The 72,089-nt window shown below is 41.4% G+C and overlaps 1 protein-coding gene across 2 annotated transcripts; it reads right to left on the bottom strand.

Moving 5' to 3' along the window:
• Positions 1-40,258: 40,258 nt before the first annotated feature.
• NDUFA12 (NADH:ubiquinone oxidoreductase subunit A12) lies at positions 40,259-71,870 on the bottom strand. 2 transcript variants are annotated; one of them, XM_025926743.2, is made up of 4 exons: positions 71,698-71,861; positions 70,719-70,801; positions 66,829-66,916; positions 40,259-40,526 (listed from the first exon to the last, which is right to left on the bottom strand). In XM_025926743.2, exons 1-4 carry the CDS (start codon positions 71,781-71,783, stop codon positions 40,346-40,348), a joined length of 438 nt encoding a protein of 145 aa, XP_025782528.1. In that variant the 5' UTR covers positions 71,784-71,861; the 3' UTR covers positions 40,259-40,345. The 2 variants fall into 2 exon arrangements, with proteins under 2 accessions (XP_025782528.1, XP_086568752.1); XM_086712626.1 differs by lacking the exon at positions 40,259-40,526 and adding an exon at positions 63,667-64,750 and having other exon boundaries at positions 71,698-71,870.
• Positions 71,871-72,089: the final 219 nt, after the last annotated feature.

Here is a 72,089-nt window from a genome sequence, read left to right as displayed (position 1 = left end):
GAAACAATCTAAATCAAAACAGCAAATAAATCAATATCAAACCATCTTCCAGCCGTTCTGTTTGAATAGACAGAGAAACCCAAAACGAGGCCCAGGAGTGTTGGAGTTCATCTTCAAAACACAGTGCACGCAGTGTTCATTCTTACTGAACCAATGGAGGGAGACAGAATCTAAAGGAACTGAGGGGAGGGTCATTGCTTGATGGATCAATGACACAAACATAAGCGGCCGAATCCACAAAACATGCAACATAGGAGACTGAGGTGCTGTTTGGGGCTATGAAGGATCCACAGCACCTTTGGAACTTGGGATTCTGAGCATGAAGATAGGCCTTCCTCTTGGCAAGTTACAGCATCTCTGCTTCTTCAGACGTGAAGTAGAGAATAAACAAAATCCTTGGAGGTCAAGCTTGGAATGGAAAAGGAAATGCAATGCCGGAATCCAAGTGGTATCGCCTTGGAATACAGTCATTCCATGGCTGCTGCAGGTACAATCTGAAGGCTAAAATCAACTCCTGCCGCTGCGGGGATAATCTGATTCAGCTTTGACTGAACCTAAGCGACTATAGGTAACATGCTACATGGTATTTACTTCTGTCTCATTGACAAAAGCACAAGAAGAATTCAAAATCCTGGGCTTATACTACAGTTCTCAATAAAATGATGAAAGGGGATTGGAGAATCTTTACCCCCCAGAAACCTCAGAAAAACAAAGAGCAATGGATAAATGGGTAAATGGGCAAATGGATAGTGGGCAAATATCTTAGGTCAAAAATTCTTAGGTTAAAAAGAATTTCTAACCTAAGATCACCACAGTTTGACTATTTCGAATAACCTGATGACTAGTTTGAATATTTAAGGATAAAAAAACTCTCCAATATAGCTACAATTAATTACACATGTGTTAAAACTTTCAAAACTATACCCTCTAGGGGCTCAGTCAGTAGAACATACAACTCTTGATCTCGGGGTTGTGAGTTTGAACCCCAGTGTTGGATGTAGAGACTACCTTAAAAATAAAAATCTTAAAAAATAAAATATTTAAATGTATATATATAACCTTTAAATATAAATATATATTTATATATATATAACCTTTAACCCTCAATCTATAATGTCTACAAAGTTTGTAAAATATGTTTGTTACATGTATTAAATTATAAACTACATGTATTAGAATATGATAGGAAATTACATTTTCTTACTATCATATCCCCTAGAAGCACGGGATTGGGATGCGCACGGTTTGCTGAAGGAGTACACTCAGGGGAAAGGGAGCGAGGGAGGACAGGGCAGGAGAAAGAGCTAAGCAAAGGCAGGGTCTCAGCTGGAAATGAGCTTCAGAATGATCCCACAGGGAGCTCAGCAGCATAAACGGGTTCTCAGAATTGGTCCCATGTTGCGGTGAGGGAGCCAGTCTTCCATACCTCTATGTCAATCAGTCATTGGATGCTGGTTACCACTAGGGGCGGGTGTAATTTCCTGGGTGGGGTGGTTCCTGTGGGCTGAGGGCCCCTTATTTGGAGAAGGGGGAAGCTGTGAATGTTTAGCAGCTCAAACTCATAGTACCTGGGGGCTAGGGGCACGAGCCAGGAAAAGGCATGTGGCCAGTGCTCCAGCAGCATTAGTATAAACTCGTTATAGCTGCAAAATAAACTCACTTGCCTTGGGATGATTAACCCACTGTCTAGAACCTCATTAGCTTTGTGTTAAGGAATCTTACCTCACTGTCAGTACATTATAGATTTCTTGGTGGTCAGTCACTGGTATTAGCTTCCTCCATTTAAGCCTGTTTGAGAGGTGCCTGGGTGACTCAGCCAGTTAAGCATCTGACTCTTGACTTCAGCTCAGGTCATCATCTCACAGTTTGTGGGTTCAAGTCCCGCATTGGGCTCTGCGCTGACAGTGCTGAGTCTGCTTAGGATTCTCTCTCCTTCTCTCACTCTCTCTCTCTCTCTCTCTCTCTCTCGGCCCTTCCCTTGCTCACATTCTCTCCCAAAATAAATAAATAAACTTAAATATTAAAAAAGCCTGTTAGAGATAAATACTTTGGCAGATTCCAATCCAAATACAATAGGACTCTATTTTTCCACAGCTACAGACAAAAACAATTCAAAAGGGGTAAGAGTAATATTAAAAATCAGTGAAAAAACTGGATGAAAATAAAATTAAGTATTTGCCATCATTCTCAAAGGGGGATGATTTTTTGAGCTTGGAAGTAAGGAGAAAAAAAATCATAAAGGAAAAGATTCAGTAGTTTTTACTGCATAAAAACATAAAACTTCTATCCATCAGGGAAAAAGAAACCACTCTGCATAGACAAAGTCAAATAGTAAACAATAATTAGGAAAGAATGTTTCTGCAAATTTGAAAAAAAAAGAAATCTGACAAATAAAGATTACTAATTTGGCAAGGGGAGAATTTCACAACATGCTCCTTGCCAGATTCTGGAATAAAATCCTCACCCAGCAAAAGGGTTTGAAAAGGGATTAAAATATCCCTTTTCAAGTGCAACCTGGGACTAACCTCGCACGAGTTACTTCATTGTTCTCCACCTCAGTTTTTTTATCTGCAATATGGGGATAATGATAAGATGGGGATAATAACAATACCTACCTCTTTTTTGTTATTGTTCTTGGGGCTGCAAGAACCAGATGGTCTACTAAAAATCAACTGCCCATGCTTATAAAAAGAGGGAGGCAAGAGTTAGAAAGAGAAAAGGGAGCTACTGTGGGCACCAGAGCACAAGTACCAGGGAAAATGATTGGAGGGCCGTGTATCCTGCTAGATTCCACCAGGCCCTGGCGTGAAGCTGTCCTTGGCAGAGCTAAAGCTCTAGAACTTAGGTCAGGAAACTGCCACAGGACCCTTGACACCCAGAGAGAATTCCTCCTTACCTACTATGACACACACAAAATCTGTTTCTTCTCAGGCTCCCTTTTGGTTAGATGCAATCATGAAACCAAATCCCACTCTATAGAGTATGACAGGAAGTGATGTGTACATTTGTGGGCAGGCACACATCATGTTCTTTCACATTCTCCTTTCCTTTTCAACAGCTGGAAACTGGATGTTAGTGACTCAACTTGGGCTGTGCAGCTGAGAACAGGTCCTGTGATAGGGCAGAGCCACGATGTGGAAAGAGTTTAAGTCCCAGATTACTCTGCGGAGCAGAGCTACCTACCGACTGGGAACACACACACCAGTTTCATGAGCAAGAAGCAAACTTCCATATTCATGCCACTGAATTACTGGGAGTTGGGACTGGTTACGATTCGGTCTGCCTTAACACAGCAACGTTGAGCTAAACCTGTTCATAAATGATGCTCAAACCCTTTCCTACAGAGACATCCTGGGCACTGCAGGATAGTGACCCTACCAACAAAAAGTAGGCAACGACACACGCATGTTGAAGGCCAAACATACAATTCGAAGGCTGTTGTCAAAAGAGTTTTGGCCCCAAATATTTCCGCTCTTGGCCTATAAAAAAGATTGACAAACTTTTTCTACAAAAGGACAGAGAGTAGATGTTGTAGGTGGCTTTGTGAACTATACAGTCTCTGTTGAAACTGTTCATCTCTGCCATTTTGTAGCACAAAGATTGTCACAGGCAATGCCTGAAACAATGGCCATGGCTGAGTTTCAGCAAGTCCTTATTTTACAAGAGCGGGATGCAAGGTGTATTCGGCAGCAGGCCACAGCTTGCTGACCTCTAGCCTACAAGGATCCCTAGAATTCCCACTGTTAGAGAATCATTTGTTTGGCTTATACCCAGCAAAGCTATGAAAATATAAATAGGTAGTAAAGCAAATGGTGAACTGTTCCATTCTTGGTGTTTTAATGACCGCCTTATGGTGTACCTCCTTTTCTCGAGGGAGCTACATTATAACAGGTGGACATTCCTGATAAGAGCCTAAAACTAAACTTTTATTAAAATGATGAGCATCAAATTTAATTAGTAACTCTTTAATTGCCTAGCTTAAAGCTTTCTAAGATAGATAAACATCAATTTCACAGGACAACTGTTGGAAACGTACCAGTGTTCTTTAAGATATTTCTGGAGAAAGTCATGATAATGGGTTGGCCACTGCGGTCCAGAGGCTGATCTAGGTACTTTACATGCATTATATCTAGTCATCACATAAACTCCCAAGACACCTTCCAGAGGGGGAAATTGAGACTTAGAGAGGTAAGCAATTTGTCTAAGATAGCATAACTGATAAATTGCAGAGGTAAATGTGTTTAGATTCAAAGCCTCTATGCTCATATCACAGCCTCCTGGCTTGGAAATTGAAGGACATGGGCAAAAATTCTGATGGAAAACTAGTGGCTGGCCAGGAGAGAAGGCCACTTGGTTCTGGACCTTGAAGTATAGGTTTCTGTGGTCAAGAGCATCGGGAAGCAGAAGTGTGGTCACTGTGTGTTGTGAAAAGGTCATACCATGAATAACTAGCTGAATATTCCAAGTGTGGATTGTTTTAAATATAATGGGGGGCCTACAAAGAGCAGATATGAAATTGTTACATTTCCTGAGTACCTACTATGTGTCAGGCATCATTCCAAATACTTTACATGGATTTACACCGATTCTATCGTGCAATCTGCACAAGACCCTTCTGATGTAAGTACTATGATGATCTCCACTGTATAGTTCAGGAATTGAGGCACAGAGAGATAAAGCAATTTATCCAAGGTTTAGAAATAGCAGAGCTAGGGGCACCTGGGTGACTCAACCTGGTTAAGCCTCTGACTTCAGCTCAGGTCATAATCACACGATCTGTGAGTTTGAGCCCCGCATCAGGCTCCATGCTGACAGCTCAGAGCCTAGAGCCTACTTCAGATCTGTGTCTCCCTCTCTCTTTGCCCCTCCGCCGCTCACACCCTCTCTCTCTCTTTCTCTCAAAAATAAGTAAACATTAAAAAAAAAAAAAAAGGAAAGAAATGGCAGAATTAATGTTAACTTCGTCAAGTCTCAAAGCTCACATCTTGGGGTGCCTGGGTGGCTCAGTCGGTTGGGCGTCTGACTTCGGCTCAGGTCATGATCTCACGGTTAGTGGGTTCGAGCCCCGCATCGGGCTTGGTGCTGACAGCTCAGAGCCTGGAGCCTGCTTCGGATTCTGTGTCTCCCTCTCTCTCTGACCCTCCCCCGTTCACGCTCTGTCTCTCTCTGTCTCAAAAATAAATAAACATTTAAAAAAAAAAAAAAAAAAGCTCACATCTTAATTCCTATGCTATATGGCTCCCCAAAACAGCAAATAGCAAACCTCCATGTGGCTGTAATCATTATCACTGTCTTGCACAGCAGGTGCCCATTCCTACATCCAATTGGCCTGGAGTCTTTACTACACTTGGGAAAACCTCTCTCTCATTTTTATGTCTCATAGATGTAAATAGCTAGCATGATGCAATGCTTAGAGGAAGGATAGTGGGACTGTGGAGCCAGCCTTAGAGATGAATTCTGCCTCTTTAAATTACTGGCTTAGGAATTACTTAACTTCCGTGAGAGTCCATTTTCTCAGCTGAAGAATAGGTTCATATCAACTTATTAAGGTAACACTATATGCCATGTAATGCCCATTAGGTCAGCAGGTAACACCTAACAGATAATACCTATTAAGGTGATTATCTAATATCATGCCTAGCACGTAGCTACATGTTCCATACATGTCTGTTTTCTTCCCTCACCCACAATTCTAGTCCTGTACCTCACCTACCCCCAAGAGAGCAGAAATTGCTGAGTTGCATGTATTCTGCTGGCTGGGTTTGAGATGTCAGAGGTCAGCGTCAGCACTCTCCTTTCTTTTGCTAGCACTGTTACAGTTTGCCTCCTTTATGTTTGTATGCCCCTCCGCTGAAAATCTCTAAGGATTCAGAAGACTCCAGAGGGAAACATAAACCATTTTTATTTTACTAAGAGGAAAGCTAGGACACAATGCAAGACCAATGGCTTTTCCAGAAAAATTCGAGAAAAATTCCAAATTTCCTTCCCTTCCCACAGTCCTTCCCACCATTTGAACTGCTCTCCTGGAAGCCAGATGAAAGCAGCTGGCAATCAGGAACCCCCTGCATGGCCCACAATTTTAGCAAGAGCCCGCTGGGCCTGTTTTTTCAGTCATCACGTCTTCTGAAACCCTCTCAAACTGCCTCTCCTGCATGACGGTGGTTTCAACTCAAGGGTCCATTTCATTCTGAAACAATTGCCAAGCACTAGGCGTACCCAGCGTGTGGCGTTGGATAGGAGTGAGCGACGTGCTTCCTCTGATTTATGTCTGTCCAGCCCTTTGAGAAAACGCTTATTGCTAGTGATGCTGACCTCTTGTATCATACTCTATTCTTAGCCTTCAAGTGACTGATGAATCAGGCTATAATCTGACAGTAGGCTTACAGACATATTAGACGCAAATTAAATTATGGTGCCTCAGACATCACATACATTACTAAAGAATAGAGCCAGAAAGCATTATTCCTGCCCAGCTTCAATCTGCACCCATTACATCCTAAATTTTTTTCTAAAGGACTCATTATACATACGGTCAAATACAGCTCTAACATTTCCTCTGATTTTAATCAAACCTCACATGCCCACGTAGCTTATTCCAAAAACTGGAGCTAGAAATGATTTCTCTTGGATATTATTATGCTGTGAGCTCAGATACTGCTGGTAGAAACAATATTTTCAATCATTCAGATACATATGGAGCATCTACTCTGTGACAGGTACTGTCTTGGCACTGGGGAGACAATGGTGAACAAAAACAAGACATAATTCTTACCCTGTGGAGCTAGTTTAGTGAGAGGATAGATGGTAACCAAATAATGCAATAAAGACATGGTAAAGGTTGAGTGTTGAAATTGTTATTAGGTCTCTGATTCTGTCTCTCTCCATCCATCTCTTGACTCTGCTGTCTTCTATTTGGCCTCCTCTTCCAGCATCCTCTCCCTATGTGGCCACTCCCTAAGATGGCCACTTCCAGCTCCTGACTACTCTAGTGCTAATAAATAATGATCCTAGAGGGACGACTGTCCCTAAAGTTCCAGCAAGGTCCCAGGGAAGATGCTGATTGGCTTGGTCGAAATCACATGCTCATTCTTATACTCATACGGAGACCTGGGAAAGGAATAGTCTGATTGGCCAGCCCAGGTCACGTGCCTACTCTCGGGCTGGGGAAGGGAGGGGCAGTATGGCTAAGCAGGATTCCTATGGCATGGGAGAAGGTAGTTTCCCCAATGAAAGGATGATGGGCTAATAAATTGTCCACCAAAATGTCAAAGGGATGATGTTTAAAGTCAGTCAAGTAAAAGAAGAAAAGAAGTAGCATTTTAAGTTATGCTTTCTCTGTGTTCCATCTGGCTCCTCTAAGGGCCAGAGATGGAGGCAAGCAGCATGTTAGAGAAAGGCTTTCAGAACCACACAGACATGCTCTCAAATCCTACCTCCCTGATGTCTTTGTGTCTATGTGGCCTTGGATAAGTCATCTACTGTCTCTAAGACAGTTCCTTCACTGGTAGCATGAGGATAATAACTCCACTGTAAACAAAGAAGTACAGTGCTGGGGGAATTGGAGGTGCTTGGTGGATATGGGTATTTAGGAATCTCCTGGAAGTATCATGTTGTACAACAAACATTACAGACAGGCTCCTAACTCGTGGGGTGGAGGGAGGGAGTGGCACTTGGAGACAAGAGGAAGAAAAAAATATATAGACACATTAACAAGCATATATTCATATTCTGAAAAGTTCTCTGGTAGGAATAAACAAGAAAACCAACAACAAAAAAAATCTGATAAGTGGAAGCCTCCTTTAGGTAGGATAGACAAGGAGGGACAACCTAAGAAGGTGACGTGTGAACTGAGTCCTGACGGATAAGAGAGATTGCCACACAAAGAGTTTGGGGAGGGGGTTCTAGACAGAGAGAACAGTGAGGACAATGGTCCTGTGGCAGGAAAGGGATGAGTGTGTCCAAGGAACAGAAGGAAGATCAGTGGTTGGAATGGTGAGATTAAAGAGGTGGGTAAGCAACAGATCAGAGAGACCTTCCAAGCAATAGTACGAGTTTCAAGCTCCATTCCCAATGACATACCTGGTTAAAAGTCTAGTAGGACAATTAGAATTGTCGAGTGTAGAATAGAATGGATAATGGTATGTGTAGGGAGACCATCTAGAAGACCACTGCAATAGTCTAGATGGTAGACAATGGGCACTGAACCTAAGGCAGTGGTAGTAGAAATGGGGAGAAATGGATGGACTGGAGATATGTTTTGGTTGTAGGACCAGGAAGCCCCTGGGATGAATTTGTATGTGGAAGAAGAGGGAAAGGGAGGAATTAAAGATTGATCTTGACTCAGGTTTGAGCAACTACTTGGGCGAATGTGAGACCATTTACTGAGATGGAGAAACCTTGGGAAGTAACAGGTTTAAGATACTGATTTTGAGGTGCCTATAGGGACCAAGTGGCAGGTGATGAGGCAGTTAGATGAACAAGTCTGGGTCTCAAGTGAGAGGTCAGGGCTGGGGTACAAATTGGAAGTCGTGGGACCAGATGAGATCATCAAGAAAGATGGGAGATAAGAGAAGGGGGAAAGCCCCAGCCTTGAGGCTCTCCTGCACAAGTCTGCAACTCATAGAAGAAGATTCAGCAAGGAAGAGAAGCCATGACCCAGGGGGGAAACGAGAAGAGTTGAGGTGATAGCAAGGGAGAAAAATATTTCAAAAAGAAGGACGTGGTCAGCTCTGCTGAGGGCTGTGATTTGTAAAATGAGGACAAGACATGAACTTTACATTTAGAACAAAAAAAAAATCCACTCTTTACAGCCGTGTTCTCAGACTGATCTCTTTCTAAAACAGATCTGGTCTGCGCCGCCTGGGGGGCTCAGTCGGTTGAGCATCCAACTTCAGCTCAGGTCATGATCTCTCCATTCACGAGTTTCGAGCCCCATGTTGGGCTCTGTGCTGACAGCTCCGAGCCTGGAGCCTGTTTGGGATTCTGTGTCTCCCTCTCTCTCTGCCCCTCCCCCACTCATACTCTGTCTCTTTCTCAAAATTAAATAAACCTTTTTTTAAAAATTAAGGGGCGCCTGGATGGCTCAGTCGGTTGAGCGTCCAACTTTGGCTCAACTCATGATCTCATGGTCTGTGAGTTCAAACCACGCGTCGGGCTCTGTGCTGACAGCTCAGAGCCTGGACCTGCTTCGGATTCTGTGTCTCCCTCTCTCTCTGCCCTCCCCCACTCATGCTCTGTCTCTCTCTCTCTCTCTCTCTCTGTGTCAAAAATAAATGTAAAAAAATTTTTTTAATTAAAAATGAAATAAATTTAAAATACGGCACAAAAACAGACACTCAGATCAATGGAACAGAATAGAGAATCCAGAAATGGACCCACAAACGTATGGCCAACTAATAAGCAGGAAAGAATATCCAATGGAACAAAGTCTGTTCATCAAGTGGTGCTGGGAAAACTGGACAGTGACATGTCCAGTTGAACAAATGAACCTGGACCACTTTCTTACACCATACACAAAAATAAACTCAAAATGGATGAAAGACCTCAATGTAAGACAGGAAGCCATCAAAATCCTTGAGGTGAACGCAGGTAAAAACTTCTCTGACCTCAGCCACAGTAACTTCTTACTCAACATGTCTCCAGAGGCAAGGGAAACAAAAGCAAAAATGACCTACGGGGACCTCATCAAAATAAAAAGCTTCTGCACAGCGAAGGAAACAATCAGCAAAACTAAAAGGCAACTGATGGAATGGGAGAAGATAATTGCAAATGACACATCAAATAAAGGCTTAGTGGGGTGCCTGGGTGGCGCAGTCGGTTAAGCGTCCGACTTCAGCCAGGTCACGATCTCGCGGTCCGTGAGTTCGAGCCCCGCGTCGGGCTCTGGGCTGATGGCTCGGAGCCTGGAGCCTGCTTCCGATTCTGTGTCTCCCTCTCTCTCTGCCCCTCCCCCGTTCATGCTCTGTCTCTCTCTGTCCCAAAAATAAATAAACATTGAAAAAAAATTAAAAAAAAAAAAAACAAATAAAGGCTTAGTATCAAATAAAGGCTTAGTATCCAAAATCTGTAAAGAACTTATCCAACTCAACACCCAAAAAACAAATAATCCAGGGAAGAAATGGGCAAAAGATATGAATAGACACTTCTCCAAAGACATCTAGATGGCCAACCGACACATGAAAAAAATGCTCCACATCACTCATCACCAGGGAAATACAAATCAAAACCACAATGAGATACCACCTCACACCTGTCAGAAGGGCTAACATTGACAACTCAGGCAACGACAGATGTTGGCGAGGATGCAGAGAAAGAAGATCTCTTTTGCATTGTTGGTGGGAATGCAAGCTGGTGCAGCCACTCTGGAAAACTGTATGGAGGTTCCTCAAATAATTAAAAATAGAACTACCCTATGACCCAGCAACTGCACTACTAGGTATTTATCCAAGGGATACAGGTATGCTGTTTTGAAGGGACACATGCACCCCAATGTTTATAGCAGCACTATCAACATAGCCAAAGTATGGGAAGAGCCCAAATGTCCACCGATGGATGAATGGATAAAGAAGATGTGGTATATGTATATACACACACACACACACACACACACACACACACACACAAAGGAGTATTACTCAGCGATCAAAAAGAATGAAATCTTGCCATTTGCAACTACGCAGATGGAACTGGAGGGTATTACGCTAAGTGAAATTAGTCAGAGAAAAACAAAAATCGTATGACTTCACTCATATGAGGACTTTAAGACATAGAACAGATGACCATAAGAGAAGGGAAACAAAAATAATATAAAAACAGGGAGGGGGACAAAACATAAGAGACTCTTAAATATGGAGAACAGAGGGTTACTGGAGGGGTTGTGGGAAGGGGGATGGGCTAAATGGGTAAGGGGCATTAAGGAATCTACCCCTGAAATCATTGTTGCACTATATGCTAACTAATTTGGACGTAAATTTTAAAAAAATAATAAATAAATAAAATAAAAATTTAAAAAATTTAAAAAATTAAAAAGAAAAGAGACCTGGTAATGTTGCTCCCTTGACTACAAGATTCAGTGGCTCACCACCAACTCCCTAGCAGGGCATATTGGTCTGCTTCTTCGCAGCTTGGCCTCCGTCTGCTCTCCCCACTCCTTTGCCCGCGCTTCACAGATGGGTCCTGCCTCTCTTAGCAACACCGCTCTCTGGGTCTGTGCAGTTTCTCAGACCTGTGCTGCCCTGCCTTCCCCCCAGTGGATGCCGCACCCCTGACCCAGCCCTGATTCCACTTCCAGACTGTGTTGTTTGAGCCATTCTCTAGGATCTCACAAATCCCCTGCTGGGATCTCTAATACAACACACTCCAGATTGCATTAGAATGATTCCTGCTTGGTTTCCCCCATTAGACTATGAATTCCGTTACAGGTAGGACCTGTGGTTTGTGTATCCGTAGTGCCCAGAATAATACCTAATCTATAGTAGATGCCTACTAGGCATTTGTGGAATAAATTTCTTAAAGGCTATTATTCCAAACAGAAGTTCTAACAATTATTGACAGAAAAGCAAAGTAAAGGTATGTTTTGTACCTGCATACACATACAAGTTCCCTTGCTCAAAAAATCATCTTAGGGGTGCCTGAGCGGCTCAGTCGATTAAGCATCTGACTTTGGCTCAGGTCATGATCTCTTGGTTCATGAGTTTGAGCCCTGCGTTAGGCTCTATGCAGACAGCTCAGGGCCTGGAGCCTACTTCAGATTCTGTGTCTCTCTCTCTCTCTCTGCCCTCCCCCACTCATGCTCTGTCCCCCCCTCTCTCTCTTCTCTCTCTCTCTCTCTCAAAAATAAACATTAAGATTTTTTAAAAAATACATCATCTTAAAATGTACAAACACTCCCAGTTAAGGGCTGAATTGTGTCCTTAACCCCCAACCACCCCCATATATGTTGAAGCCCTAACTCCAATACCTCAGAACAGACCTTATTTGGATATAGGGTCTTTACAGAGGTAATCAAGTTAAAATGAGGCCAGTAGGGTAGGCCCTAATCCAATATAACTGGTGTCCTTAGATAAAGGAAAACTTTGGACACAGAGGCAGACACACACAGAGGGAAGCCATGTGAAGACACAGGGAGAGTGCCTTGTGAGGATGGAATATTGACACAATGCGTCTATAAGCCATGGAGTGTCAGAGGCTGCCAGAAGCTAGAAGAGGCCTGGAATGGTTCTTTCCTAACACCTTCAGAGGGAGCGTGGTCTTGCTGACACCTTGATTTAGGACTTCTGGCCTCCAGAACTGTGAGGCAATATGTTTCTGTTGTTTTAAGCCACCCAGTTTTGGATACTTTATTATGGCACCCTGGGAAATTGAATGCATCCCCCAACATGGAGACAGCCCCAAATGTATTCTCTCTGCTTTGTCACTCTGGCACTCCATGAACTTAACTCATTCTTTACGCTGAAGAGTGAAAAAATACAGGGAAAAAATTTTGCCTAACAGGGAATTGAGGAGAATCTCCAAAGACTTCCTTTAATCAGGTTTAAATTAATCTACATTTTGTATTCATAGTGATATTAAATTAACAGAATTTGTTTTGATAATAATGTATTCTGAAGGGTGGAATTGATTATATTAATTTGAATGCTATATTTTTATTCAGTAAAGGAAAGTTAAGCATTTCTTCTGCTCATTTTATAAACTTGGGTGAGTCTCGTTATAAAATAAAATAGTTTATTAATTAAAAAGTTATTTATGGGGGCTCCTGGCTGGTTCAGTCAATAGAGCACGCAACCCTTGATCTTGGGGTTGTGACTTAGAGTCCCATGTTGGGTGTAGCGATTACTTAAAAATAAAATCTTGGGTCCCCATTGGTCAAGTGTGACTGTTGATTTAGGCTCAAGGCATGATCTCACAGTTCGTGAGTTTGAACCCCATGTTAGGCTCTGCACTGTCGGCACAGACGATGCTCTGTCTCCCTCTCTCTCTGCTTGGGATTCTCTGTCTCCTTCTCTCTCTGTGTCCCTCCCCCACTTGCTCTCTATCACTCTCTCTCAAAAATAAACATTAAAAAATTTTTGTTTTAATCTTTAAAAAATAAAAAAATAAATAAACAGTTATTTATGAAAACTCTAAAGGTCTGGACTGAAACAGTGGGGTGGTGTGATGGTCAAGTTTATGTGTCAAGTGGACTGAGCTAAGAGATGCCCAGGTAGGTGGTAAAACATTATCTCTGGGTATGTCTATGAGGGTGTTTCTGGAAGAGATTAGTACTTGAATCAGTAGACTGAGTAAAGCAGTCACCAGAGCAGGTGGCATCCAATCCATTGAGGGCCCAAGTAAAACAAAAAGGCAGAGGAAGGGCAAATTTGCTCTTTGCTCGAGCTGGGATGTCTATCTTCTCCTGCCCTCGGACACTGAGGATCCTGGTTCTTGGGCCTTTGGACTCTGCCCACTGGCTTTCATGGTTCTGTAGCTTGCAGACAGCAGATTAGGAGATTTCTCAGCCTTCATAACTGCATAAACCAATTCCAACAATAAATCTTCTTTTATATATAGGTATCTTTATACATATCCTATTTTTTTCTGTTTCTCTGGAGAACTCTGACTAATACATATGGGGAGATGAAAATTTCCAGAATCCATGGGAAGGTGGCAGAGAAATTATCACTGACAGATTTGAATAGAAAAGAAAAAGGAAAAGAAGTTCATACTTTGGGGAGGCATTACTCAATCTAACCAAGAAAACAGAAGCCACTTTGAGTGTTTACATAGGGGGGATTTAATACAGGGAATTGATCACACATAAAGGAAGAGCTAAGTACCAAACAGCACCATGAAGCAAACCTGAAATTAACAACCGAAGGAGCCACTACTGCCTTAGGCTGGAGCAGGTTTCTCCATATGGGCTCTATTGACAATTTGGGACAGATAATCCTGTTGTGGAGACCTGTCCTGTGCATCATAGAATGTTTAGCCTTTATCTCTGGCCTTTACCCACAAGATGCTTAGAAGCCTTGCCTACACAAGTTGTAACAACCAAAAAGGTTTCTGGACATTGCTAAAAGTCCCTTGAGTTGGGGGAGGGGGGAGGAGAGAGGAGGGGTAGACAGAAATGTTCCTGGTTGAGAACCACTGAGCTAAAGGGACAAAAGGAGGAGGTGGTGTCACCAGAACCTGGGGTCATCCAGCATCACCCAGGAAAAGCTGGAACCATGAGGCAGAGAGGTGTGTCCAATAAGAGAGGCAGGGAAAAGAGGCCCCAAGCAGGAAGGGAAAGGGACAAATACCTTGGCTTCTCTCTTGCCCCCTCCATCTCCTGCAGGCTGGTGCTGCCTTCCTGACATGGAGAGCAAAGGAGAGGCATGGAATGGTTTTGAGAATGCAGGCCCAGGATCAGCACAGGGACTAACTTTCAAACTGTAGCTCTCAATGAAGACAAGATTTTAAATCTGAGGTCGAACTCTGAGATTAGTGCTCATTCAATGTGCCAGGTCACCAAATGATTGCTGCACACCGTCCAGAGGCAGCTTATTTGTGACACCAAGAAATCCCTCACTTGTGCTGGTAACTTCCAAGGCCTCGGAAGGGCCCTAGGAAAGTGTTCAACATTCTCTCACTTTTTTGTAAAATTTGTATCACGCTTCCCCTCATGTTGGGTGGAACTGGAGTGGGTGTGGATATTTTGAAGAGCTGGTTAAAGAAAAGTTGAGGGGGGGCGCCTGGGTGGCGCAGTCGGTTAAGCGTCCGACTTCAGCCAGGTCACGATCTCGCGGTCCGGGAGTTCGAGCCCCGCGTCGGGCTCTGGGCTGATGGCTCAGAGCCTGGAGCCTGCTTCCGATTCTGTGTCTCCCTCTCTCTCTGCCCCTCCCCCGTTCATGCTCTGTCTCTCTCTGTCCCAAAAATAAATAAACGTTGAAAAAAAAAAAATTTAAAAAAAAAAAAAAAAAGAAAAGTTGAGGTGGGTATCAGCCCTACCCTTGGGCTTGGACAACAGGGGCTCCTATCCTGGGCCCGTACTTCAGAGGGCCTCAATCTGGTTCTTCTGCTGTACCCTTCCCTGGAAATGAGAAGTCTGCAGGGTCAAGGGGATATGTCCACTCAGAATTTATGCCCTCCCATTCTTGCCCATACTTTGAGTACCTAGGACCCTAGAATTTCCTGCCCAAATGGCCATGAGCCTGCTTCTAGAATCTACATGGGCCTCTCTCCTCAGTCCAGCCTTCTGGGAGTGGGCCGTGATGTAGCAATGCACGCCTCTAGGCCCAAGAGGAGGCCAAGACATGGCTGATTGCTGGAGGTTATGGATAAATCTTGGATGTGTGGACAAGAGTGTCCACAGAAGTTTGTGAGAGGTCTCTCATGGTATGGAATAAAGTTAGGAATGGGAACAGAAGGGGGGGGTCATAAATAAACAATGATAACATCAATAGAAGACACTCTGACATTGAGACACACATTGTAAGCCAAAATAATAAATTGTTTCAAATTATATCCAAAGTAGGAATTCAATTAAGAGGAAAAAACACATTTTGAGTAGTAGTAAAAAATGGACGTTTATATTGTTTGATAATCTATTTCTTCTTGATCTAACATGAAATAGTGACATCATAATCCACCATCACAATGGGGTTACATTGACAAACTGGTTAATAAGAGTCATCAGTTCAAAAAGTATCTAAGATTTGTTCTTGTGCAAGAAAACATGAAACGTGCATGAAATCTTAACAGCTCGTATATGAAAGAAACTCAATATAGGGCTTCCCAAATTTGACAATTTAAAAAATTAACAAGACTTACCAATAACCAGTTCTGAAGCTGAAAACCCTTTTCTAATATAACAACAATTTCAAAAAATTAGTCAATCATTCTAAGGGAAAAAAGTGATTTATCTTTCTATAGAAAATGCTATTACAAAATCACTGTCATGTAAAGGAGTGTATGCAGGTATGTCACCAAAAAATATAGAGATAATGATATTCAAGAGATACGTCAGGCTGTCAAATAATAAAAATATTATTTTTCTAGATTTTTGTAGCATTTGTGAGCTTTTCAAATTCTGTAATTTGCTATAATTTCTCTTTCCATTTTAAGTATATATTCAATTTCATACTTAATTTTATATTCACAGTTTTCCATTCTCTTCCCTAAGGAAGGAACCCACCTGTTCCCAAGTTGTATAAGCTTTAGTTTCCACAAAACCCGGATCTTGTCCTGGCGTCTGATTTATCATGTGGTGTTTGGGCGTGGACAGGTAAATCAAGAGTTGTTGAAAAATGACCTCTGTGCTTTTCGGAGCCAAAGACAGTTTGGGATAAAGAGGAACAATAGCTTTATTGCTTTGCCAGGCAAAGGAGGCTGAGCAGGCTAAGGACTTCAAAAACTGCAAGCCAGTGCAGAGGGAGAGGCAGGGGTGGGGTGGGGGTGGCGGGGGTTATAGGGAAATACGTGATCAAGCTTATTTGAACAGGAATTGTGTAAGTGCTGCCAGCCTTGTTAGTCGTTTTCAGGGTGGTCCCGGGTTCCTGAAATAAAAGGTTAAGGGGGCGGGGGGGGGGGACGGGGAGGTTTGTGTTTGTGGAAGAGAGCAAAAAGGTTACTTTAAAATGAAGATTTGGGGCACCTGGATGGTGCAGTTGGCTCAGGGCATGATCTCACAGTTTGTGAGTTCGAGCCCTATATTGGGCTCTGCCCTGGTGGCTTGGAGCCTGCTTGGAATTCTGTTTCTACTACTCTCTTCCCCTCCCCCTTCTTGTTCTCTCTTTCTCTCTCTCTATCTCTCTCTCTCTCTCTTTCTCCCTCCCTCTCTTTCAAAATAAATAATAAAAATAAACTTAAAAAAGTAAAATAAAATGGAGCTTTGCTGAAGCATTAGTGCAGCCTTTTGATTTTTGTTCAACTTTATGCTTGTAAGCATAAAGGTTGTAAGGTTTCCAGAGGGGCTTGGTGGTTACGCCAGGAGAAATGTATAGAAAATTATCCGAGTGGGCAGCTCATCCTAACCCCCAAAATGTCAAGATGTATTATTTTAAGGTAAACGAGTCAGCAACTGACACTTCCTGAATGCCATTTTCAGATGACTGAATTATGTCCTCGTTTCTCCTTGTTTCTGTTCTGTAGTCTCGGAGGCAGCTGATACAGGAGGGAGAACTGGGCAAGGGGCAGATGACTGTTGGGCTGTGACTGCACAGCTTCTCTCAAGGTACACAGCAAAGAAAGACAGTGGTTAAAAAACAAAGCCAAAAAAGTAACCCACAGGCTATCAGAACACGCCATCAATCCTGACAAAGAGCTGGTATGTTTGGGTGTCCCGAGAACAATCCCCAAAGCAGACAAAGGAGTGGGTAGGAGGCACCAGGAGCCACAGCAAACTGGTTTCATTTGCAAGACTATAGGCTGCGGGGCCAGACCCTTCTTCTCCTTGAACAAAGCACAGGGATTAATTCTTACTACGGAATTTATTATTTCCTTTAAAGTAAAGACATTTCACTCTGAAGCGTGTTAGGTTTCTGAGTGTTCACATTTCCTCAAAAATAGTTATCCGGATTTGAGGATGTAACTTCTACCCACGTTGGTGTACTTTAGGGACTGGTAAAAGACAGGCTGCTCGGGGCAATGCTGCTTGTCCATTTTCCAGCAAAGTTCTTTTAATTCCTCAAAAACCTTATGATTAAATAAAGTGGGCTGAACACAGGCTTTTTATCTCTTCCCCCTTCTGAAATCCCAATAACACGACTGTAAAAGAATAAACTAGGTGTAAGTCCACAAGGACAAAAAGAATGAGAGAGGAGCTGACAGCCAGCTAACGATTCAACAACATCTGGAGCTGTCGTCCTGAGAAGTGGGACTCGGCAGGACAGAGGGAGCTGGATCAGAAATCCTGGCTCGGCTCCTATCACTTCAAAGCAGAGCAGACAGCTTTCGCAAGTTAATCTTGACTTTATTTATTATGGGTATTATGAGTATTTTCTTTTATAAAGTGGATCACTTAAATTATAAAATGAGCTTTGAGGGGCCCCTGGGTGGCTCAGTCCGTTAAGCATCTGACTTTGGCTCAAGTCATGACCTCAGGGTTTGTGAGTTCGAGCCCAGCATCTCTGCTATCAGCACGGAGCCTGCATCTGATCCTCTCTGCCCCTGCCTCTCCCCGGCTCGTGCTCTCTCTCTCTCTCTCTCTCAAAAATAAATAAACATTAAAAAATAAAATAAAATAAAATAAAATAAAATAAAATAAAATGAGCTTTGATTTACTAAACAGTGGCAGTTAACCAAAGGCAAGTCAACTGTTACCCTGGATCCACTCCCTGGCCAAGTTTTCTTCCCGGGGAGATTGGGCCAGCAAATCCCCTGCTCGGGCAGGGCTCGGGTGCCAGACGGCAAGCCAAGCCGAGGCAAAAGTGAAGCTGCTCTCTCTGAATCACATAGGCTGAGGGAAGAAGGGAAGAGAGGTTTCTCCAGGGGAAAATGGGGGTAACAGTAAGAACAGCTCATACATAAACTGTGTGTCAAGCAGTGTTCAGAACACTTTATACACATTAACTCAGTTAATTCTCATAACAATCATGTGCTGGAGGTACACATATCCCTTCACTTTACGTGTAAAGACCTGAGACACAGCGTTTAGGTACATTCCCCAAGGTCAGTTAGTGAGTGGCAGAGCTGGGGATGAACCCGGTCTGGCTACGGTGAGAAGGAGACATGGACCCCGGGTGGCAAAACCATAACAGGTCTACCACAGACGGAGCCATGAATTATGTTCCAAAATTTTAATTAAATTGTGTGCACTGTATACAGCGTTATCATATTGCCGACAGTTACAGTGTGGGACAAGAAAATGACATAATGCTAAGCCTGTTCTTCCTGAGCAGCAGCAGGACCCCTACAGTCTGAATAATGGCCCCCAAAGATGTGTCCCAATCCCTGGAACCTATTCTCTTATATGATAAAAGGGACTCTGCAGTGTGATTAATTAAGCGTCTTGAGATGGGGATTCTCTCATCCTCACAGAAGACTCTGGGCCCCCTTGCACCTTCTACAGCACAGACCACGAGGAGCTCACAGACTAAGACACACCCTTCTTCAAATGCTACATCACTATTCCAATCACTAGTGAGAACTTGTTCACAAAGGTGAGGGGGACCTCAAACAAATCTGTCCCTGAGCTGTGATACTAAGTGAAAGTTGGCACTCATCATACACTACATTGGATACCCATATGAGAAATAGTTTATAATCACAAGACAGAAAGTTCTCCCATTAGAAACAGGACAAATATAGTAAGGCATTTGTAGGGTTCAAATGCCAATAAAAATTGATTTTGTTCAGGGATCAGAATTTCTACACTGCCAAAGACTTTGCTGTGGTTTTGAAGAAAGAATCATGAATAACGTCTGGGTCGGTTATGCCTAGAAAAAGGAGGAATCTTGATTAGTCATGGATGGGGGTTGGTGTGTGATAAACAGTCCACATGTTCTCTTGGTGGAAATCATGTCTATTTGTGCTTAAGATATTTTTCTATTGTAAGTTTGTAATTCTAAGATGAACTTCGTAGCTGGGAGAAAAGGGGAGGAACCCCACTGGAACACTTGAATGAGCCACCAGGCACTTGAGCAGATGGAAGGAGCAAATAATACAAACCAGGAAGGGTTTGCCTTAGGAAAGGTCAATCATTTCAGTCTGCAAGAGGACTGTGAACTCAACGTGTTCCTTAGGCAAGGAGCAAAAGCTTATTGGGTGCACCCATAAGAGTCATGAACCCGGAAAGGACACATTTAATCACTGGGAGGCCATGTGACTACTAGAAGAGCAAGGCTCAGACCTTGACTAAGAACAGTGATACCCAGGGGCGCCTGGGTGGCCCAGTCAGTTGAGCGTCTGACTCCTGATATCGGCTCAGGTGGTGATCTCAAGGTTGTGAGATTGAGCCCCTCAACAGGCTCAACTCTGCGCTGACAGTGCGGAGCCTGCTTGGGATTCTCTCTCTCTCTCTCTCTCTCTCCTCTCCATCTCTCTCTACCCCTCCCCGGATCATGTATGCTCTCTCTCTCAAAAATAAGTAAATAAACATTTTTTAAAAAAAGAACAGTGATAGCAAAAATATGAGGTATACATGGTCACTCTCCATTCCACTCACGTGGCAGACATTACTAAGTGATCATCATACCTTTTCTTGCTGAAGCCAGAGGCATCCTCACAATCTTTCTCAGCACAGATCCCAGAGAACGAATACTTACGGATCAGGACCCACGTGATAAAACCTATTTGCTATCCCTGGTTTAGAATAAGAGGTAAAGGAACCAAACGTTAGTTAGAATAGAATCTGCATTAATATCTGTCTTGAGAAAGCACTAGAGGCACACTGAGTAGGACAGAGAGAGATCTGGACATGAAAATAAGGGAGGACTTCCAGGGGCTGAAGCCAAGGCATCTGTAAAGTTGCAAGAGATGATAAAGAACTTCAGCAAATATTTCCTCATGTCTCTTTGGCCTTAATAGGGTCATGCGCCCATCCTGAACCAATCACTGTAGTCCGACGTGTGGGCTTTACTGATTAGTTTAAGTTAATCAGAGCCCACCTATGGAGTTAAGGGCCTTTTTGCCCAAAGCACATGAGTACACGTTGCGGAGAGGTGTCTCTAGCCGGGTACTCTCACCTTGAAGGAAGAAACTTAAGGCGGAGGAATAAACAATAGGTGTTATTTACACTAGGGTAGGATTTCCAAGGGCCAGAGCTGGAGAGCTCTCCAGAGGGCAGATGAGGTATCTATAATGTAGGTGAAGAGCATGGGGAGGAGGTCGGAAGTGCTTCCGTCATCTAAGGAGACCTAGAAATCCACACCTGCTGCAAAAATGAGGAAGCAAGTTTAGGTTGCAACTTAATATGTCCCCAGAACTAGTAAAGGCACAAGCTTCCATTATCCTGAACTAATCCATTTGGGACAATTATCTGTTGTCATATAAGGGGAAAACCTTGGAACCAGCCAGGAACTAGGTCCTACAGCCCAAAGACAAAAATAGCCAAGTGCTTTCTGCAACCCATGCAAACACCCCATGTTTACAATTTTGTTTCCCCAAATGTTTTCCCCCAGCGGTTAGCAACAAACTCAACTCAGAAAGATCCTGAGTGCTTGCCTTCTAAGGAAAGAAGAAGGAAACTGGGGGATTGTGTCCCATTTCTTTGTAACTTCTGGAAACAGAAGATCTCCCAGGGAGAAGGAGCTGGGGGCTTTGAAAAGAAAAGGAGGCTGGCTGGTTGCTTGGGATGTATGGAAAAAAAGGAGAGGTACATAAAGGCAGTGATGAGAAGCAGCTCTGTAGGCTTAAGGGGCGGAACCCCATGGGTTACTGAGGAGGAAGAATTTGTAAATAACAAGAGTGTCAACGGAAAGAAAGCTGGAAACTATACCACCTATAGTTTCTTCACAAATGGCATCAGCTAGTTTAGGGATCTTTCAGCTGTAAGCATTTCTAGAAAATCTTTCCCAAACTGGCTTAGACAGAAAAAGAATTTATTGGCTCACAGATTTGAAAGGGACAAATGTAATATGGATTTGGGGAAGATTTGATCCAGCAGCCCAAAGGAGGAGATGCTTTCTCATTACAGTCTCCTCTTATCAGGAGGGGATATGTTCAGAGACCCCCAGAGGAATGCCTGAAACTGCAGGTGGTGCTGAACCCCTACATATGCTGTTTTTCCATATACGTACACCCCGTGATAAAGTTTGACTTATAAATTCGGCACCGTAAGAGATTAGCAATAATAACCAATGATAAAATAGAACAATTACAACAACATACTGTAATAAAAGCTGTGTGAATGTGGTCCCTCTTTCTCTCAAAATAGCTTACTTTTCTGTGCTCACCCTTCCCCTTGTGATGACGGGAGGTGATAAAAATGCCTATGTGGTAAGATCAGGTGAGGTGAATGACGTAGGTACCATGTTATGTATGTTATGTTTGGCTACCACTGACCTTATGACAATCCATCAGAAGGAGGATCCTCTACTCTGGGACTGCAGTCTGGAGTAACTGAAACCTCTGAAAGGGAAACCATGGATAAGAGGGGGGACTACTGAACTATCAAATAGGAGAGAATGGACTCTGTACCCCAGAACCCCAGAATCCCAGTCAAAGGACCTCTGATTGGACTAGCTTAGGTGTTGTGACCAACTCTGAGCCAATCACTGTGTCCGGGGGGGAAGGAAATCAGGTTCTAATCAGAGGTGGCTGTGGAGTCCCTCACATAAATTCTCCATGGCTGAGGATGGTGGGGGTGATGGTTTCCCAAGGTAAATAGGATATTATTACTATGAAGGAGGGGGAATAATGGCTGGATAGCCAATAATAGGTCACTGAACATCAGATGTACAGGAAAAGGAGAAATGTGTGTAATATACATTCTCAATCAAAGAGAAAGGCAAATAGGGAAAGTCTCTCTCCTGAACGTGGCTTTTGCTTAAAAAAAGGGTGGGGTGGGGGGGAGGTGTACTGGAACGGATGACTGGAAGAGAAGGCATGCTCAGCTGGCTAGCAGCTGCTCCATCACATGAAATGAGACATAGGAAAACAACCCCCATGAATAATCTCTGAAGATGGATCTTGATACATATACTTTACCCGGTGTTCTTGGAAGGACTCATGGGGCACACCCCAAAGAGCAAGTTAATGTTCTGTTAAGTTCTTGCTTTATTTATTATCAAGGATGGTTGCTTCCTGAAACCCAGCACTATATTAGCATTCTGCGTATCACGGTGGTTCAAGTATGCCATGGGAAAATGGATCGCCATTCACTCACTGAAGAATTTCCCAAGTTAGAGATACAATTAATAATGTTAGCATAGCTCAGTTCAAAACTCTAATGTTACATAATATGGAAGATAGAAAATAATGAGAACAATCATTCCTTTGTGCTTGGAAGAGAAAAGTAAAATAGGTTTGGTAGTATGATTGTTCAATAGATTTCTTCTTACTTCCTGAGCTATGTTCTTGATTCATGCCAGGGGTCTGCCAGGCTGACAGAGCCAATATATTTATCTGGAATAAAAGTCTCCAACTAGTATGTCAGAACATAGCAGATTTCAAAATCTTGTCTGGTAATCAGGTTAACAATTTAAATAAATTATGATATATCTCTATAATAGAATTATTATTTATTTATTTATTTATTTATTTATTTATTTATTTATTTATTTATTTTAAAGTAGGCTCTACACTGGGCTTGAACTCATGACTCTGAGATCAAGACCTGAGCTAAGATCAAGAGCCAGACGCTTGGGGCACCTGGGTGGCTCAGTTGGTTAAGCTTCTGACTCTTGATTTCCGGTCAGGCTGTGAGATTGAACCCTGCAACACACTGAGCGGGGAGCCTGCTTAAGATTTTCTCTCTGACACTCCCCTCCTCACTCTCTCTCAAAAAATAAAAAAATTAAATAAAAAAGAGTCGGATGATTAACCAACTGAGCCACCCAGGTGCCCCTCTATGATAATGGAATATATAATGGAATTCTATTCAGTCATTTAAAATGATGCTATAGGGGTACCTGGGTGGCTCAGTCGATTAAGCGCCCAACTCTCGATTTTGGCTCAGGTCATGATCTCACAGTTCGTGAGATCGAGCCCCACATCAGGCTCTGCACTGAGCATGGAGCCTGCTTAGTATTCTCTCTCTCCCTCTCTCTCTGCCCCTCCCTCCTTTGTGCTCTCTTTCTCTAAGATAAATAAATATTAAAAATAAATAAAATAAAACAAAACGATGCTGTAGATGAAAATGTATTTGTATAATGCTCATAATAAATTGTTGAATGAAAAAAAGTTATAAAACAACATGGAGGTTATAATTACACTTATAAAATACTAAAATATTTACATTTTTTGCACCAAAAGCATCCCATAAAGTGCTTCTAGTGGTTTTCTCCAGGTGGTGGGATAATGCATATTCTTTTTTTTTATTTTTTTATTTTTTATGAATATTCTTTTTGAATATTTCTCTTGTTATATTATCTAAGTTTTATACAACACTCATTTATTGCCTTTGTAATAAGAAAAATACAGCAGAGATATTTTTAATTAAAAAATTATACCCACTGCATCTGTAAACCTCTAAGTGTACTTATATTTTACTCCTTAAAAATTTTGGTATTCTTCTTGTAAGCAGCCACAAATCCTCTGTGAAACGAGGTAAGGGAAGAAATGCATACATGCATGTAAAAATGAGTGAATGAATAAACACAGCACCAATTAGATCAGTAAAGGGAACTCTGGGGACTTCCAAGGCTGACTGGTTTTTCCCTTACTTCACATCTAAATGAGATCCCATTGTAGGAGAACAGTCCCAGGCCCAGCCATGTGGGGCATTTTCATGTTTCTGGGTCTGGAGATGGAGTTTCCTTGCTCTCAGGAGTGGTATCTCAAGAGTCTAGGCTCTCCTACTCTAGTAAGGGGGCAGTCACCTTCCCCCTTCACCCCCTGTGGAATTTTTCTTCCCACAATCCCTAGATCCTTCCAGTCCTCAACCCCCATCAGGAGGGAATGCTACGCTGAGCTCAGGGGCTCCTTGACCACTCATGCCAGGGTTTCAGGTGCTGTCCATTGTTTCAACCACCTTCTCCAGAACTGCCACCCCTACACAGCCCACATTAGTGGCCACCATCACTGCAGCCACCATGCCCCAGATGTGTTAGAGATCACTCCCTTCTTGAGTTCAGAGCAAAACAGACAAAGAAACTCCCTCTCAACAGACTCCAGAGTGTAGAAATGCAAAGGTCCCCATCACAGGGCTTTTCCCAAGTAGGGAAGGAGGTAAACACATCAAGCTTTAGCTCAGTCCCCCAATGCCTCTCCTTTCTGCTCACCAGCCTGCTGGACTGGGGGACAAAAAGTAACAAAACGGCGGTGAAAGAAGCTCAAAAGCCTGTAAGTAACACAAATTAGTTATCCACCAGTGGTCGGGCTTTAGCAGATTGTCACCAAGGGTAATACAGGCCTGGGGTTGATAGGTTTGTTTCTCAAGAGAAAGCAGAAATCTAGATTATTATGTATAACCACCCAATTTTTAAATACTGGCAAATAGTTTATTTTTTTAATCCCAGTAGAGGTTAGGAATTCTGTTAGGGATTCCTGGTTAGGAATAGGTTAGGAATTCTGTTCAGCTGCTAGTAAAAAAGATGAGAAATAATATAGCTTAAGATAGAGCCTTGGTACTCTATCTTGGTGAGAACCTGAAAGTAGTTGAAAGGTGGAGAGTCCAGGGCTATGTGCAGCTCCATGAGGCCATCATGTTCAAATCATGTTTCTTTCTAGTGGTTGCTAGAATGCCCTGGAACTTGAATTCAAAATCAACTAGCTGAGTGTCCCTGGGCACAGCCATTTACCTTGCTATGCCTCTGTTGCCTCATTTTGTGAGATAAGCACCTTGCCTCACAGGGTGGTTTTGAGAATTGAATGAGATACACAGGGAAAAAGCACTCAGCACAGAGCCTTACAGAGCACTTAGCACAGCAAGCTCCCAAAATGTTGACGTGAGACGAAATGAACGCAAACCTGGGCCTTTATACACTCTAATGACAAAGCAAAATTCTTAGATATGCAAAGAGAGTTGGATATAGGATAGATGAAAACTGAATTGCTCTGTATTATGTAAATGAGAACTCATTTTCTTTTTTTTTTTTTTTTTTTTTTTTTTTTTTTTTTTTTTTTTAGCTCCTTACAGAGCAGGAAATAACAGGAGAAGAGGAAAAGCAAGCAACACAACAGATTTGAGGAGGACATTTACAAATACCTGATGTTAATGTTGAGATTGATAATCTTTTTGAAGAATAAGACCATCGGTCACCCCAAATCGTCTTTTTGAAGTCTGCTGGGCAGAAAAATATCTATTGTGAGTAATTTTTTATGGAAATTAGGAGAAGGGGCTGAGGTCTGTATCCATGCTGTTGTAGAATTGCAATGGATAGCATATATAGGACTCTATATTCTATTGAATGGACTAATTCTGAATGGATTAGTTCAACAGAAATAGGAATCTGGAGTCAGAGCTTAATCTGTATGAACATAAACTGTACCCTTCCCCGAATCTTTGGATAGATGACTGGATTTTGTTCAAATGTGAAAGGAATGGGGAGGGTTTAAGTCCATTTTTTTTCAAGTCTGAAGGGCCAGGAAGATCCTACCCAACATTTGAGTCTCAGGGCTAGAGCACCTGCCCTCCCCAAGGCCCCAACAACATTCCTAATGACCCTTCACAAAATCAAATGGGAATCTTCTGACATTGCCTCTGCTTTTGCAATACTGAGAAGTCAGGAAAAGCCTGAGTTGGCTGTAATTCTAAAGGATGAATGGATGCTGATGGCGTATCCTAGCAACGGCTGAAAAGAAATCAACGTCAAGTGATACAAGCTCCACGAGTGGAAGCAAAAGATCCACTGCAACACAGTCAGAAGTAACATGGCCTAGGTAGTGACTGTCAGTCCCATACTGGCATTTGGAAGCTGACCTGTCGTTAGGAGGCTGCAAAGATAAAGCAAGAGCAAAAGGCTGAGTTGGGCTAATGGAGGCCTCATACAAATGACCCAAAATAACAATGCTCAATCAAAGTCCAGGTTTGGAGTGACAACTTAGCCAGAGAAAGCCATCTGTAGAAAACTGAAGGTCAGTGAAGGCTGTCAAACACATCTCTTTAATCTAATTACAAATGACATTTATTCCTTTAAAGCCACATAGCATTAAATAAGACACTAATAATCCTATCTCACAAGAATGAAAATAAAAATTACTCTCTTCCATAACCCGCTTTATAAGCTTGGAAAGCACTGATTGTTAGCCAAGTACCATTGAAGACTACTAATGCCCTCTTTTATTTGTCAGGGCTGTTTTTCCTTCCAGTAAAAGAAATTCAGCTGGAACTTCATTTGAGCAAAAAGGGACTTGTGGGAAGGAGAAAGTCATAGAATCAAAGGAAGACATCCAGGAATTGGGCAGCCCTAAGGCTCTCCAGAGCTAGGAATCAGGGACTTAACACACCTGGGACTCTTTTCATTCTTTCTTTCTTTAATTTTTTAAACTATTTTTTAAAAAATTGAAGTATAATTGACATACAATACCTTCTTCACTTTAGGTATATATCATAGTGATTCAATATTTTTATACATTATGAAATGATCCCCACCACCTGTCGCCATACAAAATAATTACAAATTATTGATTATATTCCTTATGCTGTACATCACATCCCCATGACTTATTTATTTTATAAGTGGAAGTTTATGCCTTTTAATCCCCTTCACCTATTTTGCCTGCTCCCTAACCCCTCCCTGCTCTAGTAACCAACAGTTTATTTCCTGTATCGATGAGTCCGTTTCTGTTTTGTTTTGTTTGTTGGTTGGTTTCGTTTGGATTTTAGATTCCACATATAAGTGAAATCATATGATATTTGTCTTTCTCTGTCTGACTTATTTCACTTAGCAAAATGCCCTCTAGTTTCATCCATGTTGTTGCAAATGGCAAGATTTCACTCTTTTCTATAGCTGAGTAATATTCCATCATATATACATAGTAAATATATATATGTAAATATATACATATATATGTATATATATACATATGTGTTTGTGACCGTGGTCGGACAGAGTAATTTCTCTACCAGTTTCACTTAGAAAAATTCCTAGAGAAGGATTTGATTAGCCTGGTATGGGTCACATGCTTATTTCTGGGCCACTAATTGAGGATGGTCCTAGGATTGGCCCGGCCTCAGTCATATACTCACTCCTGGTGTAAGGATAGGAGGTGGGGTACTCTGGGACTGGGATGGGAAGAACTTCCTCAAAGGAAGGGGATACTATTTCCAAAGAGAAAAAACTGGTGCTGAGCGGATAAAGAACAAATGTACACCACTTTCATTGAATTAGTTATTAAAGTCATTTTCATAACCTGCTACTATCCTAAGCTGGTCTAAGTTGTCTTGGCAAAAGCAAAACATTACAGAATTACAGCTGTCTGGAATGTACTATGGATTTGGTTTGATCTTCCTAAAGCATTTAATTAGCCCCCAAAGGAGGTGGGAAATTAACTGTACATTACTGAAAATATCAAATATAAATTTCCCATAATTAAATTAAATTAAAGGAGATACTAAAAAGATAAAAGCTAATATCATAGCTATATTTTGATCTTTATTTCCAAATATAAGTTACATTTATTATGGATTTTTTAATCAGTAAAACAATAATTCAAAATTAAGTTTTTATTAAAACTTAAAGGAGGGGTGCCTGGATGGTTCTGTTGGTTGGCTGAGTGACAGACTCTTGATTTCAGCTCAGATCATGACCTCATGGTTGGTGGGTTTGAGCCTGTGTGGGGCTCTGTGCTGCTGGTGCGGAGCCTGCTTGGGATTCTCTCTCTCTCTCTCTCTCTCTCTCTCTCTCTTTCTCTCCCCCACCCTGTCTGCCCCTCCCCGACTCATGTACAAGCGTGCATGCACACGCTGTCTACCTCTCAAAAGAAGTAAAATAAACTTAAAAAAATACTTAAAGGAATATTGCATGAAAAAACTTTCAAAAGTATCTCTAAGTCATTCTTGTATAGGTGACCCATACTTTTTTATTAAGTTTAAAATTTTAATTCCAGGAGAGTTAACCTACAGTGTTATATTAATTTCAGGCGTACAATATAGTGATTCTATACATTACTCAGTGCCATCATGGTAAGTGTACTGCCTAGTGACCTATATTGACAGCTAATATAAGGTTTCGTTGAACTAGTTAGTATTTATATGATTCTATTTATTAAAAATAAGTAATAGTAAAAAGGCCTAAAATTGGTTATACTTTTGAGAACTATTCATCAGTAAACTAAATTATCATTATTCTAGAATTTTTGTTAGGTGTTTGGATCTTTAGCCTGTGAGCCTATTTTTTTTAAACATTGTTTTAGACGTTCATTTATTTTTGAGAAAAAGAGAGTGTGAGAAGGGGAGGGGCAAGAGAGAGGGGGACAGAGGATCTGAGGCGGGCTCTGTGCTGACAGCAGGGTTTAAACATATGAACCACGAGATCATGACCTGAGCCAGAGCCAGGAGTCGGAGACTTAACCAACTGAGCCACCCAGGCGTCCCTGCCTGTGAGCCGTTTACAATAATTAAGGTATGCCCTCTGGAGATTCACTATACAGCATAATGCCTGTAGCTAACAACGTTAGATTCCATACTTAAAATTTGTTATGAAAGTACATCTTGGGGTACCTGGGTGGCTTGGATGAGCATCTGACTTTGGCTCAGGTCATGATCTCACGGTTCAGTTCGTGAGTTTGAGCCCCACCACGGGCTCTGTGCTGACAGCTCAGAGCCTGTTGCCTGCTTCAGACTCTGTGTCTCCCTCTCTCTCTGCCTCTACCCCTCTCTCACTCTATCTCTCTCTCTCTCTCAAAAACTAAATAAACATTAAAAAAAAAAACTTAAAAAAAAGAAAGTACGTCCTATGTTAAGCATTGTTACCACAGAAAATTATAATAATAACAATAAAGAGTTGGGAGGTGATGGCTAGTTTATAGCCTTGATGATGATGATGGTGGTTTCACGGGTGTATACTTATTGCTAAGTTCATCGAGTAGTATACAATAAATATGTACAGCTTTTTATCTGTCAATCCAACCTCAATAAAGTGGTTTAAAAACAAATAAAATTAAATTACCAAAAAAAAAAAAAAAGGTATGATAATAACAGTAATGGCTCCATATATCAGGTACTTTACCTGACAACTCCGTGAGGAGGGTTTTATTATTCATGTGTTGTAAATGAGGAAACTGAGTTCCTAGAAGTTAATTGTTCAAAGCTACATGGCTAGTAACCTCTAGGGTGGTCTTAGGTCCACTCTAGAACCGATTGTCCCTCTAACTGTCACCTTGCTTCCCGGACTAAGCAATGCTGGAGAGAAGAACAAAACCGTGCAGGGTGTTTGTTAATAAAATAGGAATCTAACAACCAAGTGTTCTAAAATAATCATTGAATCATTAATTGTATAAATATGCTATAAAGTTGGGCAAAGAAGTTTATTTCTTAGATTCCAAGATGTTCTCCAAAATGTGGTGTGCAAAATGAAAGAGTGGCTAATTCTAGGACCCTAAAAGAATTTTCAACATCAAACTCAATCAGCAAACACAGATGAACAAGAAACAAGAAGGCAAGGCAGCCATTACTCAGTCAAAAGTCAGGGAGAAACTGCTCTAAGGGACCATGAGGGAAAATATGAGATCTTTGCTCTTCTTCAACAATGGAAAATTAGTTAAGGGTTTTAATTTACTGTGTGAGGACAATAAGGAACTGGAGCAAGCACAGTCATGACAGTATTAATGGCCATCTCAATTCTCAAACTGAAACATATCCAGGTCAGCCTGCAGGGCAAGCTGTCTCCAAATGCAACCGCCTTGAGATTCTCTGGTAAAGCCGACCTAAGTAAGGGAGGTCGTCTGAGGTCACCTATAAGTACATAGTTCAAAATAAAAAGGTTTTTGTCAAAAGAGCCTTACATTTTTGGACAAAGTCCCAGGAAAAAATAGTATTTTTTTCAGCAGACAAGGCCGCTTTTCTCCATTATGACACCACGAGAGCCAGTAGGGCACCACCAAGCTCAGATTAGGATTCTCCATGACAGATATCATTAATGCAAACCAAGAGTTATTCCTTCAGTCTTTGCTAACAGAACCTTAATTTTGTTTGCCTTTCATGTCTTTTAACAAAGCTGAGTCCTTGTCTGGCCTCTGGGGATGACTGTTGATTAATAAATCAGATTTGGTCATCTCATGATCCTTGTCCAGTGACTGACTGGCATGGGCAAGAGGTGCAGTTCCGACCAAGAGAATGCTGGAAGTTTCTGGGAAGATTTTTTGTCCTTTCAAAAAAGGGTAGAAGACATGGGCATCCCCCTTCTTCTGCCTCTGGATGTTGTCATCTGCATGTGACGTCCAGAACTGCAGTAGTTAGGACTATGAAAGGAGCCAAACTAAGAGAAGACATCACCGTAGTGAGGAGGGGTAGAGATGGGAAAAACCAGAGTCCTTGATAATGGTATTAAGCCACTGAACTTAGAAACTACCTATTTGCTAAAGTCTAACTATAGATTCTTTAATATGTGTATTATTAAATATTATTATTATTATTATTAATGGGATTTTTTTGAGAGACAGAGTGCTAGTGGGGGAGGGGCAGAGAGAGAGGGGGGGACACAGAATCTGAAGCAGGCTCCAGGCTCCGAGCTGTCAGCACAGAGCCTGATGCGGGGCTCTAACTCAAGAACCACAAGATCATGACCTGAGCCAAAGTCTGACACTTAACTGACTGAGCCACCCAGGTGCCCCTAAATGCCTTATTACTGAAGGCACTTTTAAATTGGTTTTCTTTTTAGCCAAAGTTTCCTGAGATTCTCTCCTGGCCAGAGGTATCAAAATCTAATATCAGGACATCCTGGTCAGATCAGCATCCAGCCCTCCCCAGTGGCTATCCAACTTCTATATGGTCTTATAATGCTTAGGCATTTGGCATCCTCACTTACCTTTTTCTCGTTCCCTTCCTTTCCATTCCCCTCCCACACCTTTACTCCATACCTTATCCGGCCTCAAGTCACATTGCTCTTGCCTTCAGGTAAGGGAATTTGCAGAAGACTAAACTCAACCTATTGCCAGAAGATGGAATAATCATGTCTCCTGTCTGCCCTGGAGACAAGTTGATTTTAAGAAGATCTACAGTAGGAGGTGCCTGGATGGCTCAGTCAGTTAAGCGTCTGACTCTTGATTTCGGCTTGGGTCATGACCTCACCATTCGTGGGATTTGAGCCCCACGCGTCCAGCTCCATGCTGTCAGCGTGGATCCTTCTCGGGATTCTCTCTCTCCTTCTCTCTCTGTCCCTCCCCTGCTCTCTCTCTCAAAATAAATAAACTTTAAAAACATTTCTAGGGGCGCCTGGGTGGCGCAGTCAGTTAAGCGTCCGACTTCAGCCAGGTCACGATCTCGCGGTCCGTGAGTTCGAGCCCCGCGTCGGGCTCTGGGCTGATGGCTCAGAGCCTGGAGCCTGTTTCCAATTCTGTGTCTCCCTCTCTCTCTGCCCCTCCCCCGTTCATGCTCTGTCTCTCTCTGTCCCAAAAATAAATAAACGTTGAAAAAAAATTTTTTTAAAAATAAAAACATTTCTAAAAAAGAAGATCTATAGTCAGATAAACATCACTTTTTTTGTGTGCTGAAGATCCTGGATCACTGTCAATAGTCTATTAGAACTAAGTTTCTTACGGGGTGTCTGGGTGGCTCAGTCAGTTAAGCCTCCGACTTCAGCTCAGGTCATGATCTCACAGTTTGTGAGTTCGAGCCCTGCGTCGGGCTCTGTGCTGACAGCTCAGAGCCTGGAGCCTCCTTCGGATTCTGTGTGTCCCTCTCTCTCTGCCCCTCCCCCACTCACACTCTGTCTCTCTCTCCTTAAAAAATAAATAAACATTAAAAAAAATTAAGAACTAAGTTTCTTAGACCTTTTTTAAAAATCACATGGCATAAATTTTAAAGTGTATAACTCAGTAGTTCTTAGTATATTCACAATGCTGTGCAACCATTATCACTAACTGATTTTAGGATATTTCCATCACCTTGGAAAGAAACCCTATACCTATTAGCAGTTGATCCTAATTCTCAATTTTCTTTTTTTTTTTTTCAACATTTATTTATTTTTGGGACAGAGAGAGACAGAGCATGAACGGGGGAGGGGAGAGAGAGGGAGACACAGAATAGGAAACAGGCTCCAGGCTCCGAGCCATCAGCCCAGAGCCCGACGCGGGGCTCGAACTCCCGGACCGCGAGATCGTGACCTGGCTGAAGTCGGACGCTTAACCGACTGCGCCACCCAGGTGCCCCTCAATTTTTTTTTTAACTCAGATGTCTGAACAGCCAAGAATTTGACTGAGTTTTGTTCCTTGCAGTTTGTATCATGAAAATAATACGGTGGATTGTTTTATTCATTTTACCAATGCAAAAGTATGTTTTAATACTATATATTCATCTTTAAAATATAGATTCCTCCCAGATTCTGAAAACCAACACCCTCCCCCATAGGCATCCTCTCTTAGCCCTTATTGCTGTTTGATTAGATAATACTTGTGAGATAGCATATTTTGTGTGGATGCCTTTTATATAGCAAACTGCTTCTTCTATGAGTAATTTTTGACATTAACATTGTAAATTTATTAATCCTACCTGCAAACAGACAGCTTTTCATGAATGAGAAAATAATTTTTTATGGCAACTTAATTTAAATTTCAAATTAGGATGCAGATTTTCTGGTACATAATTTTTCATCCTCCCATTGCTTTGAAAAGAGCATTATAAATCACTTAAAATTGTGGGGCTGATGCTTAGCCTTATTTAGTGACATAAAAATGATTGTCCATTTAAAAAAAAATTTTTTTTTACTGTTTATTTATTTTTGAGAGAGTGAGAGAGAGACAGAGCACGAATGGGGGAGGGGCAGAGAGAGAGGGAGACACAGAATCCGAAGCAGACTCCAGGCTCCTAGCTATCAGCACAGAGCCCGACGTGGGGCTCCGACCCACAGACTGCGAGATCATGACCTGAGCTGAAGTCGGACACTTCACTGACTGAGCCACCCAGGTGCCCCATGATTGTCCATTTTTTAGCGATTTTATTGTGGCTCAAAGTTCCAACTCCAGAGTACATGTAGCTGAATCTCCAAATCCACAGACCTCCCCAACTGGAATCATCCAGTTGAGCCATCACATACAGGAATTTCAAAGACCTGGATATATCCTCAAACGCATATGCAGGAGCCTCACGGAATGTATGTACCCACCCTAGCACAAATTTTAGAAATCTTAAAGCTATTAGTTTATAGTAATAAATCCTAACAACCACTGGCCCACAATATACCCACATTTACGAGTCAGAAAATTCATACTCAGGGCTATATCTGACAAGAAAGATGGTGCATACCAATAACAAATTTCATGACTATAGAGAAGTAATAAAGTCACACAGATGTCATGTCAGTGAGGACAGTCAGTTGCAAGTGGAAGAACCCTACGTCATCTAGATTCAGGAGAAAACGTTAAGGGAAATTTCTTGGTCCACTTTCCTGAGAAGTCTAAGTGAGTTCTAGCTTCAGGCTCATCTGGAGCCAGGTGCTAAACAGTCATCAGGAATCTGTCTCGTTCCTTCTCTTGGCTCCACTTTCCTTCACACTGACTTTACTTTCAGGCTGCCTTCCTTAGCGGAGTGCCTCCCGGCCCCACCTGGCACATATCTTCAAACCTAGCTTCAAATCTTATAGAATGAAGAATTCTGCTTTCCAGTATTTCCAACTAATGTCATGTACTTGAGTTTCATTGGCATGTCTTGGGTCGTGTATTTCCTGAATCAATCACTGAAGCCAGTGGGATACATACAATATTTTGAGAATTGGAGAGTGGGTAAAAATCCACTGATTCATATAGACTAAAAGTAGGGGAAGGATGGTCCCCACAAGAAATCAGGATTCTATGACAGAAGACAAGAAAAGCAATGCTGGGCAAGCACAAACAACAGATGCCCAGACATATGCTTTCCAGGAACTGGATTCTCTCTCTGACACATCCTGGTGAGTAACCCAGAACTAATGCATTGTGCATGCAGGGGGCACCATTCACACCCTATGCACGTAGGTGAGACATGCACGGTGTCCCTTGCTCTGGCACAGGAGGGTTGGACATCAGCCCGGGAAACAACTTTCCTTTCTTCTTATTTTTTTTAATGTTTATTTATTTTTGAGAGGATGAGAGCGTGAGCAGGGGAGGGGCAGAGAGAGAGGGAGACACAGAATCTGAAGCCGTCTCCAGCCTCTGAGCAGTCAGCGCAGAGCCGGATGTGGGGTTTGAACTCACAAGCTTCAAGATCCATGACCTGAGCCGAAGTCGGATGCCCAGCCAACTGAGCCACCCAGGTGCCCCGGGAAACAACTTTTCTAAGGCCTGTTCTATCCCAACGGATTTGTTAAACAATCCACCACAGGTCCACTTCTGTCATTTCGTTATTTGCTTCAATCTTAGACATTGCCTTCCTGGAGCCAGAGCTGGCAAATGTGGCTTGATTACTGTGCACTTAGGATGCAACAGCATTTCGTACTAGTGCACAGCGGGGTATGGATTCCATTGCATGTGAGGAGAATATTATAGATGGGGTTTCTCCCCATGTAGGAGTGAGATTTAAAGCTGTGAAGCAGGCCTAGAGGTCTTTGCAGGCCGATCACACGAGTGACCACAAACCCTGAAAATAATTACCAGTCTTTCTGGAAATGCGGCACAACATCATGGCAATGAGTGTACTTTTTTCTTTCTCTTATAAAAATTGGTCGATGCGAGTTTTTTGGTTTCCTATTTGTAACTATTTGCATGCTCTGCTGTTATTCTCCACAAGGGTTTTTACCTCCTGAAATCACAGAATTAGCATGCTGTTCAAGGCTGCTGCTACTTAATTTCAGTTGTTATCTCTCCTGTAGCAAACTTATTAAATCTGATCAGTACTAGATTACTTTATTATGTCTATATGTATAGTGCCTTCACAGGTGTATTCAGTAAATGCTTAACACACAGAGTATTTACTGGAATTCTTTACTGGATTTACAGATTATTTACTGGGATAATTTTATTCATGCCTTTTCTCAAAAAGAAACAGTAAGTACTATGAAGAAGGTAAAGCCAGCAAATTTATATAACTGAAACTAAAATAATAGGATGTTTCACGGGAGCTCCTTTAGGTTAGGCAGACCCAGAACATCTTGTTGAGGTGATATTGGTAAACTGAGACATCAATGATAAAAAGGAGGAAGCAGTACAAAGATGCTACTGTTCCAGGCAGGAGGAAGAGCAAAGGCAAAGGCCCTGAGACCAGAGTGAACCTGGCTGTTTTCAGAATAGAAAGGCTGATGTGGCATACAAAATGGGTGATAGAGGGAGAATAGAGAAAGAGGAGGTCTGAGAAAGAGACGAGGGCACCTCATGAACACAAGCGGGGACTCCAGCTGACACGAGTTCATTGCCTCTCGTCTTTTCTGTGAAGAGAGTTTCTTGGCCAGGGGCACTCTCCTGTGTATGATGAAACAGAAGGCTTTTTTTTGTTTTTTGTTTTGAAGGTTTATTTACTTTGAGAGAGAGAGAGAGAGAGAGAGTGCACACATGCGTACGTGTGGGGGAGGGGCAGAGAGAGAGGGCGAGAATCCCAAGACTCTGAGCTAAGCACAGAGCCTGACATAGGACCTGAACTCACAAACTCTTGAGATCATGACCTGAACCGAAATCTCGAGTTGGTTGCTTAACCAGCTGAGCCACCCAGGCGTCCCAAACAGAAGGCTTTCTAAGCCAAAGAATGTTGGTGCTGACCCAGATATACCAGACAAGGAAAGCAGATCCTCATTTAGAGTAAGTGCCTATTTCCTTGGAAACAAATCAAGCTCCCTCCAAAATGGAAGCAGTCCAATGAAATGAACTTGCCGTGATGAGGCTGCTGGTCTTAGATGTGTGTTTTATGTTGGCTTTCCCCAGAAGCTGGCATACAGGCAAGGGTTTGTGCTCAGGAGGTGATCCCTATAAACACTTAGCTGCTTTGCTCTAATCTTCCTGGACTGTGGGTCCAATTCTGAAGGTGCATTTGCAAAGCTTGTCCCAAAACCTTCACACCGATTTTCAGTGTTGCTTTTTTCAAGTCTTTGACCATATAATCGGTGATTGGTTATGTAACCGGACTCAGATCATGTTTCCTTCAAGTCAAAGTACATGATACAAGGCATTGCTTGAAATCCTGCCTACTGAGTGAGATTTGCCTTCTGCTGTCCTTCGAGATAACTGCTCACAGGGGCTGTGGTATACCAGAGTATGCTTGCAGCTGGCAGTAAATATTGTTCCACAATACCTATAAGCCAGGCTTGACTTTCTGCATTCTCAATTAGCCAACAACTCTCCACAAGAGCAAAGGGACAGATCGGTAGCAGCAGGTGTGGGAATAGGGTGGCACAGAGTGGGAACAGAGTGGGGAGAATTCTGCTCCCACAAACTAGAAGTGCCTTCCTGGCCTGCTCTGTTACCATATGAGGTGACACAGTGCTATGGTAACTTAATCAGTAGGTGGATTAGAGCATACATGGTGTCCCATGGTCTCTAACATACCAGAACAAATGGAAGCTGTTTCTCAAAGGGAAAAGAGTAATCTTCCAAAATGGGGTCATGGCCTTGCTCCGCAGTCCTGTGGGCTTCCACTGTGACTCTTGCGGTTTCTGACTTCAGTGAGCATCCCGATCATCCCAATACTTGGAGAGCTGAGCAGCAGAGCTGCTTGGACTAAAGCCACCGAGAGAGACTATTTTTGCACTGCCAGGTTCTCAGGTCACCCGGTAAATAAATAAGTGCAAGACACCTGTGTGCTATACGCTGTCCCTAAAATCCAGGGCGCCACAAAGTACCATGCCTTTCTTAGTTGTAGCAATTTGTCCTTAACACTGGAGGGGCCATCTCAACATGTGCCAGGCTACTGAATCCCTGAGGATTTTACTAAGGAGTCAAGTCCCTACATTTCTGGAAGAATCAGATTCATCTTTTGGTATATGTGTGTCTCACCGAGGCTTTAGGGTTTCCGGTATTGTCTGTTCTGCATCAACACAGTAGACTAATGTAACATCTTATGGTTCGGTGAGGCATTATGTGTCCTTGTGTAGCAGATGGCTGGACTTGACATCCGTGGGACAGATTTATAAAGCTATTTCTGTCCCTGCCATGTAAAAGCAAACAGCTGCTGATGGATTCTACAAACCAAAATGGATAAAAATGCAGTGGTTAGACCCATAGTTACCTCTCCAATGCCAGAGGCTATATTAAGCTGCTCCAATAAAGAGACCATTTCAGGAACAGGAGCTACAGTTTAGATCATCTTAAGATTAGTTTTATCGTACAGCCCACTGTCATTCTCCAAGACGATCACTCTTAACTTACCAGTCAAATGGAAGTACACTGTCCCTTTGGGGATATGACAGGAATGATCCGCATCTTTCTACCCTCTGATGGTTGTACTGACGTTGCACCCCAAAGAGATTCTGCTTTTTCACTTATTCTGGCAGGAAAGGAACACACAATGGCTTCTCCTTGTCCTTCTGCCACTGGAGCACTTACTCCTCAGGGCAGAGACCTAATGCTGAGGTTCTGCAAAGGATGTCCAGCCCATCTACACTTAGGAACTGAGGAAATAAACCAAGGGATGGATGGGGTGAAGACAGAAGAGTTCATGTTCCGGTGAAATGAGGGTCCCATCTGCCTCCCGTGGTCTCTATTCTGACCAGTGAGTGGGCTATAGTGTTCTCTCTTCCCCCTAAAGTTGGGGCTAACTTGGAGCAAGTATCCGCGGATCCCTGAAAACTTTAGCTATTTCTCCATTCCAAGTATACATCACCTGAAGAAGCAGCTGAGCAGAAGGTTCATAGCACACATATCTACTATTAGGGCACGGCTCTTAAGTCGAGGGTTCTGGTCCTAAGAACTACCTCACGTCTAGGAGTTAAGGGAGAAACTGTGATCTTCTAGCTTGACTCAAGCGCTCCTCACCTAGATCTGTAAAGTTGTTTACACACACACACAAATCAGGTTAAGACCTAAGGTGGCTGCCTGGTGCTCTCCTACCGGGAAGCCCTAAGATTACTTAAACATAGCCAGAGATTGCTGCAGCTCAGGTCATTTCCTAATTATCACCTCTTTCTACCTTTCCCCTCCCCATAAGTACTACACCCATTTTTCTCTAACAGGTGAACTTCCAGCATATCTGATCCATAAAGAATAGCAGCCAGGACAGAATTTCTAATTGCTCACAAGTCTGATGTGTCCCTAATGGCATTAGAAAACAATGTTTTGGGCCCTGACGGAACAGTTAGTGAAGTGGCAGACGGACAGAGCGTAGGAAATCCAATCTAGCACAGGCCAGCTTTTAGTGTTTGGTTCTGCTCTTCATTAATCGGCAAACTGCCCAACACAGCACAATGAATACAGTATCTCCTGAGGGCACCAAATATAATCTGATCCAGCTAAGTAAGGGATATTGAACAGTGAGGCTGTGAGCAACCTCTGGTGTCTTATGATCGAGAACGTTTCAGAAGAATGTTTGGTGTATTGATTTCTTTAGCTTAGTAATTCACAACCTTGGCTGCAAATGGATTCATCAGGTGGGGGAACACTGTGGGGAATGTTAAAATATACTGGTGCCTGGATCCCAGCCTCAGAGATGATTTAGTAACTTGGATCTCTGTATTAAAAAAAACAAAACCAGAACCAAAACCACCCCAGGTAACCCTAATGTGTAGCCAATGACATTCTAACTTCTTCCAGATGTCCCTATATCAACAGTCAGTCCGTTCTATCCCTTCATTTTCATATAAGAACCCGAGGAGGTTAGCAAAGTCATGTAATTGCCCTGAGTTTTACTCAATGCCTGGAGTTGCGATTTGGGAATTGAGGTTCACTTTCTCCTGTAAGTTCTCCAGTGCTCTTGCAAGCAACCATCTGGTTTCAAATTCCTAGCATTTTTCTCCTCTCACCGTTAAATTGTTCTGTGGTGGCTGCTAACCAATATCCAAAGGCCTTCTCAGGGAGCTCATGAAAACTGGTGACTAAAGGCAATAATCTGATAGGCTGTCTGATCACCGAAGCTGCTAGCTTTCCATCCAGAATACAGAAGGGTGTTGCACTGCCTTTCCTAGTACCCAGATACGACCAATTCCGAAGATTCCACATTTCCCTGAAGGTCTTTTGTCTACAGCCCATTCTCTGGAACCAATCTGGATATTAGCTAAAGTTCTTTTATTTGCAAACAACAAGAAAAATCAATGATCCCAGTTAGCTTAAGGAAATCAGAATATATTGGAATGGATCCTGTGATAGTTCACAGGTCCAAATAAACAGTGAAAGAACCAAAACTCAGGAAATAGGAAATCCCTGATAACCTTCCCCTTAGAGAGCTACCATCAAAGCCATTCAGCTCTGGTGACTCAGCCTGTGTCCCACCATGTTTCAGATTCCCACAATAAAGTCTGTTGGACTCAGCTCAGCTTTAGGCCTTCCCGTCGGTCAACTATGTGAGGCAATGTCCTGAAGCACAGCCATGCCCGCGGCAGCAAGGAGGGAATACACCCCAACAGAGGTCTACTTCAATTACACATGTTTGTAAGCTTCTATTTTGCAGTTCATAAATGACAAAGGTAAGGGCAAAAAGGCATAAAAGACATTGCTTAATCAAACAATTTTAATCAGTAAAAGTGCAATTACATGAAGAGCCCCATATTATACATGTTTAAATTATTTTCCATCGTCTTTACTTGTAAGGTGTTGAAGGTGGGACCCACTCTTGAATCTTCTTTCTAGTGGTAGAATAAGGTACATATTGTTCTGGAGTGCCACTCACATTGAACTTATGGTTTGTCCAAATGAATTTACGAGCGGTAGGTGGTTTTGTTGTTGGAGGATCATCAGTCATAGAGTGAAGCCAACGATGCCTTAAAGAGGAAAAGAAAGACAGTTATGAAGAGGCAGGATGGTGTGGTGGCAGGCGAGCTAAGCGGGCAGCTCTGGGGCTATTCTGTGGCTTGAGCTCAAATCTCAGCTCCCTCACTTACTAGCTGCACTTCTATGCCTTAGCTTTTTCAACTGAGCATCCTGACTTCTGAAAGATAGCATAAGGATGAAATGAGATAATACACATAAAGGCCCTAGAAAAATTCCTGTTCACAGTAGGTACTCAAAAGATGTTAGCTATTGCTTTTATTGTTACTATATTTCATCGTATCTACGACACTATCAATTTTCAAATATACACCATTTTATATGTTATCTCTAAGAAAAACATGCTGCCGATTAACTCATGATACTATTGATTATAATATGTACCCTAATTTTAGAGGTAAAAATGTATTTCAGAATTGATGAAATACAGCACTGCTATTAGATGCTAGAGGCTGATCTGGAGTTTCGGTATGCTCAGGCTGCTCTGGCTGATGAAGCTCTAATTTAAAACTGAGAGGCTCTTGCTGAAGAAGAGATCTCTGCAAGCACCTTAAATTCAAGCTTCAGATGAATGCTACAGAACATACAATTTGTTATATTAAAAACATTAAATCACAGCCTAAAGTTCACAAGTATTTCAATTTTTAAGTGTTTAACAATTTAAAGGAAGCTGGGTGCATGGAGTAGAAAGGAAAAAGACAGTGAAGCTGTCGCTAAGGGCAGAAAAAGCAGGGATCAAAGGCCAAGGGACAAATAGAAGAACTGAGCAGGAAGCCACACTGAGTTTATATGGGACAGGAAGTGGAAAGAGGATTCGTACCAGATTCCCCAAAGCTGGAAGCTCACAAGAAAGGATGATGTTATGGGAAAAGGGAATGAGGGGAGGGAACAGGCAGAGAAAGGCAGCTCCAAGAAAAAAAAAAAAGGAAGGGGGCATTTCCTAGCTATAGAGAAAAGGACAAGTAGAGGAGGTTTCAGTAAAATAAGACTACATTAATGAGAAAAGTTTATGATGCTACTTATGTTTAAGAATATGTTAGTAGTAATTGATAGATATAGCTAGGTATTGGCTAAAACCAAAAAGAGAGGAGATAAATTATTATTACTATTGCTTTATTTGTGTCTAAAGACATTGTATCATGATCAGCTAACACAATAAAGAATGAAGACATCTGTACACACTGCGTTGGTGTCTCTCTCACATCCTCCAACAGAAACTGGGGATTAGGGAAAATGACGTGGACCAGTAAACTGTGACTATGAACATGAGCCCCAACTGAGATGCTGGCAGGCAGTGAGACAGGCTCTACTAGCCACTCAAAGGAGGGATTAGTTGTCAAAACTAAGGCTGATACTTGTCAAGGGGCTTTATGTAAGCTTAAGGCACAACAGAAATATTTAACTTTTACCTTGCTGAGGCAGCTTAAGTAACTAATTTATGTGAACAAAATAACAGAAAAATTTTATTTAAATAATTGCTGTCAAGACTCTTGAAGGTTAAAATGATATTTAAGAAAACAGAGTCCAAATCTGATATATGTCTATCCAGTTACTTAAATGAGGGACTGAAGATCTCAGGGAGAAATAGAAAATGCTCAAGAAAACTAAAAAATATTTTTACCATAATACATAAAATCTGAAAATGTTTATCCAGCAAGGCTACAGGCAAGAATCAAGGAATGAGTGAGCAACAATTTATTCTCATGATGGCAGTATAAAGAGCTATAAGAAACAAGAAAATGTTTATAATCTGCTAGATTGATGTAACCTTTCTGTTGTTGTTGGTATAGTATTATTAAATAAAGGCTAAATAAGTCATACCTTCTAGATTTCCACACCAGTTTTTGCAAAGCAGATTTTCAGCTGGGTCATTAAATTTTTTTTAGTATTTGTTTGTTCATGCATTCATTTTTTAGAGAAAGAGAGAGAGCACACAAGTGAGGGAGAGGGGGAGAGGCAGACAGAATCCTAAGCAGACTGTGCTGTCAGCACAGAGCCAGACGCGAGGCTCGAACTCCTGAAACGTGAGATCATGACCTGAGCCAAAATCAAGAGTCAGACACTCAACTGACTAAGCCACCCAGGCATTAAATAATGGTTTTTTTTAATGGATATGAAAGACTAAAGAAAAACATGATTGTTTTTTGAGGTAAAAATGTTCATCATACTAAAACTAGTATTCTTTCCCACTTTAGTTTATGAAGCATATCCACACATACCATTCAGTTACTTACTTCATGCTAATCTAAGTATCTCATATTTCAAAACTGAGTAAACAGAATTGAAATGACTTTCCCAAGGTCCCAAAGCACATATGCCACCAAGCTGAGGCTTGAACACAGCTTCTCAATGGTTGAAGAGAACCTTCTGGTCAAGAGACTTAAATTACAATCAAGAGATGAAATAGGGTTAGGATTATGATAGCATCTAAGTATCTGCCAAAATCCTGAGAGCTATCTAAATAACCCCAGGATGGGAATGATAAATCTAACATGTAAAAGACAAAAATAGTTCATCACAAGATAGCCAACTCAAACCTTGTTGGCTCAGTAACTGTTATTTCTAAATGCAAGCTGAATCAAAATCCCAACGGAGTTTGACAATTATATTTCTATGGATCAGCTGAAAGCCTACCCAAGAAAATTTTGAAAACCCCTAACAATCAGGAAGAATGGCATTATCAGACATTAAAGGTTGCAAACGTTAGAATGGTATAAAAACTGGTAAAAAAGAACAATAATATGGAATAAAATTCTCCAAACAGACTAAAGTATATATAAGGTAAGGCTGGCATTTCAAATTATTGGGGCAACTAAATATTTTTCAACAAATTATGCTAGAACAATGAATTTTGTTGAAAAGAAATCAAGTTAGATTTCCCTAGGCATACATCAAAATAGATTCCAGACAGATTAATAATGCTCAGATACAACATGAGTGAATATTTATATTCATAAAATATTGATATCTATAGAATGTGAAGAACCATTTCTAAGATTAACATTAAAAGCAAAAAGGCATAAAGAAAAAGTGTTAATTCTACTACATAAAAACTGAAATGTCTACATCAAACAAGATTAAAGGATAAAACAAATAGGGAAATATTTGTCATATACAGAAAAGTAGTTCACCTATCATTACAAATCAGAAAGAAAAAGTCAAATGTCCACAGGAAAAATGGACGAAAGCCATTAAAGGATGAATCATAAAAAAGTAAAAATGGCAAACACAAAAAGCTCAATCAAGGCAATGCAAAATAAAGTCAGATATAGTTATATTTTTATTTGCTGAACTGGCAAAGATTTTAAAAAGTAGTAATACCCAACACTGATGAAATTATAGAGACTAACACTCACATACAACTGAATGTATATACACTAAGAATATAAATCGAGGGCAATTTGGCAAGAAGTACCGAACACTTTCAAAACATGTTCATTCATGGATGCAACAATTTTACCCACAGAAATGTGCCTTAAGGAAATGGAGACATGTGGGTAAATGTTTAAGAACAAGGTCACTGACCACAGCTTTATTTATATTAGTGAAAAAAATGGAAAGAATAAAACCAAGAATGAAATGGAATACTTAAATAATTCATGACATAGGGGTGCCTGGGTGGCTCAGTCAGTTGAGCATCCGACTTCGGCTCAGGTCACGATCTCACAGTTCCTGAGTTCGAGCCTTGCATCGGGTTCTGTGCTGACAGCTCAGAGCCTGGAGCCTGCTTCGGATTCTGTATCCCCCTCTCTCTCAGCCCCACCCCTACTTGTGCTCTGTCTCTGTCTTTTAAAAATGAATAAACATAAAAAAAAAATTTTTTTTAAATAATTCATGACATATACATGACAAAAGACTAAAACATCATTAAAAATTGTATTACAGAGAATATTTTATGACTTTGAGAAAATGTTCACCATATGTTAAGTTTAAATGGCAGATTATTCACTTAATTTATTTAACAGTATTTACATAGCATTTATAAGTCATGGATACCATTCTAAATACTTTAAAAAAAAATTTTTTTTTTAACGTTTTATTTATTTTTGAGACAGGGAGAGACAGATGATGAACAGGGGAGGGTCAGAGAGAGGGAGACATAGAATCTGAAACAGGCTCCAGGTTCTAAGCTGTCAGCACAGAGCCTGATGCGGGGCCCGAACTCACGGACCGTGAGATCATGACCTGAGCCAAAGTCAGCCGCTCAACCGACTGAGCCACCCAGGTGCCCCTCTAAATACTTTACAAATATTAACTCCTTTAATCCTTATAACAACTCTATGAGATAGATATTATTATCCCAATTTAATAAATGAGGAAACTGGGGTACATTATTAAAAACTTGCCCAAGGTAGTAGGGCTAGAATTTAAACCCAGGCTACCTCTTCAAAAGGCCTACTTAACATTAAAAACAAAAACAAAAGGATTTGTATGAATAGAAAAAGAGATCAGAAGAATATATATCAAAATGTTGAGATGCCTGGGTGGCTCAGTCGGTTAAGCTCCAACTCTTGATTTCAACTCAGGTCATGATCTCATGGTTCATGAGCTTGAATCCTGTGTCAGGCTCTGTGCTGACAATGTGGAGCCTGCTTGGGATTCTCTCTTTCCCTCTCTCTCTTTGCCCCTCCCCCATTCATGCTCACTCACTCTGTCTCTCAAAATAAATACTTTAAAAAATATGTCAAAATGTTAACAGTGATTTGTCTGTGTGAATGGTTTGTCTGTGTGATAGGATAATAGGTTATTTTTGTTTCCTTTGTTACTTTCTGAATTTCCTATAATGAACATGTACTACTTTATAAGAAGAAATTAAGCTATTAAAAAGAAAAATCCTTCTTCTAATTCAGACCAATTATAGGCAGTTTTAAAATCTTCCCCTAGTCATTTGTCTTTTACTTTGAGACCATAAATAGGTCCTGTCCATTTCTAATCTAACTCCATTTCATACCACTTAAGCCACCATTTCTTTTGTTAAAAAATCACTCAATCTAGGGGCACTTGGGTGGCTCGGTTGGTTAAACATCCAACTTCAGCTCAGGTTATGATCTCACGTTTCGTGGATTCAAGCTCCACATCCAGGTCTGTGATGACAGCTCAGAGCCTGGAGCCTGCTTCACATTCTGTGTCCCCTTCTCTCTCTCTGCTCCTTCCCACTCGCACTTTGTCTCTCTCTCCCCCTCAAAAATAATAAACATTAAAAAAAAAATTTTTTTTAATCACTCAATCTAAAGTATTCCCAGATGTTTCAGTGGCAGACAGACTTTCTCTCAGTCTACCTTAATGGAATTTTTTTCTAAGCCAACTCCATCATGCAAAGTCATTCACTGAAATTACATGGAAAAAGTTCAAATAATGAACTTTTAATCTAGAAACCTCAAATTTTCTACATGAGACTATCTCTAGCATGTACTATATACACTGACAACCTTTGAACACAATAAAGATTTATTCTGGAAACTGAAATTAAGAGCAGTTCCTTCTGCCCCAAGACTAATAGGTAGTTTATTTCCTTATTTCCAGCTATGAAAATTGCCAACAACCCATCTTTGAAAAATGTTAGAATCACCAAAAACCATAAAATCCCTAGGAATAAATAAAACCAGGAAGGTGAAAAATCTATACACTGAAAACTACTGAAAGCTTATGAAAGAAATTGAGTAAGACACAAAAAAATGGAAAAAAGATTCCATGCTCCTGGATAGGAAGAACAAATATTGTTAAAATGTTGATACTACCCAAAGCGATTTACATATTCAATGCAATCCCTATCAAAATAACACCAGCATTCTTCACAGAGCTAGAACAATCCTAAAATTTGTATGGAACCAGAAAAGACCCCAAATAGTCAAAGCAATCTTGAAAAACAAAACCAAAGCAGGAGGCATCACAATCCCATAATTCAAGCTATACTACAAAGCTGTAATCATCAAGATGGTATAGAACTGGCACAAAAACAGACACTCAGATCATTGGAACAGAATAGAGAACTCAGAAATGGACCCACAAATGTATGGCCAACTAATCTTTGACAAAGCAGGAAAGAATATCCAATGGAAAAAGACAGTCTCTTCAGCAAGTGATGCTGGGAAAACTGGACAGCAACATACAGAAAAATGAATCTGGACCACTTTCTTACACCATACACAAAAATAAACTCAAAATGGATTAAAGACCTCAATGTAAGACAGGAAGCCATCAAAATCCTCAAGGAGAAAGCAGGCAAAAACCTCTTTGATCTTGGCCGCAGCAACTTCTTACTCAACACGTCTCTGGAGGCAAGGGAAACAAAAGCAAAAATGAAGTACTGGGACCTCATCAAAATAAAAAGCTTCTGTACAGTGAAGGAAACAATCAGCAAAACTAAAAGGCAACCGACGGAATGGGAGAAGATAGTTGCAAACGATATATCAGATAAAGGCTTAGTATCTAAAATCTATAAAGAACTTATCCAGCTCAACACCCAAAACACAAATAATCCAGTGAAGAAATGGGCAAAAGACATGAATAGACACTTCTCCAAAGACATCCAGATGGCCAACCGACACATGAAAAATGCTCCACATCACTCATCACCAGGGAAATACAAATCAAAAACACAATGAGATACCACCTCACACCTGTCAGAAGGGCTGACATTAACAACTCAGGCAATGACAGATGTTGGCGAAGATGCAGAGAAGATCTCTTTTGCATTGGTGGTGGGAATGCAAGCTGGTGCAGCCCCTCTGGAAAACAGTACGGAGGTTCCTCAAACAATTAAAAATAGAACTACCCTATGACCCAGCAATTGCACTACTAGGTATTTATCCAAGGGACACAGGTATGCTGTTTCTAAGGGACACATGCACCCCAATGTTTATAGCAGCACTGTCAACAATAGCCAAAGTATGGGAAGAGCCCAAGTGTCCATCGATGGATGAATGGATAAAGAAGATGTGGTATGGGGCGCCAGGGTGGCGCAGTCGGTTAAGCGTCCGACTTCAGCCAGGTCACGATCTCGCGGTCCGTGAGTTCGAGCCCCGCATCAGGCTCTGGGCTGATGGCTCAGAGCCTGGAGCCTGTTTCCGATTCTGTGTCTCCCGCTCTCTCTGCTCCTCCCCCGTTCATGCTCTGTCTCTCTCTGTCCCAAAAATAAATAAACGTTGAAAAAAAAAAAAAAATTAAAAAAAAAAAAAAATTAAAAAAAAAAAAAAAAAGAAGATGTGGTATACACACAAACACACACACACACACACACACACACACACACACACACACACACACAATGGAGTATTATTCGGCAATCAAAAAGAATGAAATCTTGCCATTTGCAACTAACTATGTGGATGGAACTAGAGGGTATTATGCTAAGCAAAATTAGAGAAAGATAAATATCATATGACTTCACTCATATGAGGACTTTAAGATACAAAACAGATGAACATAAGGGAAGGGAGGCAAAAATAATATAAAAACAGGGAGGGGTACAAAACATAAGAGAGTCTTAAATACTGAGAACAAACAGAGGGTTATTGGAGGGGTTGTGGGAGGGGGATGGGCTAAATGGGTAAGTGGCATTAAGGAATCTATTCCTGAAATCATTGTTGCACTATATGATAACTTGGATGTAAATTAAAAAAATAAATTAAATTTAAAAAAAAGTGAGAATTGACCTTAAATGAAGCACTGAATAGTAAGTGAAATGTATTCAACAAAAGCTGAACTTTAAAAATCAAAATCTTGTCTTCTGCATATAATTAATACACTTTGACAGAGAAATGTTATAGAGTAACATTCTGTAACACAGGAAAATCTACCTAAGCAGGCAGTCTGCAGTTCTTAGAGCACAGTGGCTTAATATTCTGATTTTCTGGAGCAGAAAATAAAACACTAGGAAGGATCTGTTTTGAAAAGAATCTCGCAGCACAGTGTACTGAATAACACTCATTTTGGTTCAGGTCAAGTAGTATTTTACACAACACCCCTGACCCGAAAGAGGCTGGATTAAGCAGATGTACCCAAAGGAAGACATCCTCTGCTGCTGATAGCTGGCAACTTATTCAGGGGAATATTTTTAAAAGACTGTAACAAAACAAATGATTCAGTGGGAAAAGGTATTAGAAAGGACAGGTTGGGGCACCTGGGTGGCTCAGTTGGTTAAGTGTCTGTCTCTTGATTTTTGGCTCAGATCATGATCTCATGGTTTGTGAGTTCGAGCCCTGCATCAGGCTCCACACTTACAGTGCAACAGCCTGCTTGGGATTCTCTCTCCCTTTATCTCTGCCTCTCCCCTAATCACCTGCAGGCTCATGCAAAGACAGGTTAAAGTCAGAATAGAATTCATATGTAAATCTACCTTCAAATTCAAATATAAGTTGTAAAAGAAGTGACAGACGTAGCATTTCTGGATCAACTAGAAGAAGCAAAGACAATTACTGTATTCAAATTACAAAATTAGGAAACAACCAACAAAACTAAAAGGCAACCAACGGAATGGGAAAAGATATTTGCAAATGACATATCGGACAAAGGGCTAGTATCCAAAATCTATAAAGAGCTCACCAAACTCCACACCCAAAAAGCAAATAACCCAGTGAAGAAATGGGCAGAAAACATGAATAGACACTTCTCTAAAGAAGACATCCGGATGGCCAACAGGCACATGAAAAGATGTTCAGCGTCGCTCCTTATCAGGGAAATACAAATCAAAACCACACTCAGGTATCACCTCACGCCAGTCAGAGTGGCCAAAATGAACAAATCAGGAGACTATAGATGCTGGCGAGGATGTGGAGAAACGGGAACCCTCTTGCACTGTTGGTGGGAATGCAAATTGGTGCAGCCGCTCTGGAAAGCAGTGTGGAGGTTCCTCAGAAAATTAAAAATAGACCTACCCTATGACCCAGCAATAGCACTGCTAGGAATTTACCCAAGGGACACAGGAGTACTGATGCATAGGGGCACTTGTACCCCAATGTTCATAGCAGTACTCTCAACAATAGCCAAATTTTGGAAAGAGCCTAAATGTCCATCAACTGATGAATGGATAAAGAAATTGTGGTTTATATACACAATGGAATACTATGTGGCAATGAGAAAAAATGAAATATGGCCTTTTGTAGCAACGTGGATGGAACTGGAGAGTGTGATGCTAAGTGAAATAAGCCATACAGAGAAAGACAGATACCATATGGTTTCACTCTTATGTGGATCCTGAGAAACTTAACAGGAACCCATGGGGGAGGGGAAGGAAAAAAAAAAAAAAAAGAGGTTAGAGTGGGAGAGAGCCAAAGCATAAGAGACTGTTGAGAACTGAGAACAAACTAAGGGTTGATGGGGGGTGGGAGGGAGGAGAGGGTGGGTGATGGGTATTGAGGAGGGCACCTTTTGGGATGAGCACTGGGTGTTGTATGGAAACCAATTTGACAATAAATTTCATATATATATAAAAAAAAAAAAATTACAAAATTAGGGGCGTCTGGGTGGCTCAGCTGGTTAAGTGTCCAACACTTGATCGCAGCTCAGGTCTTGATAACAGGGTCATGAGTTCAAGCCCTGCATTGGGCTCTGTGCTGGGTGTGAAGTGTACTTTAAAAAAAACAAAAAAAAAAAACAAAAAAAAACAAAGGTTGTTTCAAGTAAGACAGTATATCCACATTCATTCAACAATTTTTTTTTAAATTCTTGAAATGTTTTTATTTATTTTTGGGAGACAGAGAGAGACAGAGTGCCGGCAGGGGAGGAGCAGAGAAAGAAGGAGACACAGAATTTCAACCAGGCTCCAGCGTCTGAGATGTCAGCACAGAGCCTGACGCGGGGCTTGAACCCACAAACTGTGAGATCATGACCTGAGCCAAAGTCGAACACTTAACCGAATGAGCCAGCCAGGCACCCCTCATTCAACAAATATTTATTGAGCATCCACTATGTGTTAAACACCATTTTAGGCATTAGCGACACAGCAGTGAACAAAGTTGCTATGATCAAGAAGCATGGTAGTTGGGGAAACAATAAATTAAATACTCTATAACAAAACACCAGGCAGAGATAAGTGCTACCAAGGAAAACACTAGAGCAGGGGAAGAGGACACAGTGTGAAAGGAAAGGGCTCTTCTGGATAGGGTAGACTGAGGAGCCACCAGAGGACGCACTTGTATAAGGTAAAGGTGTGACCCATGTTGGATCTGGGAAAACAGGTGGTACAGAGTGACGGAGGTGGGTATGCTCACCATTCAAGGGAAAGCGAGGACAAAGTGGCTACGTCAAGAGTTGGCAGGGCAGTGAACAGGACAGTGTATGCAGAGCCTGGCAGGGCCAACAGCACACAAGGCCTTGTAAGGAGTTGGGGTTTTCACTGTCATCATGACAGGAAACTAATGTAGAGTTCTGAGCAGAGATTTGTAAAATAACCACTCCAATCACTGAGTATGTGGAGAATACTAGTGCGCTGCAAGAATGTAATCAGACCAGTTGGAAGGTTGTGGTAGAAGTTTCCAGCAAGAGTTAACTGTGGTTTGGACCAGGGTAATAATGACAGAAGTAGTGATCAGATGTGGGACATATTCAGAAAGTAATCACATGGAACCTGCTGATTGACTGGATATTAGAGAAAAAAGACCTGTGAGGACAACCCTTAAGTTTCTAGCGTGATTAAACATGAGTCATTTAAGGGCTTAAGAACATTTTGCTTGATAGGTCTGTTCATCTACCTATGTTGGGCATTTGAAGATATTGAAAAAATATATATCCTACATTTATAATTGTGACCTAAAATGTTGAAAGGAATGTAATTAACTAAACTGGAAAAAGGAGATAATTGTTTAGGAGATTTTAATCCTTTCCATTTGAGTTTATCAAACAAGAGAAAATAATTGTTCTTTATTTTTATGCAAAAATGTTCAATTTACTAATCTTGTTATCCTATTTATAAATTGGACCTCAAGGCTGAAGAACAAGTAGGTTTTAAAAACTGCAGCTGTAACTCTTAATTACAGGGAACAATCGGATGGTTACCAGAGGGGAGTTGGTCGGGGGATGTGTTGAACAGGTGATGAGGATTAAGGAGTGCATTTGTGATGAGCACAGGCTGGTGCAGGGAGGAGCTGAATCACTATACCCCTGAAACTAACAGTTCACCGTATGCTAACTATACTGGAACTAAAATAAAAAATGATAATAGATTGCAGCTGTAATAAACAGTATATTCATTTTAAATCCAAATTTCCATTAATCTTTATATGATTATGTATATAATCAAAAGCCCCTTAGACGCTAAAAATCTCAAACTGACAAGCAGAATATTTAGTGAAATGGGGAAAATGTTTGTGATTTATTAAGTGAGAAAAGGAGGCCAGCAAACAAAATACTGTTACACACACATATCTATATATAGTTATTTATAATCACAAACCTTCTTCTAAAGAGGGTATGATCAACAAATCGTAATCTGTTCTCCACACTGTGATCCATTTGAAATATTCCTTCTCTTTAAATGCAGATCCTCAGGGGTGCCTGGGTGGCTCAGTGAGTTAAACGTCTGACTTCAGCTCAGGTCATGATCTCATGGCTCATGGGTTCGAGCCCCGTGTTGAGCTCTGTGCTGACAGCTCAGAGCCTGGAGCCTGCTTTGGATTCTGTGTCTCCCTCTCTCTCTGCCCCTCCCCCGTTCATGCTCTGTATCTCTCTGTCAAAAATAAATAAACATTAAAAAAAAAAAAGAAAATGAAAAAAAAAATGTTAACAGTGTTTATTTCTAGGCCAAGGAGTTTATTTTTATTTCCACTGCATGTATCTCTGGGTTTTCCAAGTTTTCTATAACAATTACACATTTTTATAATTAGAAAAAAATTAACAGTAATTGTACTGATTGTTTTAATAACCTGGAAATTTGCTTATAATATTAAGAGAAAAAAAACTGAATATGATTATGGACACAACAATGACATAAAACATTATTTAAAAGGACTAAAGGAAATATGCCAAATGTCGACAGTTGTCTCTCAGGGGTTATGTAGATTATCCCTGGCCCCTGCCAGATTCTTTAAACTTTTCTGGTCTCTCACATTCTTAAGAACAGATTCCAGGGGCGCCTGGGTGGCGCAGTCGGTTAAGCGTCCGACTTCAGCCAGGTCACAATCTCGCGGTCCGTGAGTTCAAGCCCCGCGTCAGGCTCTGGGCTGATGGCTCAGAGCCTGGAGCCTGTTTCCGATTCTGTGTCTCCCTCTCTCTCTGCCCCTCCCCCGTTCATGCTCTGTCTCTCTCTGTCCCAAAAATAAATAAACGTTTGAAAAAAAAAAATTAAAAAAAAAAAAAAGAACAGATTCCATTTAGACTCAATGAACTTCACACTGCCAAATCAAATGGATGCTTCTCTGTCCTTACTTATCTCAAGGAATCTCTCAGCATCAATCAATTCAGCTAGCCTTCTCATCTTTGTTGAAACACTATTCTCTCTTGCCTTCCCTCTTACCTTGCTAGGTACTTCTCATTTTTCTTTGCCAGCTCAACCTCTGTCCTAAACTCCAGATTTATATACCAGCTGGTCACCTGACACATCTATTCTCTTGGATTTCTGATAGGTATCTCAAATTTACTATATCCAAAGAGAATGTGACCACAATCCTCCACTCCCCATCCTACTCTTCTCCCAGTCTTCCCATCCCAGTGAATGGTGACACCATCCAGCCTCTCAAACCTAAACCTATGAAGCAACTTTGATTCCTATCACGCTCAGTCTCCCTAACTTGCACCCTATTTTTCTACAAAGGCATCTAGAACATCATATGCTAACTGAAAAAAAGCTGACCACAAGGAAAAGGGATCCTCACAAGAGTAAAAACGTGTTAATTATGCTATGGCTATGGAAAAATCTTCAAGGCAAAAATAATTTTCTGTTAAAAATAGGAAATTTTCAACATACACTATTATTTGGAAAATAGTGTATTTATTGTATTACTTCAGTAATTTAACCATTAATCTTAATAAGAAAAATCAATATACAAGGAGAGACTGGCTGTACTACATTGAGGGAGAAAAGATGTTACTTAGAAATGAACAGAAGGTGCCACCAAGTGGGGAAAAAAGTATATACATAGTAGAGAAAAATCTAGGTAAGCCATATTTGTTTAACTTGATTTAAAGGATTTCAGGGTTCCAACACTTCAAAAAACTCTTGATAGAAGTAGAAACAGTAATTTTATACTATTATGCATAAAAGAGCCCAAATTTTCCACCATTTTACTCTCAACATTTTCCTTTGTCAAATTTTATACAGATACTAACTACTTACTTGGTTTATCTGTCACTAATTCTTTTGTTTTAATTTTTTTTAACGTTTATTTATTGTTGAGAGACAGAGAGACACAGAGCATAAGCAGGAGAGGGGTACAGAGAGGGGGAGACACAGAATCTAAAATAGGCTCCAGGTTCTGAGCTGTCAGCACAGAGCCCGACGTGGGGCTCAAACTCACAAACTGTGAGATCATGACCTGAGCAGAAGTCAGTCACCCAACCAACTGAGCCACCCAGGCACCCCAATCTGTCACTAATTCTATGCAAAAGCTAACAAGCATAAAAATGAAAATAAAGGGGCACCTGGTGCTCAGTCAGTTGAGTGTTCTACACTTGATTTCAGCTCAGGTCACGATCCCAGGGTCATGGGATCAAGCCCCATGGCTCCGTGCTGAGTGTGGAAGCTGCTTAAGATTTTCTCTGTCTCAAAATAGGAAGGAAGGAAGGAAATGAAGGAAGGATGGAAGGGAGGAAGGAAGAAGGAAGGAAATAAAGACTTTGGTGCATTACTGTATAGCTGGTGGCTATAGAGATAAAATTAAGGATAATCAAAATGGTGTAAGAGTATAATGGCATAAAAGACTATTTGTGATCTACTGAAATACTTTGAGCATTCTGTTCAGTCAGGTTAAGCTCATATAAACTCCTGAAAAAGAAATTAAAATCTCACTGCTGATTGTATAAGAGAATAGAACTTACATAAGAAAATAAACGTATTATAAGGGGCACCTGGGTGGCTCAATCGGTTGAGCATCCAACTTCAGCTCAGGTCATGATCTCACGGTTCGTGGGTTCAAGCCCTGCATTGGGCTCTGTGCTGACAGCTCAGAGCCGGGAGCCTGCTTCAAATTCTATGTCTCCCTCTCTCTCTGTCCCTCCCCTGCTCATGCTCTTCTGTCTCTCTCTCTCTCTCTCTCAAAAATGAATAAACATTAAAAAAGATTTTTTTAAGAAAATAAAAGTACTGTAACAAAGAAAAATAACAGACACTCAGTTATAGTACAGTCTACCAGCTAGCATTCATTAAATGATATAAACTCCAAGATAGCAAGGACCATCTATTTTGTTTACCACTGTAATGTGTAAATCTATCAGTGCATGATACATACTGGGATGCTTAACATTTGTTGAATAAGTGATTTGTAAGCTGAGTACGGTGCTAGGTTCTAGGCATTCAGTTTTTTATTTTCAAGGTACATGGAGCTCCACTGCCCATCCAGACATTCACATCAGCACATACACCTTTTGTTTATCTATTGGTAGACCCAACAGCCTCACTAGCTGCTGACAGTCAAAGAAATGAAGGCCTTGCGATGAGATAAAGTGAACTCTTTTTCCCACAAGATTTCTAATGTTCCCACTACATTAGGGAACAGTATGTGAACCACAGAAGTTTATTGAAGAAATTCCCTGTTTCTAGAATAAACACTTGACACTTCAGAAGGGAATCCTTCTCTAGTTGAGATTATGCAGCTACCCTACAGATTCATATACTATCACAGGCCATCTCCAGCACCAGACGTCTCAGAAAGGGGACAGAACTATAGCTCACCCCATAGGCAACATCAGGTGTTCCTCTCATTGGGAGACTTTGCGATAGTTTGTGCAGGTGACAGCTGCTCACCCTGCTGTTCAGGACCCATTTTCTTGGACTCCCTAGGCTCAAGTGAGAGGAGAGCCACATCAGGTGCAGGAGCTGCCATGACTTAACGACTTCATGCTCTACAAAAACTAACACCTCTAATAACAACAACTCCACAGGCGCAGCTTCAGGATTCCCATTCTCACAAGGGACATCCCAGATCTAAGAGCAGCAATACACAAGGAAGCTCAAACAGCTAACTCACCAGGCATTTATAATTGCTCTCATCCAGATGCAATGTACCAATCAAGGATCAATTTTGTCTAGCAGTATATAGTAGTCCCCCTCCTTGTTTGCAGGGGTTATGTTCTAAGATCCCCAGTGCATGCCTGAAACTGTGGACAGTACCAACCCTTATAAATACTATGGTTTTTCCTACATTTACACACCTGGGATAAAGATTAATTTATAAATTAGTCACAGTAAGAGACTAACAACAATAACTAATAGTAAAATAGAACTGTAATATAGTAAGTTATGTGAATATAGTTCCCTCCTCTCAAAATATTATTGTACCATTCTCACCCTTCCTCTTGTGATGTGAGATGATAAAACACTTTTCTGATGAGAGGAAGTGCAGTAAATGACGCAGGCATTGTGACATAGTGTTAGGCTACTACTGACCTTCTGACCATACATCAGGAGATCACCTGCTTCTAAACCATGGGTGACCAGGGGTGACTGAAACCATGGAAAGCAAAACCGTGGATAAGAGGGGACTCCTGTAGTTGCTACAATCAAATCTGGTTTCCAGGGAAACAAAGCTAGGCATTTAACTGAAGATCAGATTCACTTAACCCTTTTACCTACAATTCACTAAGTTCCATTGTATACTACACTAGGTAAAATGACAATGAAGTCCTATCTCCATCACCAACCTCTATCCTGACCTAAAGACTAGTGTTTAACTGTCTACCACCATTCCCACTTGGTTTTCTAATAGGCATCTCCTACTTAACATAGACAAAGTAGAATTCTTCATTACCTCTTCCAGTTCTGCTTCCCCCACCCTACCCGATCTTCCTCACCTCAGTTACCACCAGTTCAGGCCAAAAATCTTGAAGTCATCCTTGACTTTTTTCTCTCAAAATTCACTCCATCCGCAAATCCTCCATTTTACTTCAAAATATACCCCTGTGGTAGGCAGCCTCTAGGATGGCCTCCGTGACCACAACCTCTGGGTATACATACCCTTGTGTAATCCTCTATGGATAACAGAAAATATATATACTGGTCTCTGTACCCAACTCCTGGCACAAAGCTCCTGAGACTTTTGTAACTTCCTGATGATAACACTAGGAGCATCTATTGTTTTAATATTTGTCTTTTTTTTTTTTTTTAAAGATTTTATTTTTTTGGCACTTGGGTGGCTCAGTTGGTTAAGTGTCTGACTTCGGTTCAGGTCATGACCTCTCTGTGAGTTCGAGCCCTGCATCAGGCTCTCTGCTGTCAGCATAGGGCCCACTTTGGATGCTTTGTCTCCCTCTCTCTGCCCCTGCCCCTCTGCCTTGCACATGGTCTCTCTCTCAAACATAAATATTAAAAAAATATTTTTTTAAACATTTTATTTTTTAAGTAATCTCCACACCTAACATGGGGCTGGAACCCACGACCCTGAAATCAAGAATCACACATTCCACCGACTGAGCCAGCCAGGTGCCCCTTAATATCTGTCTTTGATCTGACCCTGACACAGGGCTCCCAACACTCTCATAAATTCCTGAGTAACAAGAGCAGTAGGAGCATCTCTTGTTCTAATGAGGTGACTCTAGATAGGCTTCAAGATGGTCCTGGATGAGGGCAGTCACCAGGAAGACCAAGCCATGATCAAAAGCTTGGAATTTTCAGCTTCACCCCCTAACCTCCTGACCAATCTATAGCTGGCTGCTCAGAAGCACTGGGCTTGTGAGTGGCATTAGAGGAAGAGGTAGAGGGGGCAGTCTTGTGGGACTGAAACCTTACCTGTTGTGGGATCTGACACTATCTCCAGATAGACAGTGTCAAAAATGAGTTAAACTGTAGGACACCCAGCTGCTGTCAGAGACTTTCTTGTTGTTGTCGGGGGGGGGGGGGGGGGGAATCCCTACACATTTGGTAACCAGAAGTGTCAGAAGTGAAGTGTCTGGTATGTACAGGAGACTCACAAGAGAAACACACAGCAGGGAAGAGTTTTTCCCTATTAGGGAAGAAAGAAACTGAGGTTTTTTTCCCCCACTTTCATCCACTTTCCATGAGTATGGGCTGTATTTACTGACTCATTTCTAATAAAAATAATGCAGCATTAAGTGTAGGATGTTACTTCTGAGATTAGGTTTTAAAAGACTGGCCTAATGTAACACCATGTTAACTATACTTCCAAAAAAAAAAAAAAAGGAAAAATACACACGCACACACACACACGACTGTGGCTTCCATCTCAGGTGTTCTCTTCACTTGCTCTTAAGAAGCCAGCTGCCACAAGAGATGGCCTTGTGGAGAGGCCCACATGAGTGAGCGCGGAAGCAAATCTCTGAAGTCTGTCTACAGCCACGTGAATGAATTTGGCTATGGAGGTGACTGCAGCCTCAAATGATATCTCGAGTGCAGCCTCGTGAAAGACCCTAAACCAGAGGCATCTAGTTAAGTTGCATCCAATTCCTTACCCACAGAAATCATGAGAGATACTGTTTACTGTGTTAAGCTAAATTTAAGATAATCTGTTAACACAGTAATGGATAACTGGTACAGTCCCCAAACTCACAACTCGCAGCACTAGCACGTTAGTCCAGCAATCAGCCTGCTCCAACACTGCCCCCCCTTCCTCATTCTTCATGGCAATGACACAGATGCTTTAAAAATGTAAATCACAGGGGGCTCTTGGGTGGCTCAGTCGGTTAAGTGTCTGACTTCGGCTCAGGTCACGATCACCCGGTTATGGGTTTGAGCCCTGTGTCGGGCTCTGTGTTGACAGCTCAGAGCCTAGAGCCTGCTTCGGATTCTGAGTCTCCCTTTCTCTGCTCCCTCCCCACTCATGCTTTGTCTCTCTCTCTCTCAAAAATAAAATAAAATGGTCAACAGACACACAAAAAGATGCCCGACATCATTAATCATCAGGAAAATGCAAATCAAAACCAAATGAGATATCATCTTAGAGCTGTCAGAATGGCTAGCAACAAAAAGATGAGAAATAACAAGTGTTAGCGAGGATATGGAGAAAAAGGACTCTTGTGCACTGTTGGTAGAAATAAAATTGGTACAACTACAGTGGAAAACGGTATGGAGCTTCCTCAAAAAATTAAAAATTAAATTACCATATGATCCAGTAATTCCACTACTGGATACTCACCCAACAAAAACAAAAACATTAATTGAAAAAGATATATGTACCCCTACGTTAAGTGCAGCATCATTTACAATAGCCAAGACATGAAAGCAATTCAAGTGCCCATCCAAAGATGAATGGATAAAAAAGATGTGGTGTACAAATGCAGTAGAATATTACTTGGTCATAAAAAAAGGAATGTGATCTTACCATCTGTGACAACAGATGGGACGGACCCAGAGGGTATTATGTTCAGCAAAGTAAGTCAGACTAGAAAAGACAAATACCATATGATTTCACATATAAGTAACTAAAATATACAAAACATACAAAAAACAAAACAAACAAAAAGCAGAAATGGACCCATAAATACAGAGAACAAACTGATGGTTGCCAGAGAGTATGGGGGTAGGGCGATAAGCGATATAGGTGAAGAAGAGCAGGAAAATAAGTCAAGTCAGTAAATAAACAAATGGAACAAGCATAGTAATGAATTATAACTCATTGATTATAACAGGAGTTCATACTGATACAATAAACGAGTAGACTGAAAGTTTGATGAGTAATGGGAAACTTAAATAACTTCAAAGTTCCTCTACACAAAATGCTAATTAATTGCAAAGGGAAAACTTTAGAAAGGAGAAACTTCGCAGCTATACCCTATTCAAGTGAGAAGATATCATCAGTAATAGGACTAATCAAAATAGGGTGCCACCTAATGGGACACTGCTTCTGTGAAATTTCTGCCAAAGACATAATCTGAATCTAGTCATGAGAAAACACTTGACAAACCCACACTGAAGGACTTTCTACAATATAACTGGCCTGTAGGGGCGCCTGGGTGGCTCAGTTGGTTAAGTGTCCAACTTCAGCTCAGGTCACAATCTCAGGGTTCGTAAATTCCAGCCCTGCATCGGGCTTTGTGCTGACAGCTCAGAGCCTGGAGCCTTATTCGGATTCTGTGTCTCCCTCTCTCTCTGCTCCTCCCCCACTCATGCTCTGTCTCTCTCTCTCTCCTTCAAAAATAAATAAAAACATTAAAAAAATAATAACTGGCCTGTAACTTTGAGAAGTGTGAAGGTCATGAAAATTAAGGAAAAGCAAAGGAACAAATCCAGTGTTAAAGAGACTAGAGAGAAATGAGATCCACATGAAATGCACAATTAGACCCTCTGGCTATAAAAGACATTTGTTGGCACAACTGATGAAAACTAAATGGGATCTGAAGATGATATGACTCTTAATTTCCCGACTTTGACGGGCAAATTGTGGTTACATAGGAGAATATCCTTGTTTGTAGGAATTACACACTGGAGTATTCAGGACATCCTTTGGGAACTTACTTTGAAATGATTCATATACTTCCAACTCTTCAGGAAGTTTAGGATTGTTCCCAATTAAAAAAAAATTATAAAACAGATCACATCCTACTTTACCTTCCAGTGACTTTCAAAGAAATTTAGGGAAAAAAAGCCAAAAAAGCATGGCTTACCACATCTACATGATCCAGGCCCTAGCTATTTCTCCTAGTTACCTAAAATCTTCCCTGCAGTCATTCCATTCCAGCCAAACTGGCCACACTGCTGTTCTTTGAATACATGAAAATATATCTCAACAGACAGGCTTTTGCACTGTGGTTTCTACTGCCTGGAGCTCTTTGTCCCCTTCCCTGGTTTGCTCCCTCCCCTCTTCAAATGTCATTTCCTCAAGGAAGCCTTTTCTAACTTCCAGAGAAGACAGCATTCCATTACTCTTTATCCTTTTATGAATGCCAACTTCATATTATCTTTCTTGCATTTACCATTACCTAAAATATAGAAACATTTGTTCTTCTGTCTCCATTTAATGAGAGCAAGAACTCTCATTATTTACTATTGTATTCCCAGTGTCTATAACAGTTCTAGGCATCTGGTAGGCATGCAATAGTTATTTGAAGGTCGCCTGGGTGGCTCCGTTGGTTGAGTATCCAAATGCAGCTCAGGTCATGACCTCACGGTTTGTAAGTTCAAGCCTCGGGTCGGGCTCTGTGCTGACAGCTCAGAGCGTGGAGCCTGATTTGGAGTCTGTGTCTCCCATTCTTTCTGCCTCTCCCCTGCTCACTCTCTCTCTCTCTCTCTCCCTCTCTCAAAAATAAGTAAACATTAAAAACCAAACAAACAAAAATAGTTATTTGAATAACAATGATAAACTGTTTGCTATTCGCTACTTTGTATATAATACCTGTCTCTCTAATTAAAACTGAATCGAGGCACCTGGGAGGCTCAGTCAGTTAGGCTCCAACTTTGGCTCAGGTCATGATCTCATGGTTGGTGAGAGCCCACATTGGGCTCTCTGCTGTCAGCATAGAGCCTGCTTCAGATCCTCTGTCCCCCTCTCTTTCTGCCCCTCCCCTGCTTGCGCTATTTCTCTTTCAAAAATAAACAAACATTAAAAATTAAAAAAAAAAAAATCAATCAACCCAACTACAAATTTACTCATGGATCAAATCAAAAGTAAGACTCCACAAATTTAGAATTCCACAATGTATTACACTTAGCAAAGAGGGGGTCTTCTTGAGAAACAAACAGCTAAACTTGTCCGACAACACTTCTCCCTACATCATAAGCCTTTAAGCTTCCCTTATAAACAAGGGTCATCAAAGGTACTCAGCCATTAGGAGGCTGCTCTCCACAAAGAAATTCAGCTTTATATCCTCAATTGTCCTCAGGCACCTGCTGCAATGATGTTATCTTCTACAGCTTTCTACCTCTTTTTCATGTGATCTCAGATCATATAAAAGAACTTGCTTGGCAGAATAGTACTTTTATCTTTTCATAGTTTTTACCACGTTATCATTTCAAATATGTTTCATCACATAATTTAAATCAGTTCCCTCCCGCACCTCCCCTCACATTCTCCCAAAATATAGACCATGAGCGCTGAGTAAAGATGAGTGCTTTGAAGGAAATAGATCTCAATCTATCTGAAATCTGAAAGAGATAGCCCACAGGTCTTCTGCATCCTCCTAAGACCAATTCCACCCCGAAACAATCAACCAAACAAATAACCTGGACACCTTACCTCCTAAAGCCAAATTCCACTTTTGAGTCCTGGGTCTCAAATAGTGCCCCTAACATATAAAATGCCCCTCAGTGAAAGTAGACAGCTCTCGATCTAAAATCACAGTCCCTTGGATCTTAAAAGAATGATACGCTGGGGCTCCTGGGTGGCGCAGTCGGTTAAGCGTCCGACTTCAGCCAGGTCACGATCTCGCGGTCCGTGAGTTCGAGCCCCGCGTCGGGCTCTGGGCTGATGGCCCAGAGCCGGGAGCCTGTTTCCGATTCTGTGTCTCCCTCTCTCTCTGCCCCTCCCCCGTTCATGCTCTGTCTCTCTCTGTCCCAAAAATAAATAAAAAACGTTGAAAAAAAAAATAAATAAAAGAATGATACGCTATGGTAACATGTAATATCACTGCTGCTTTCTCACAATCAGAGGCAATGAGTATAAAGACAATTCATTACAAGCATACCTTGGAGATATTGCAGGCTTGGTTCCAAACTAACACAATAAAGTAAATATTGCAATAAAACAAGTCAAACGAATTTTTGTTTTCCAGTGCATATAAAAGTTATGTTTATACTACACTATAGTCTATTAAGTGTACAACAGCAGTATATCTAAAAAAAACCCACAACATATGCCTTGATTAAAAAATACTTTATTGCTTGCTGAAAATACTAACCACCATCTGAGCTTTTAGGGAGTTTTTAATTTTTTGGCTCATGGAGGGTTCTTGCCTTGAAGTTGATGGCTGCTGACTGACCAGAGTGGTGGGGTGACAGTGGCGATTTCTTAAAATAAGACAACAATGAAGTTTATCACACTGATCCACTCTTCCTTCTCATTAAGGATTTCTCTGTAGCCATGTAATGCTATTTGATAGCCTTTACCCACAGTAAAACTTCTTTCAAAATTGGAGTCAATCCTCTCAAGCCTGCCACTACCGTATCAACTAAGTTTATGTTATATTCTTTTTTTTTTTTTTTAATTTTTTTTAACGTTTATTTATTTTTGAGACAGAGAGAGACAGAGCATGAACGGGGGAGGGTCAGAGAGAGGGAGACACAGAATCTGAAACAGGCTCCAGGCTCTGAGCCATCTGCCCGGAGCCCGACGCGGGGCTCGAACTCACGGTCCGCGAGATCATGACCTGAGCTGAAGTCGGCCGCTCAACCGACTGAGCCACCCAGGCGCCCCAGTTTATGTTATATTCTAAATCCTTTGTCATTTCGACAATCTTCACAGCATCTCTGCCAGTAGATTCTAGATCAACGAACCACTTTCTTTGCTCATCCATGAGAAGGAACTCCTCCTCCATTCAAGTTTGATCATAAAACTGCAACAATTCAGTCACGTCTTCAGGCTCCACTTCTCGTTCTCTTGCAATTTCTATATTTACTTCCATAATTACTTTATCCACTGAAGTGATAAACCCCTCAAAATCATCCATGATCAATGGGTTGGAATCAACTTCTTCTAAACTCCTGTTAATGACGGTATTTTGACCTCTTCCCATGAAATCACAAATGTTTTTAATGGCATCTAGAATGATTGAATCCTTTTGAGAGGATTTTCCATTTACTTTGCCCAGATCCAGCAGAGGCAGCTATAGCCTTATGCAAGGTCTCTCTTAAATAATACTTGAAAATCATGGGGTGCCTGGGTGGCGCAGTTGGTTGAGCGTCCGACTTCAGCTCAGGTCACGATCTTGCAGTCCGTGAGTTCGAGCCCCGCGTCGGGCTCTGGGCTGATGGCTCAGAGCCTGGAGCCTGCTTCCGATTCTGTGTCTCCTTCTCTCTCTGCCCCTCCCCCATTCATGCTCTGTCTCTCTCTGTCTCAAAAATAAATAAACGTTAAAAAAAAAAAAGAAAAAGAAAATCAAAATTACTCCTTCATCTGTGGGCTAAAGATATTGTGTTAGCAGGTATGAAACATGAATCTCACTGTACATCTCCATCAGAGCTGCTGGGTAACCAGGTGCATTGACAATGAACACTAATATTTTGAAAGGAATCTTTTTTTCTGAGCAGTAGGTCCCAACAGCAGGCTTAAAATATCCAGTAAGCCATGCTGTAAACAGATGTGTGGTCACTCAGGCTTTGTTGTTCCATTGGTAGAGCATAAGATTTGGCATAATTCTTAAGGGCCATGGGATTTTCTGAACAGTGAATGAATATAGGCCTCAACTGAAAATCACTGGCTGCATTAGCCCCTAACAAGAGAGTCAGCCTGTCCTTTGAAGCTCTGAAGCCAGGCACAGACTTTTCTCTAGCTATGAAAGTCCTAGATGGCATCTTCTTCCAATAGAGTGCTGTTTCGTCTACATTGAAAATCTGTTGTTTAGTGTAGCCACCTTCACTAATTATCTTCGCTAGATCTTCTGAATAACTTGCTGCAACTTTCATATCAGCACTTGCTGCTTTACCTTGCACTCTTATGTTATGGAAACAGTGTCTTTCCTTAAACTTTATGAACCAAACTCTGCTAGCTTCACTTTTCTTTTGCAGCTTCCTCACCTCTCAGCCTTCACAGAATTGAAGAGGTAGGGATTTGCTCTAGACTAAGCTTTGGCTTAGGAAATGCTGTGGTTGGTTTGATCTTCTGTCCAGAACACAAAAACTTTCTCCGTATCAGCAATAAGGCTGTTTCACTTTCTCATCATTCTTGTGTTCACTGGAGTAGCACTTTTAACTTCCTTCAAGAACTTTTCTTTTGCATTCACAACGTGGCTAACTGACACAAGAGGCCTAGCATTCAGCCTATCTTGGCTTTCAACATGCCTTCCTCACTAAGCTTTATCACTTTTAGCTTTTGATTTAAAGTGACAGATGTGTGCTCACTTCAGCAGCACATGTAATAAAGTGACAGATGTGCAACTCCTCCTTTCTCTTGAACACTCAAAGGCCTTTGAAAGGTTATTGATTGGCCTAATTTCAATATTGTGTTTCAGGGAACAGGGAGGCCTGGGGAGAGGAAGACAGGGGAATGGCCAGCTGGTGGAGCAGTCTGAACGTAACATTTATTAAGTTCACCATCTTATATAGGTGTGGTTCATGGCACCCCAAAAGAATTACAACAATAAGCTCAAAGATCACTTGATTACGGGTCACCATAACAAACATACAACAATGAAAAGTTTGAAATATTGTGAGAATTACCAAAATGTGATACACAGACACAATGTGAGCATATAGTGTTGGAAAAATGGCGCCGACAGACTTGTTCATGGCAGGGTTTGCCTCAAACCTTCAATTTGTAAAAAACTTCTCTGATTTGTGCAGCACAGTAAAGCAAAGCATAATGAAACTAGGTATGTCTGCATCGTGGCCTTCAAACTACATCACTGATATAGGTCAATGCTCCTAATTTGTCCAAGTAGTAGAAGCTGAGAACTAGTTGTAGGTGAAATGTGATATATGTGCTTAATTCACAATATATATATTTTTAAAATTTACTTAAATTCAAGTTAGTTAACAACACAGTGCAGTACTGGTTTCAGTAGTTCACAATATACTCTTAAAAACCCGTTCTGTTCAATCAAGTAGCCTATTTAATTTAAATAAAATAAAAACTTTAATTCGGTCACATTAGCTAAATTTCACAGTGTCCTGGGCCAGATGTGACTAGTGGCTACCTTATTGGACAACACAAACATATAATATTTCTATGATCATGAAAAGTTCTACTGGATAGTGCCGTATTTAGAGTGACAAATATTTTAAACTAACATTTAAAAAACAAGAAATCTCACCATTGAAATACACATTTCCACTTTCTCTTGAAAAATCCTATCTAGAAACTGTTGACCAAACTCTCAGCTGATGGAACCAGGGAGTGATGAATAGCACTGCTGCCCTCTTTGATGGGATGTGTGCTTTTCAGTCCTTTACAGTCCCCACTACACCCTACTGTCTCACACTGTATTTCATTAACTTACGTTATATGCCTGGATTTCTAATCGAGTCTTTATGAGCACCCCTGAGATTATTCCAGTTCCTACACAACAGAGCCTCAAGCAGTTTCTGATGATCAAGTTCAATTAAATAAAATGTCACAGGTAACCTAATACACTTATTTCTAGTTTTCTGGTGAAATTTTCTAGACAAACTATAACAGATACCTAGAATTTAATTATGTATCAAACAAGTGGTATTATTTTAGCAATCTATGAAACAGGAGTACTCTGCTTTGAAATATTTTACACAAAATTTGATAATCCACGTAAGACCATTTAGAATTTCATTTCAAAACAGATATATTATAAAATTACTTTTTAGAGACCTAAGGAATTTGAGGGCTCTCATTTTACAGATGAAAAAACTAAGCCCCAGAGAGGTTAAGGAACTTGCTTAAAGTCCAATTGCCAAATATTCAGAGTCAGAATTCGTTTTGCTTTTCCCTTCACCCATAGCCACGTGATAATGTGGCATACTGTTTTTCCCCAAAGACAGCCACACCATCATATACGCCAACGTGTAATGTGATGTTGACATGCCTCCATTAAGACACAGGGTTTATGTTCTCTTTCTTAAGCTTGGGCAGAGTTTTCAAATTGCCTCAACCAACGGAATGCAGAAACAATACAGGATAATTTCCAAGACTAAGTCAGTTAAGGCCACATGGCTTTCTGCCTGGTGCTTTCTCTTAGAGCACTTGCCTGAAGCAGTGCAGGCCACCGGAGGGTGTACCAGCCCAAAGCCCCAGCTGTGCTCCCTGGTGACATCCAGCACCCGCTGCCAGATACTGAATGAACAAGTCTTCAGATGATTCTGGTATCCAGCCTTTGAGTCTTCGACCTGACATTCTAGAGCCAAGATAAGCTAGTCTATGACTTGCCTAAACTCCTGACCCATAAGAACTGAGAAATAAATGCTTGTTGTTTTAAGACCCTAAGTTTTAGGGTTATTTGTTACACAGTCACCGTAACTAGGACAGACGCTTTCAGATCACTGACTGTTTTACAAACAGATATTCAATAAATATTTGTGTAATGAAACAAATATTGCCAAGCCAAATAAAATAACATGTTGACTTAGCTTACCATTCAGGGGGGACCATGCTTCCATCCACATCCCAAAACGTGTTCTTGCCATTCATTTCAGTTGTATATATAACCCATCGGTGACGACCTGGGTGGAAAGATCAACATTTATAAAGATGTGAGGAAATAAACACAACCTTAAAAAAAAAAAAAAAAAAAAAAAAAAGTATAATTCTATATCAAAGAAGACTTTTTTTTTTTTTAAATAAGAGACTTTTATGTGCTTTCACATAAAAGAAACATTAAAGGAATAGCACCCCGGGTATATCAGTGAGGACAAGCCTCAGGAAGTGTATCGCAAGCTTTCATCAATACCCCAGAAGCTGCCAGAGCAAAATCCCTACACTGGGACTCAGCCTCACTCTATGGGTGGGACTCAGGCATTTCCCACAGTGGAGAACTCTTGCTTCTCCCCCTGTACCGCTGCCAAGGGAGTAGAGGAGAAAGTAAAGGAGTGTGTTTCCAACTGTTAAGGGTATTCAGGAAATAAAGTGTTCTTCCTGAGACTGGGGCAGGAGAAATGTATTCACAGCAATCATACTTGAATTATATGTTTCCATATAAATATTTCTAAATGACCACCAGAGATCCTCTTGGAAACTGGTGATCACACATAATAGGCAAACATTATAAATGATGGTTAGATAAATAGGATAGCTCCTGTCATCAAAACAGTATGGCTGCATTTTTTTATTTAACAAATTTCTGTGAAATAGTTGGGGATCTAACTACAATTTACACAACTGTTTCTTGGAGCACCTTGTTGGTTCAGTCAGTTAAGAGTCTGACTCTTAATTTTGGCTCAGGTCATGATTTCATGGTTAGTAAGTTCAAGCCTCACACTGGGCTCTGCACTGACAGCATGGAGCCTGCTTGGGATTCTGTCTCCCTCTCTCTGCCTCTCTCCTGTTTGCTATCTCTCTCTCAAAATAAATTTCAAAAATAAACTTTAAATAAATAAATAAATAAATAAATAAATAAATAAATAAATAAATATTTCTATTGGGTCCTTAAGTTGAGCATCAACCTGGATTCTAATCAATACTCTGTCACTTATTACTAATGAGGTTTAGGCAAATTTTATGAGCCTCAGTTTCTTCACCTATTAAAAGTAGATGAATACAGGGCAGTTGGCTGGCTCAGTCAGTACAGCATGAGACTCTTGAACTCAGGGTTGTGAGTTTCAGCCCCATGATGGGCAAAGAGCTTACCTTAAAAAAAAAAAAAAAGTGGGAGGGTGCTGCCTGGCTGGCTGAGTTGGTGGAGCATGGGACTCTTGATCTCAGGGTTTTAAGTTCAAGATCCTCACTGGATGTAGAGGTTATTGAAAAATAAAATCTTTAGGAGCAACCGGGTGGCTCAGTTGCTTAAGCGTCCAACTCTTGGTTTCAGCTCAAGTCATGATCTCATGGTTCACAGGTTTGAGCCCTGAGTCCAGCTCTGTGCTGACAGGGCACAGCCTGCTTGGGATTCTCTCTCTCCCTCTCTCTCTCTGCCTGCCCATCCCCTGCTTGAATAAATAAAAAAACATTAAAAAAATCTTTAAGAAAATATTTTTTAAAAAAATCTTAAAAAACAAAAGTAGATGATTATACTTACATCTTAAGGTTGCTATGAAAATTAAATATCACACAGACACCTAGTTTAGCATTGGTCAAAAAAGCGCATATATTAATTCCTTCCACCCCTCCCTTATTGCCCCTAACCCCACAAATAGAAAATACTGAATTCATCCCTATAATGGGTTTTAAGGCAATGAACAAAAAGCAATCTGCATTTACTTTACAGAATTTTCCTGGGTAAATACATAATCAACAAACATCAAGGAATGCTATTTAAATATGACCTTCTCGGGGCGCCTGGGTGGCGCAGTCGGTTAAGCGTCCGACTTCAGCCAGGTCACGATCTCGCGGTCCGTGAGTTTGAGCCCCGCGTCAGGCTCTGGGCTGATGGCTCAGAGCCTGGAGCCTGTTTCCGATTCTGTGTCTCCCTCTCTCTCTGCCCCTCCCCCGTTCATGCTCTGTCTCTCTCTGTCCCAAAAATAAAAATAAAAAAAACGTTGAAAAAAAAAAAAAATTTAAATATGACCTTCTCAGGGCGCCTGGGTGGCTCAGTCAGTTAAGTGTCCAACTTCAGCTCAGGTCATGATCTCACAGTTTGTCAGTTCAAGCCCCCAATCTGGCTCTCTGCTGTCAGCGCAGAGCCCACTTCTATCCCTCTCTCTGCCCCTTTCCAGATCATGCTTGTGCACATGCTCTCTCTCTCAAAAATAAATAAACATTTAAAAAAGATAAAAATAGGGGCGCCTGGGTGGCTCAGTTGGTTAGGTGTCCGACTTTGGCTCAGGTCATGGTCTCACGGCTCATGAGTTCAGACCCCGTGTCAGGCTCTATACTGACAGCTCAGAGCCTGGAACCTGCTTCAGATTCTGGGTCTCCCTCTCTCTGCCCCTCCCCACTCATGCTCTGTCTCTCTCTCAAAAATAAATAAACATGAAAAAAAAAGTCTTGTTAAAAAAGATCAAAATAAATGTGACCTTATCTATTAAAGGAAATACAGATTTCAAGTGCAACTAAGAGCCTCTGGAGCCCATGCCTTTGAGGGCGCTCCTCTGGCATGCCTGAGCCTTTCCCGGCAACCACTAGGTTGCTTCTACACCATCCTGGAGCCTTCTCCCAAGCCCTGGATCAAATGGAAACAACAGAGCTTTCTGCAGAAAAAAATAAAATTTCAAGATTTGCTTCTTCCATTAGAGAAATCAATTTTGAGAATAAGTAACTAATAGTAAAGTGTAATCCAACGAGGCAGGGGAATGGGAATGTGAAGGCACATGGAGAAACCTTGGAAAAGATTTCACAGTTAGGCCATGATAACAGAGAAGAGCCTTAACAATCTCACAGTATATACATCAAAATTTTATTTTATTTTTTTTTTTTTAATTTTTTTTTTTTTCAACGTTTATTTATTTTTGGGACAGAGAGAGAGCATGAACGGGCGAGGGGCAGAGAGAGAGGGAGACACAGAATCGGAAACAGGCTCCAGGCTCTGAGCCATCAGCCCAGAGCCCGACGCGGGGCTCGAACTCACGGACCGTGAGATCGTGACCTGGTTGAAGTCGGACGCTTAACCGACTGCGCCACCCAGGCGCCCCTATACATCAAAATTTTAAATGTGCATACTTAGACTCAGCAATTCCACCCCTAGGAATTTATTCTTGGAATATTTAAACAATGAATGTGGATGTAGTTACCAGCAAGTCACTGCAGCATTGTTTCTAATAGCAAAAGGTTGAAGGCAATCAATCTAAATGTCTATCAATAGTGAAGTGTTTGAAAAAATAATGATTCTTCCATACAGTTGAGAATTGTGTTGCTATTAAAATGAATGTTGCTGGGTGCCTGGGTGGCTCAGTCGGTTGAGCACTGAACTTTGGCTCAGGTCATGATCTCACAGTCTGTGAGTTCAAGCCCAGCGTCGGGCTTTGCCCTGACAGTGAGGAGCCTGTTTGGAACTCTCTGTCCCAATCTCTCTCCACCCCTCCCCTACTCACTCTCTCTCTCTCAAACAAAAACCAACATTAAAAAAAAAAAAAAAAAAAAAAAAATGCTAAATTTTTTTTAAATGAAAAAAACACAAACAAATATCCAAAGAATGCTGTATATATATCCAACTTAGTAATATGGAGAAACGGGCCATTATTTTTAAGTAAAAATATTTGTTTACACACAACATACATAATCCCATGAAATTAAAAAGAAAGTGTATGCTGGTTTATACACTCATTAAAGAAGCTCCTAGTATATTATAGGAATTTCTATATTACAGAAAACAGAGTCAAATCCAGGCTCAATCTCACTCCCATTATTTATATCAAAAAGTATTGTACTCACCAAAAAACTGCTTGTTGTCCTCATAGTATTTGTTTCCATATTTGTCTTCCCCCACTAATGTACCAACCCTCACATCGTTTGCCCTGTTAATATCAAAAGAAAACAAGTTTTAGAATGATTCTTTGTTCAAAACACAAAATACAGTGAGTATAACAACTTTCAGTCAGTCAAGGCTGCTGCACCAACGAGAAAAATGAAGAAATCTGGGGATGGTCACTAGTTGTTCACTTCTAGCCTTCATCTCCAGGATTAAGCCACCCACTGTTGAAGAATCAAGCTTTCAGGTAGGAGCTCTAGAATCCCTACTCATGTGGCCCCCAGCACCACGTAGACAGGTAAGATCAGAAAAGACAGATCGACTCAACCGATATGCTTAAATTACACTAAATATACAGACGCAGTATCTTCAAGTTACAAGACTACTTTTATCTATTATCCCTACTAGACCTTGAGGACTGGAGTTAGCAAAAACCCTCAGGAAATCAGGAGGCCAAAGTACTTCATCTGAAAATGATTCGAATGTCTCCAGGCTTTCATTCGACTGTGGGTCTCCGATTCGGTGTCCGCGAACAATGTTGCTCCCCCAATTCAAAGAATGTGAGGACTAGCAGAGACCATTATGATCTTACTGCACAGAGGAAACTGAAGGCCAGTGAAGGGAAAAACTTTCCCAAGGTCACACTGTGAATACTGGACAAAGCTCACTCCTCTCCAGGAAGCCGGCCGGGCAGCCCACACGCCCTCTACTCTTACAGCTCGGTCTCTAAACCTGGTTTTGATCTTGTCTCAAGGAGACAGCTCCCCCCCGCCCCGCACCACACACACACTTCGTCTTGGGGAAGCCGGGTAGAGATTGGGTGGATTGTCCTTGACAAAAATTGCGAATTCTCCAAGGGGACCCAAGCCCAGGACTCTTTCCAAGAAACCAGCTAACTCAAGTCCAGTCCCGGAGGCCAAGAGCATGGCTCTGGCCACCCACCTGAAGAAAACTCGTAGATAGCCGCGGAGGCCACCGTGGCCGCTGAGCTGCTGCAGCCCGCGTTTCAGGACCTGCAGGAACTCCATCTTGTCCCGTAGGACCAGCCCCCCCCGGGTGCTACGCTCAAAGTGCACCGGGAGGAAGCGAACACTGCAGCACTGTGCCGACCACAAAATATTCCGACTCGCGCACGCGCGCGCGATACGCAAACATGGTTCTACGCATGTGCGGGGCTGGCGCCCCTCTGCGCGACCACTTTATGGTTTCCGGAAAAACGCTCGGCTAGTTTCCCCGGGAAGCAAAGGCGCGATGAACTTTGAAGAGCCGTCGGGGTCTTTATTTAGAGCGCGGGGCAGCTGGTGGTGAGCTCATGTCGACTAGGCTTCCGCAGA

The sequence above is a fragment of the Puma concolor genome, chromosome B4 (assembly GCF_028749965.1).
Source record: "Puma concolor isolate L17-30 chromosome B4, mPumCon1.1.hap2, whole genome shotgun sequence".
Lineage (NCBI taxonomy): Eukaryota > Metazoa > Chordata > Mammalia > Carnivora > Felidae > Puma > Puma concolor.
Note: the sequence above shows the minus strand (reverse complement) of the source record. Positions and strands in the feature narration are given on the sequence as shown.

What these genes read in the sequence shown, in the direction of transcription:
- NDUFA12 (XM_025926743.2), bottom strand. Translation starts at nt 71,783, where the DNA reads ATGGAGTTCCTGCAGGTCCTGAAACGCGGGCTGCAGCAGCTCAGCGGC. An exon ending in TATCTACGAGTTTTCTTCAG is followed by an intron (nt 70,802 to 71,697) that starts GTGGGTGGCCAG and finishes TGATATTAACAG; the next exon opens with GGCAAACGATGTGAGGGTTG. An exon ending in AGCATGGTCCCCCCTGAATG is followed by an intron (nt 40,527 to 66,828) that starts GTAAGCTAAGTC and finishes TTCCTCTTTAAG; the next exon opens with GCATCGTTGGCTTCACTCTA.